The sequence below is a fragment of the Trichosurus vulpecula genome, chromosome 7 (genome assembly GCF_011100635.1).
Source record: "Trichosurus vulpecula isolate mTriVul1 chromosome 7, mTriVul1.pri, whole genome shotgun sequence".
In the NCBI taxonomy this organism is placed as follows: domain Eukaryota; kingdom Metazoa; phylum Chordata; class Mammalia; order Diprotodontia; family Phalangeridae; genus Trichosurus; species Trichosurus vulpecula.
Genome location: NC_050579.1, coordinates 60,038,504 through 60,108,287, shown reverse-complemented (window position 1 = coordinate 60,108,287; position 69,784 = coordinate 60,038,504). Strand labels below are relative to the sequence as shown.

General features: G+C 41.5%; 2 protein-coding genes across 5 annotated transcripts; both read right to left on the bottom strand.

Moving 5' to 3' along the window:
- Window positions 1–15,286: 15,286 nt before the first annotated feature.
- SLC16A4 (solute carrier family 16 member 4) lies at window positions 15,287–41,703 on the bottom strand. 4 transcript variants are annotated; one of them, XM_036767687.1, is made up of 9 exons: window positions 41,505–41,703; window positions 39,666–39,784; window positions 31,028–31,160; window positions 29,727–29,870; window positions 29,400–29,561; window positions 27,930–28,367; window positions 24,745–24,956; window positions 23,589–23,682; window positions 15,288–16,091 (listed from the first exon to the last, which is right to left on the bottom strand). In XM_036767687.1, exons 2-9 carry the CDS (start codon window positions 39,747–39,749, stop codon window positions 15,937–15,939), a joined length of 1,422 nt encoding a protein of 473 aa, XP_036623582.1. In that variant the 5' UTR covers window positions 39,750–39,784; window positions 41,505–41,703; the 3' UTR covers window positions 15,288–15,936. The 4 variants fall into 4 exon arrangements, with proteins under 4 accessions (XP_036623585.1, XP_036623583.1, XP_036623584.1 ...); XM_036767690.1 differs by lacking the exon at window positions 41,505–41,703 and having other exon boundaries at window positions 15,287–16,091; window positions 39,666–39,761; XM_036767688.1 differs by lacking the exon at window positions 41,505–41,703 and having other exon boundaries at window positions 15,287–16,091; window positions 39,559–39,758.
- A 3,051-nt stretch (window positions 41,704–44,754) lies between these two features.
- On the bottom strand, window positions 44,755–51,361 carry LAMTOR5 (late endosomal/lysosomal adaptor, MAPK and MTOR activator 5). The gene is made up of 4 exons (XM_036765835.1): window positions 50,973–51,361; window positions 50,699–50,760; window positions 46,227–46,344; window positions 44,755–45,107 (listed from the first exon to the last, which is right to left on the bottom strand). Exons 1-4 carry the CDS (start codon window positions 51,005–51,007, stop codon window positions 45,047–45,049), a joined length of 276 nt encoding a protein of 91 aa, XP_036621730.1. The 5' UTR covers window positions 51,008–51,361; the 3' UTR covers window positions 44,755–45,046.
- Between the last annotated feature and the right edge of the window lie 18,423 nt (window positions 51,362–69,784).

Sequence of the window (69,784 nt, the reverse complement as noted above, 5' to 3'; positions counted from 1 at the left end):
TAACCAAGGATGCTGTCAGTGGCTGAGCTTGGGCGATATTCTGGAGTCTCTGTATATTAATCTCCACAGTGATATCCGTTGGCCACTGTGCCTTGAACTGAGAGTTGATTACGCATATATTTTTCCAAGTAGCTGTGGTCCTAGCTAGGCTGCTAAGAGTAGGATTAATACAGGAGAGTTGGAGCTGAAGGTGAGTATATATGTAACCAAAAATAAAATTATTTTCTGTTTTGAGTGATTCGTGCTGCTGCTCCCCGTCAGTGCAGATAATCAAGATTGAGTTCCTGGGATGGATACAAATTTAATCCTATATTCACATAATTAATCAACAGTTATGTGCCCATTCATAGGCCAGGCACATTGCTTGGCGTATACAGATTCAAACAAATGAAAATTGCCTGTCTGAAAAGAGTTTATATTCTTTTTTTGGAGGGGGGGAAGGCAGGGCATTTGGGATTAAATGATTCGCCCAAGGTCACACAGCTAGTAAGTGTGTCAAGTGTCTGAGGCCAAATTTGAACTCAGGTCCTCCTGACTCCAGGGCCAGTGTTCTACTCACTGTGCCACCTAGCTGCCCCAAGAGTTCATATTCTGTTGGGGAAAATAGCATATGCCTAGGGATAGGGACTGGACTTCTGATTTCCCTGGTGTTTGGAGCCCCAGAGTGAGAATCTTCCTCCACCATACAGGTTGTTACCTGCTCTGCACCTTAGTCTCAGTAGCCTGGAGCAATGAGGAGTTAGTGACTTGACGAGGGTCATGTGGCCACTTTGTCAGCAGTGGGGCCTCCAGTATAAACATGGGTGAGTAGAGATAGAATCAATTCTGGGGAGTTGGCAAGGCAGAAGTTGGGAAAATCAGAAGAGGTTCCATGTAGAAAGAAGGTGGTACTTGAGCAGAAGCTTGAAAGGAGGGAAGGATTCCAGGAGGAGTGCTGCTCCTAGCTATGGGGGATGGCCAGGGCACAGGGGTGGAGATGGGAAAGGCATGCTGTGTGTGTAAGGAACGCAGAGAAGGCTGGTTGGACCGGACCTCATGACTCGGAGATCAGCAGAGTGCTCTTTCCTCTGAATAGAGTTCCTCTCAACAAGTGTCACCCAAATTGAGGCTTGAAAGGCATCTGTCCCTCTTCTACTTTATTCTCCTCAGTCTTGCTCTAATTTCCTCCTTAACCACTTAGTGGAGCTACAGTCATCAATATGTTATAGCCTAGCAACCTGTAATACTTTTTCACATTTTACAACTTATCTAACTTAATGTCCTTAGAAAATTGTCTTTTTCCTCGTTGAGCTGACATAGGTTCCTCTTGTTATTGTACGTGAACCAAGTAAAGGGATTTTGTGTGTGTGTGTGCGCGCGTGAATGAATGATTTTTAAGTACTAAAAATTTTGTAACCCCATTCTTTTTGCTCACCAACAAACTGAAGACAACATTTTCTTTTTATCCTGAAAAAGAGTCTTCATGAAATAATCACATATATAGAGTCATGAAGAACCATGTAGCGTGACCAGAATGGAAATTAAATGCAAAAGTAACACATTTTGTACACACTGAGCTCCAGTAGATATATTTAAAGGAGTTACTTACAAATCAGTGCCTCTTATGTTTGAATTTTATTTTATCTTTCCCACGTTATAGGAAGTGACTATCACAGACCTTTATACTTTACACTTAAGCAAATACCTGATAAATGACAATTTATGAACACCAAAATAAAACTTCAGTTAATCAGAACCTAATATGAATCCTCACTCGATGAGTTTTGCTATAATCCATTTTTAATAGTGAGAAACTATAAGAAAATAAACTCTTTTATTTTGAGACATTTGTCCAGTCTTGCAGAACTGTAGCTATAATAATGGCCAGTGAGAATTGACGTTCAAAATCTCTTTTCTTCAGAAAGACAAAGGTATTCAATTAAAGAAATATTTTATTATATTTGCTGTATTCTCAAGGTAGGGAAGTTTACTAATATGTATTGGGTTTTTTTTAGCAAGGAAGCTTCAAGCAAAAAGTTTTCTCACTCAAAACCTCAGTTAAACAGGGAAATTAACCAGAGTGCCTGAGCCTTTGTTTACTTCCTGGCTAACAGCTTTTTTGGGGTAACTGTTGTGTGTTTTTGCAGGTAAAGAAATCGTTGTTTTGCCCTTAATTGCTGTGTTTCTCTAAAATTCTATAGAGCTGAGATCAAAAACCCTTAACCTAATTCAGTATAAGTCTTTTCTTGGTTTCATTTTGGCATCTCATTAAACTGTTGTGCCTCCATTTCCTAATCTGTAGAATTAGGGGTAATAACCAAGGTGTTCTAGAAATCAGCACACATTTTATAGTTAATACTATATGTATAAAACACTAATATAGTTAATTGCAAGGGTCAGTTAACTACACTGAGGCCCCCCAGCCTGTTTTTGTATAGCCCATGAGCTAAGAATGGTTTCTGCATTTTAAAATACATGACAATTTATTTACTGGTATTAAAAACTATTCTTAGTATTGTACAAAAACAGGCAGTGAGCTTGATTTGGCCCTAGGGCTTTAGTTTGCCGATCCCTGGTAGAGTGTCAAAGTATTTAAATTCTTATGTAAATTCTTATGTTAAACTTAGGGAGCCAGTAGAAATGTGAGATTTTTAAAGACTTTGCTCTGACTTAACTTACATTATTTAAAGTGATTCTGAGTGCCAGAAGGATGTACTTTGTACCTAAGGTTTTTTAGATTAGCCTGAAAAACATTTACTTTTTCCATTTTAAAAGTTGGAGTGTGGGGCAGCTAGGTGGCACAGTGAGTAGAACACTGGCCCTGGAGTCAGGAGGACCTGAGTTCAAATATGGCCTCAGACACTTGACACATGTACTAGCTGTGTGACCTTGGGCAAGTCACTTAACCCCAATTGCCTTGCCAAAAAGCAAAAAAAAAAAAGTTGGAGTGCATACTTTTCTACTTTGGGAGTGGTAGTAGGGGGTGGTTGTGGGAAATACTGGCTTTTCATCCCATGCATCCCCTTTTGCTGGTGCTCAGGTCTGGCCTACAGCTTTCCACTAGGAGTAAGAGAATCACTTTTTGCTGGTGAAAAGCCTTGTTTGTGGGGATCACTCTTCCTAGATACATATCCTTTTGAAATCAGATGGAAAATTCATTCTACAAGATCTCTGTGGGTATTTATTTGGTTGCTTGTGTGTGGGGGGGGGAGATACTTTATTTCACTTAGAGTGTACATTTAAAAAATATGATATTCATGTAGTGATGGTAGTTATGGTTATTATGAACTCTATCACCTTTTCCTTATTCTGTTTGCCCTTCAAGAAGTATATAGCTCTGTTTCTGTAATCCCAGTAAATTAATTTACTGTTCTATTAAAAAAAATTTTTAAAGCAAGTAGTATCAAAATGCTTGGTTAAACCTTTTTCTTTTTCCTCCTGGGTCTCTTTTTAGGCACTACTGACAATCAAAAATGTATAACGGGCTTTGGAATCTGGTTGTATTAACCAGCAGCTAAAAAGATGAGTTCTCATGGGCAGACTTCTGGCATGGACACTTGTCCTCCTGTTTCTGTAGAAAATAGAAACTGGGTTGGAAGTCAGAGCTGCACAAAGGGAAGGGTAAGTTTCCTTTAAATTCCATATTTAAAAACCCCCAACCTTTTTGATGGTGGCATAATGTCAGTTTGAATCCAGGAGTGTACAACAGCTCGAAACTTGAGCTATTATCGAGGTGCACTGCTGATTTTCATTGCAGTGAAAACTGACATCAGGTCCCCCAATGAGATGGAAGGGTTTAAATATGGATGCGCTTTTCTAGGCACCCTGGCTCCCCATTTCTTGAGGAACAGGGTTAGAAGAGCTTGATAAGAGAACTGCTTCAGTCCTACCACTCTCTGGGACGTCTGGAGTTTGCCTTTTTGTGTCTTAGCCTGTTGCACTTCTGTGATAAAAAAGTGAAAACAGGAATAGAAAATGAATATATACGACATAAAGAAAGTTGTGCAGATTATGCTCTGCCGGGCACAATGAAATCGATGCCTCTTTTTGCAAAATAATAACAGCGATATCACTGGCTAACAGCGTCTCTTGTGTCTTAGCCACTTGGGTTATACGTTTCTCTTTGGGGCCATAACATTTGATCTCCTGTAGGCAGTTGCCCCTTTTTCATACAACCTAGGTCCCCTGCCAGAGAGTGAGTCATTTCATTGCTATGGCATTCAAGGGCTCTGTTCCACAGCTGGGGCACGTTGTCCCAGAGTTTGAGGGAACCCCCCCGCCCTTTTACCGTACTTTTACAAATTGCTTTATAAATTGTTCCCAGTCACCTTGGAACAGCTGATGTTTTCTTGCTAATTAATAATTACATTTTGCCTTACTCTCATTTCAGAATTCTTGATTTTTGTGATAGCACTGGTCATGGCATGTCAGGATTAACATATAGACTCTTGCCTTCTCAGAGAATGTTACTGTCTATAGTTGTGAGCCAACTTGGGGAAAAAAACCTTTTTTTTTTTTCTTTCTTAGCAGTTCCAAATAAAACCATTCTTAGGAGCAACACAAGTGAAACAGGAAGCTATCCCACTCAGGCAGAAAACATAGTGAGTTTCTAATTTTGTCCCTTTGGGACGTGATACATTTTAAAACTCTTTAACAAGTGAGATTTTGAGATTTTTTAGAGTTCTTTGATACCCTTTTTATCACAAAAGGTGGCTTGTTTATAAGTTGGGCTGATCTTGAACTATCACAATGGATTGGTCTGGTATGAAAGTGTCACTGTGCTGTTTTTTTAATACCTTCACAGATTGTTCTCTTTGGCGCTCAGAGCCTGGTAGAATCTGGCTTTAGTCTCCCTCTCCAGGCTTATTACCCATAATTCCTTCTTTACACAGTCAACTGTCCAAAGTATCCAAAGTGGCTTACTTGCTCTCCTACATACACAGCATTCCATCTCTGACCTACATGTGCTCGTTCGGGCTGCAGGCAAGCCTGGAATACTCTCTTTCCCCACAGTCTTCTTAACCCCTTGCAAACCAACTTCTGACCTCACCGTCCCACAAAAACTGCTCTCTGCGACGTTAACAATAACCTGACTTGCTGAATCCACTGGCCTTTTCTCAGTCCTCATTCTCCTTGTCCTCTCTGCAGCCTTTGACACTGTTGATCACTCTCTCCTCTTGGATTTTCTGTCTTCCAGGTTTTCAGGATTCCACTTTCCTGCCTATCTGATCACACCGTCTCTGTCCTCTTTTTTGGGTCTTCCTCCAGATCACACCCTTTAACCATAGGTATCCCTCAAGGTTCTGTCCTGGGCCCTCTTCTTCTGTGCTACTTGGTGAATCTCATCAGCTCCCGTGGATTTAGTTGCCATCTCTGTACTGATGGTTCTCAGATCTATCAGTCTTTCCTGATCTCCCTGTTGACCTCCAGTCTTGCATCTCCATTTGCTTTTCAGACATCACGAACTGGATGTCCAGTCTGTTGTCAAGAACTGTTATTTTCCCCTGTGTGGTGTATCTCGAATTTGGCTCCTTTTCTTCTTTGACAGTGCCCCCACTGTAGTGCAGGGCTTTATAACCTCACTTATGGGGACAGGCCCAGCAGTGGAATCTATGGGATGGACATTTTAGTCGTGTGTGTGTGTGTGTGTGTGTGTGTGTGTGAGAGAGATTAAAAATTACCAACTCAAAGCTTCCACCAACAATACCTTGATGTGTTCATCTTTCCATAGCACTTCCAACATTAATGATTCCCATCTTTTGTCACATTTGCTCATTTACTGGGTAAGAGGTAGAAACTCAGGGTTGTTTTGATTTACATCTTTTATCAGTGATTTTTAGCATCCTTTTTGTATGGTTGATAACTGTTTACAATTTTTCTTTGAAGAACTCTTTGTTCATAACCTTATACCACTTTTTGGAATGAATTGCCTTTGGTTTTATATGTTTCTGTTGGTTACCTATACTCGAATATCAGTCCCTTATCAGAGATATTTTTAATGATTTTTTTTCCTACTTGACTACCTTTTAAAAACAATTTTATATTAAAATAAGGTTTTTATTTTTATCTTTTGTTTTAACATCCCCTAGATTTCCCTCTGTGTTCCTTCCTTCCATACTCTTAGAGAGTTGTCCTTTATAATAAAAGAATCCTTTAAAAGAAGAAATAGAAAAAGAAAAGAAATTCTACCAAACTGATTGGAAAATCTGGCATGCAGTGTTCCATACTCAAGGACCCTTCTTCCCCATCTCTCCAAAGGAATGGCAGAGGTATCTTCTCATGTATCTTCTTTGGGGCCATACTTTCTTTGTCATTTTGCAATATTCGTTTTCCTTTATTTATAAATACATTTTTATTTTTAAATTGGCTGGATTTCTCCTGTATCCCTCTGTTCCCCTCCAGAGAACCATTCCAAGTAACAAAATATTTTTTTAAATAACAACAGGAAGAGCAAAGCCAATAGATCGATCAGAAAAATGTATGTAATATTCACAACCATGGAGCCGATGAGTGGAGGAAGCGGGATGGCTTCTCATGTGCTTCTTGGGGCCACAGTTGCTTGTGGCTGTTATTTCCATTTACATTATTGTTGTTGTGTATGTTATTTTCTTGGCTCTGCTTGCCTCTGCCTCAGGTTTTTTAACTCTTTCCATGCTTCTCTGTATTCATTACATTTGTCATCTTACAGCTTATTACGTTCACATACCACACTTAGCTATTTTACAGTCAACAAGCATCCACTCTTTCTCCAGTTCTCACCACAAAAGGTGTTGCTGGCGTACATGGAGCCTTTCTTTTTGTCAGTAACTTCTTAGGGTAGGTGCCTAGCAGGGGGAACCTCTGAATCAAGGGGAGAAACCTCTTTCTTTGCATAATTCCAACTCGCTCTCCAGAAAGGCTGTACTAATTCACAGCTTCAGAACAGGGCCAGTGTGTTTATCTTTCCATGACCACTCCAGTGGTTTCCTCTGTTTCCATCTGTGACATGACCTCTTTGCCAGTTTGAGACCTAAGGGTTGTACTAACGAACATTCCTCTTACTAGTGCTCTGGGACATTTTTTTAATTTGGTTGTCTGCAATTCTTCTATTGAGCTTTTACTTAATTTCTTTGACTGTTTCTCTTTTGGGGAATGGCTTTTGGCTTTTCCATTTCTTTAGGTTGTCTTATGGGTAGGATGATAGGAGATGAATTCACAGGCGAACAAGAGACAGAGGCAATTACAAAAGCTAACATAAATAATATTTATTACATGACGTTGAAGAGCTTTTGCACAAACAAAATTAACGTATCTAGGATTAGAAGGGAAGAAGTTGACTAGGGTAAAAAAAACTTACCAGATAAATCTGAAAAGGGTTTGGTATTTGTGTGTGTGTGTGTGTGTGTACATGTACGTGTACGTGTGTACGTGTACACATGTCACCTTCTTAACCCATCTTGTATTAATTTTATTTTTGCAAAAGCTTTTAAAATTTAATTTAATTTTTAGCCGGAGTTACTAACTCTGTTTTTTTGTAAGAGCCTCTATCCTTTGGTCAAAAAAAAAATCACCTCCTGCCCCAGCAGTAGCAATGAAAAATATTAGACCTGCCTTTTTTCTGTTTCTGTAAGTTCTGATTGCACTAAATTTTATTTCAGTAGTTTTTCTACAAAGTTTCAACCTGTTGACATCTTTTTGAATCTTGGCACTAATCAATGCATATATTAGTAGCAGGTCATTTAGGTAATACAAACTAAGCTCAGGGCATTTTGGTAAAATTAACATCAATCAGTGACTATTTATTAAGCTCCTGCTGTGCGTCAGGCATTGTGCCAAGTGCTGGGGATACAAAGAAGACATAACACGATCATTGCCCACAGGGAGCTCACATCTGATGAATGTATTGTACGTGTAAGATGCGTATGGTGTAAATGGAAGGCAATCTCAGAGGTAAGGCATTATTGGGGAGGGGCCACTTGGCGAATCATTCCTAGTACCTTAAACTTGATAGGATGTAGCAAATATTACGGGTCAATGTGGCACCTGACCCATTTGCAGATATGAATGTCAACATAGAAATGAATTAAAGAGCCCTTACTGAAGGTAGAAAAATATTTGGAGCTATTTAAAACCATGTTCACTGAATGAAAATTCATTAAGACGTTTATTAAGCATCTATTATGTGCCAGGCACTAAATGCTGGGAATAAAAAAAAGAGCCAAATCCCTTCTCTCAAGGAACTCACAGACTACCAGGGGAGACAACAAGCAAACAAATATATATAAACGTGCTGTATACAGGATTAAGTAGGAAATCATTGAAAGAGGGAAGGCACTAGAATAAAGAGGGGTTAGGAAAGGCTTCTTGTAGGAATTAGGATTTTAGTTGGGTCACCAGGGAAGTGGAGAGGAAGAGGGAGAGCATTCCAGGCATGGAGGACAGCCAGAAAAAAATACCCACAGCCTAGAGATGCATCCTAGAAGAGCCAGGAGGCCAGTGTCACTGGATCAAAGAATAGGTTTTGGGGAGTAAGATATAAGAAGACTTGAAAAGGTCGGACGGGGCAAAGTTATGCAGGTCTTTGAATGCCAAGCAGAACATTTGTATTTGCTCCCGGGGGCGATACAAAGCCACTGGACTTCTGAGTGGGGGTATGTGTGACATGGTCAGACCTGTGTTTTAGGAAAATCACTGGTGGCTCAATGGAGGTTAGATTGGAGTGGAGAGAGACTTGAAGCAGGCAGACACTCCCCCAACCCCCAGCAGCTATTTAAGTAATAGGTGATGAGGCTCTGCACCAGAGCGGGGGCTGTGTCAGAGGAGAAGGGGAAGAATTTGAGAGATGTTGCAAAGGTAAAATTGAAAGGCTTTTGCAATGGAGAGTGAGTAGAGTCTAGGATGATTCCTAGGTTGTGAGCCTGAGGGATGGGAGAATGGGGGTGCCCTCTATAGTAACAGGGCAAGGGGCCGAGGACGGGGAAAGATCACGAGTTCTGTTTTGGACCTGCTGGGTTTAAGATGTCTACTACACATAGTTTGAATCTCTAAATGGCAGTTGGAGATGCAAGATTGGAGGTAAGCAGAGAGATTAGGGCAGGAAAGGTAGATTTGAGAATAGTCAAGATAGATAGAAATGGTGATCAAATCCATGGGAGCTGCTGAAATCACCCAAGTGAAGTAGTATAGAAGGAGAAGAGAAAGAGGGCCCAGGACAGAACCCTGAGGGACACCTGTGATTACAGGGTGTGGTCTGGATGAGGATCCAGCAAAGGAGGCAAAGAGTGGTCAGATAGATAGGAAGAGAACCGTGAGAGAGGTGTCCTGAAAAGGAGAAGAGGGTGATCTGTGGTGTCAGACCACAGAAGAGGGTGGAGAATGAAAATTGAGGGGGGGAAACCTATTAGATGTGGCTACTAAGGCCTTTGGTAACTTGGAAGAGGGTAATTTTGGTGGAACGATGAGGTCATGAGTCAGATTTTAAGGAGTTAATGATTGAGAGAAGAGAAAATGGAGACACCTATTGTGACTGCCTTCTCCAGAAGGTTAGCCACAAAGGGTAGAAGAGATGGTTGGATGAGAGTGAATTTGGAAGGAACAAGTAAGGAGGAGGCAGACACAGTTTGTTTGCAGATAGTAGGAAATGAGCTGGTAGACAGAGATGGAAGAGGGAGAGTGGAGATGACAAGGGCATTCTGTTGGGGGAGACAGGATAGAATGGGATCATTTGCAGGTAGGCTAGTTTGCTTTGGTGAAGAGTAAAGCCACCTCTCTGTATGAAAGTGGGGTGATGAAGAAGAGAATGTCAGAAGGCATCTGAGTGATAGGAGATGAGGAGGGAGTTCATGGGGAATGGCCTCAATTTTATTTTTATTTTTTAATTTGTAGTAGAATATGAGGCAAGGTTTTCAACAGAGAGGAGAGGGGGAAAAGGGTGCTCTGGGAGGTTTGAGGAGGGATGAGGTTTGGAAGAGCCACAGTGGAGGATGGTCAGGGGATTAGAGGTCATGGTGTGAGTGACGAGTAGAGTTACTTAAGGGAAGGCAGAGAGAGAGGTGAAAAGCCAGTGGATTGTAGTCGGATGAGGAGATTTCAGAATTCTTGAACAGGGAGGTGATATATTTGTGGGTGATGGCAAGATCTAGGGTGTGACCTTCTTTGTGTGTGACTGAGGTGGGGTGGTGGAATATGGGAAGTGAGCAGGTTGAGGAGCTGAGAAAAGAGGGTGGGGTGGGGAAAGGAATAAGCATTTTTGTAGATCCTCCTGTGTGCCAGGCACTGTGCTAAGCACTTAAAAATCTATCATTTGATCTTCCCAACAATCCTGTGAGGTACATACTGCTCTCAGCCTCATTTTACAGTTGAGGAAACCGAGGCAAGGTCACACAGCTGGTTAAATATCTTAGGCCAGATTTGAACAGAGGTCTTGGTGACTCCAGGCCCAGCGCTCTATGATTCGTAGGTATGTTGAAATGCCTTCGTATGAAGGTAAGAGTCAGGGAGGAGAGAAAATTGTGAGCCAGATGTTGAGCTTGCTGAAGAAGGAAGGGGAGTGACCTGGAGGTATGTAGACAGCAGCTGTCCGGATTTTGTTTTACTGACTTTTTCTTTAAATGAGTCATTGCTCAAAAGCAGCTAGGTGGCTCAGTGGATAGAGCACTGGGCCTGGAGTCAGGATGACCTGAGTTCAAATTTGGCCACAGACACTCAGACACTAGCTGAGTGACCCTGGGCATGTCACTTACCTCTGTTTGCCTCAATTTCTTCACGGGGATAATAGCACCTACCCTTCCAGGGTTGTTGGGAGGATCAAATGTCATCTTGTACAGTGCTTAGCCTGGTACATAGTATGTGCTATAAAAATGTCAGCTATATTATTGAAGCATAAGCAAGGACAAATCCAGAATAAGAGGCTGGTTTTGAACCCAAGTCTTTCTGACTTGGAGCCCTCTCCACTAGGTTTTGTCTCTCTGTTAATGAATAGTTATGTCACTATTACTTATAAGCCAGAAAAAAAAAAGCTCGCTCCTGTCTTGCCACCATGATGCTGTTGCCAAGTTTTGGCATGTTTTCTTTGCATTAAGGTAAAATTTGCCACTCTGAAGGGGTGCAGTGTTTAATTAGCTTTAAATATGCTATTTAAAGCCAGGAAAGCAAGAAAAAAATGATCTTAACCTTTCTAGGGAAAAACTTTAAAGGAAGAGAAACAACTTTATTATTCTTTCTGAAGAAAGTACAGGTGACTGATGTACTTGAAAAATATAGCATGTTTTAAAAATCAAATGAAGAGAAAATAAATTGAATATTGTTTAAGGGAAGTATGCTTCATATGATCTATACATTATGATACATAGAGCTGTATTTTCAATAAGTTCTAGCCTAGATGTTTCAGTATTAACTCTAAATTTCTATCTAAACAGTGCTTTCTTTGATCAATTTAAATTATCTGACAAATCTTGCAGACCCAGCTGTTGGAAAGTCTTCCGAAATTAATTATTTTATTTTATTTTTAAAATTTAATTTATTTATTTAACATATTTAGTTTTCAGCATTGGTTTTCACAAGAGTGTGAATTACAAATTTTCTCCCCATTTCCACCCTCCCCCCCCATTCCAAGATGGCGTATATTCTGGTTGCCCTGTTCCCCAGTCAGCCCTCCCTTCTGTCACCCCACTCTCCTCCCATCCCCTTTTCCCTTCCCCTCTTGTAGGGCAAGCTAAATTTCTACTCCCCATTGCCTGTGTATCTTATTTTCTAGTTGCATGCAAAAAACTTTTTTTTTTTGTTTTTGAACATCTGTTTTTAAAAACTTTGAGTTCCAAATTCTCCCTTCTCCTCCCTTCCCACCCACCCTCCCCAAGAAGTCAAGCAATTCAACATAGGCCACATGTGTATCATTATGTATAACCCTTCCACAATACTCATGTTGTGGAAGACTAACTATATTCTGCTCCTTCCCAACCCATCCCCCTTTATTGAATTTTCTCCCTTGACCCTGTCCCCTTTTGAAAGTGTTTGTTTTTGATTACCTCCACCCCCATCTGCTCTCCCCTCCATCATCCCCACCTTTTTTTATCTTCTTCCCTTTTCTTTCCTGTGGGGTAAGATACCCAATTGGGTATGTATGGTATTCTCTCCTCAGGCCCAGTCTGATGAGAGCAAGATTCACTCATTCCCCCCTCACCTGCCCTCTCCCCTCCTCCCACAGAACTGCTTCCTCTTGCCACCTTTATGGGAGATAATCCACCCCATTCTGTCTCTCCCTATCTCCCTCTCTCAATATGTTCCTCTCTCATCCCTTAATTTGATTTTATTTCTTTTAGATATCTTCCCTTCATCTTCAACTCACTCTGTGTCCTCTCTCTCTCTCTCTCTCTCTCTCTCTCTGTCTCTCTCTCTCTCTCTCTCTCTCTCTCTATATATATATATATATATATGTGTGTGTGTGTGTGTGTGTGTGTGTGTATACACACACACACACACACATAGATACATACATACATACACATTCACTTATATATATACATAAACATATATACATATATGCATATTCCCTTCAGCTACCCTAATACTGAGGTCTCATGAATCATACACATCATCTTTCCATGTAGGAATGTAAAGAAAACAGTTCAACTTTAGTAAGTCCCTTGCAATTTCTTTTTATTGTTTTTTTTCTTGATTACCTTTTCATGCTTCTCTTGATTCTTGTGTTTGAAAATCAAATTTTCTATTCAGTTCTGGTCTTTTCACTGAGGAAGCTTGAAAGTCCTCTATTTTATTGAAAATCCATATTTTGCCTTGGAGCATGATACTCAGTTTTGCGGGGTAGGTGATTCTAGGTTTTAATCCTAGCTCCATTGACCTCCGGAATATTGTATTCCAAGCCCTTCAATCTCTTAATGTAGAAGCTGTCATATCTTGCGTTATTCTGATTGGGTTTCCACAATACCCAAATTGTTTCTCTCTGGCTGCTTGCAGTATTTTCTCCTTGATCTGGGAGCTCTGGAATTTGGCGACAATATTCCTGGGAGATTTCTTTTTGAGATCTATTTGAGGAGGCGATCGATGGATTCTTTCAATTTCTATTTTGCCCTGTGGCCCTAGAATATCAGGGCAGTTCTCCTTGATAATTTCTTGAAAGATGATATCTAGGTTCTTTTTTTGATCATGGCTTTCAGGTAGTCCAATAATTTTTAAATGATCTCTCCTGGATCTATTTTCCAGGTCAGTGGTTTTTCCAATGAGATATTTCACATTGTCTTCCATTTTTTCATTCTTCTGGTTCTGTTTTATAATATCTTGATTTCTCATAAAGTCACTAGCTTCCACTTGCTCCAGTCTGATTTTTAAAGTAGTATTTTCTTCAGTGGTCTTTTGGACCTCCTTTTCCATTTGGCTAATTCTGGCTTTCAAGGCATTCTTCTCCTCATTGGCTTTTTGGAGCTCTTTTGCCATTTGAGTTAGTCTAATTTTTAAGGTGTTGTTTTCTTTAGTGTATTTTTCAGTATTTTTTTGGGTTTCCTTTAGCAAGTCATTGACATGGTTTTCTCGCATCCTTCTCTAATTCTCTTCCCAATTTTTCCTCTACTTCTCTAACTTGCTTTTCCAAATCCTTTTTGAGCTCTTCCATGGCCTGGGACTAGTTCATGTTTTTCTTGGAGGCTTTTGGTGTAGGCTCTTGCACTTTGTTGACTTCTTTAGGCTGTATGTTTTGGTCTTCTTTGTCACCAAAGAAAGAATCCAAAGTCTGAGACTGAATCTGGGTGTGTTTTCGCTGCCTGGGCATATTCCCAACCAACTAACTTGACCCTTGAGTTTTTCAGTGGGGTATGACTGCTTGTAGACTAAAGAGTTCTATGTTCCACATTTGCGGGGGATGTGCCAGCTCTGCCACACCAGCACTGCTCCTTCCCCAAGAACCCCCAACCCGGACTGGGCTTAGATCTTCAGCAGGCTGTGCACTCCTGCTCTGATCGGCCGCTTAATTCCTCCCACCAGGTGGGCCTGGGGCCAGAAGCAACAACTGCTGTAGCTGCCCCACCTCCGCTACCCCCAGGGCTGGAAGCTGAACCTCGAACTCCTTCCACTCCCGCAGCTTTTCCCTCTAACCTTCTCTGCTGTCTTTGGTGTTTGTGGGTTGAGAAGTCTGGTAACTGCCGCAGCTCACTGATTCAGGGCGATAGGGCACTTTCCGCCCAGCTTCTGGTCTGGTTGGTCCTCGCAGCTCACGCTGGGCTCGGCTCCCCACGGCTCCCCTCTGCTCCCAGCTCTGTGGGATAGACCTCACCCAGAGACCATCCAGGCTGTCCTGGGCTGGAGCCCTGCTTCCCTCTGCTGTTTTGTGGGTTCTGCCATTCTAGAATTGGTTCAGAGCCATTTTTTATAGGTTTTTGGAGGGACTCGGCAGAGAGGTCATGCTAGTCCCTGCTTTCCAGCTGCCATCTTGGCTCCGCAACCCGAAATTAATTATTTTAATTTGCCTGTTGTTCCCTTATAATAGAACGTGGCATTTTTCTCATGCAGGCACATTGCAATCTCTCTTGTCCAGTTCAGAGTGCTTCATGATACTTCCAGCATTTGAAGAGCCTTATCTCTGCTAACAGGAGTTAGAGCAGCTTAGTTAGAGGAGATGATTGCTCTCTGCTCTAACTTTGACTTGTGGTCATCCTAGTAACTGGAGTGTCTCATTTTTACCATCTGTGAAACAGGCATACTTGTCCCTTTCTGACTTATTGAAATATTTTAAGGAAAAAGAAGAATAAAGAGGTATTTTGGGTCCTTAAGAAGAAAACGCACTATATAAACTGACTGTAGTGGTTATCATATTTATTAAGGTCGATTAGCTAAAACGAGATCTTATAAAATATACATATAAAGTAGAAAATGAATGAGAAAATGTCAACCACTATTGGAAACTGTAGACAGCACAATTATAGAAATCCTTAGCTTTTTATAAAAAAGTCCTAGTGCCTAAGCTCTTCCAACCTTTAAGTGACACGGATGACAAAGGTACTGTATTTTCTAGAGAAGGATCAAGACCTGTATATATTGCTTGGACTTGTAGAGTCTGTGTGAATCCGAATTAAGAAGTCAATCGTTTTTAGCTAGTCCTGCTTCTACACACCCAAAAAGGTGCCTCTGAACGAGGTAGTCCCAGTGGGACATCTCTAGGAGTGTTTATCCCTGTAGGGAAGTACAGTTACTGCTATAAGGCAAAGAAAAAGGTCTAAGGAAGAGGAGAAGCAGTTCTGTTCAGCCACTAATCTATCCGCTGCTGTTTTGTGGCGGTATGGTTGAGGATGCTAGTGGCTCCTCTGTCCCGCCCTTTCCACCCCGCCCCCACATCCCCCGTCCCCCATCCTCCCCCAGCTGCTTTATTTCTCCCTTGAAGGCAAACAAAACCATCAGCAAAAAGATTTGGTCAGCAAACTTAATTGACCCAGTGTGGTGAATGTTAATAAGCTACACAAAACCGGGGGAAAGCATATCACACCAGAATGTCTGCCACAAAGAAATTAAACCACCATTCTAGTTCCAAAGAAACACTGATTTCAAGTTAGGATAGTGGTTCTCTTCATTAGTTTTATGGGAAAATAGTAGTCCTTTGCAGGAAGAAAAAAGATGCTTCAAATGATTTGGAAACAAATTACAAATATATTAAAATCTTTTTGCAAGTCAGTGTATAAATAAATATGGAAAAATCCAGGATCATATGTTGGACTACTTCTGTCTAGATCTAATTTACCATTTATTTGACCTACAAGACTATTGATTTTTAGAGCTGTCTGGTGGTGGCAAAATAGTAGCCCATACTGTCACAGGTTCAATTAGACTACTGCAGTTAAATTGTAATTTTAATTGAAAGTCTAGTTTTAGCTTTGTTGGCTAAATAAAGATAACTTTTTCTTAATGCCAGTCAGGGATCTCTGTTTTTTTCCAGGCAGTAATCGTAGGCTTTAGTTTGAATCTTTTGTTTTGCTGCTACTTGGTTGGAGTCATCCTCTCCTGCTCAGCTCCTCTCTTTGCCCATTTTGTGGCCAGGGGCACAAAGAACATAGAAGCCGATGAAAGCAAATAGCACGTCCCAGAAAAGTAAAAGGAATAGGTATATGTCTGGGTGTTGTCATATAGCCAACCTGGAGAGAAAGAGAAATGTCTATGAAGGAGACTGTCCTGTCCAGTGATAAAGTAAAAGACTCTTCTTGACCAGAACCTGGTTGAAATAGCTGTATTCTCCTTCAGTCATATACCATTAGGAACTTAGTTTGGTTTATTTGGGATCTCACATAGACTTCATCAACTCAACAAGTCTTAAGCCAAAATTTGGTGATTGAAAAAAATGGGATTCAGTTTTGAAAATGACATGCAGGTAACATAAACATCAGAATTCAGAGTATGGGACTTGAAACCATGAAGAACTATTCTGTATGGCCTCAGATAAATTCTGAGTTCTCTTATATGGAAATATATTTAAGATAAATTCCATATACATTACAAGTTAATTTTAAGATATTTGAGATTTACATCAGTATATATGATAAAGTGTCCAGAATTCACATTCTGAAGTCTGTGACGATGGGGTTCTCCTCTCTACTCACATAGCAGATGACTAAAGAGGAAGTAGAGATGATGAAAGCCAGAGATGATCCGTTTCATGTTACTACATAGCCTGATTAGGCTCTTAGACTCTTTATCCCTGCTTTTGGTTCAGGGTATGTGACGTACAGACCAGGCTGTTGCTAGAACGATTTCCTTGGTCTGCACTAAAGTAGCAGTGTGACTCCGTGCCCTCATTGTTCTATCTATAGCTACTTAAGTCATCTAGGTTAGCTGTGTTGGCAAAGGAAAGACTGGTCATTTCCTGTCTCCCAGATTCTTGAGGGTATTAAAGAGAAACCCCATAGGCCACATGTCCCATTTTTTTGTTGTTAGGTATCTGTTTGGCATATGAAAGAATACATGTTGTTTATTACTACCTTCCAAAGAATATGTGAATAAATTCACTATTTTTGAAGTCCAGTAAAACCTTGATTATAAGCTAACACTATGGTGAACCTGTAAGTAAATGGACAGCTGAAGATTGTCCTATTTATGCTTTTGGTTGTCAAAAGAATAAACTTAGATTTCGTGAGCTTTGCTGGCAATAGCCTAGAAGTGGTACAGGTAGACTAAAGGTACTCATTTTGTGTTTGTGGTTGTAAGAACACAACACAACTCTGTCATTCCATGAAAGTATCTCTTATTTTCATGTGATGAGTGTGTTGGGTTGTATCTCCTTCTGGTCACTTGACTGTTCTAAAGAACTAAAAATGTATTTTTTGCTTCTGTTTTTGATTTGCCAGTACAACAATTGATATTTCTTTTTTTTTTAACAATTGATATTTCTTAAAAAACCCCAAAACTTAAATGAAATCAAGCTGTTCTATTTGTTATCTTTTCCTCCTTTGGCTCTTTGGTCATCAGTAGAAAAAAAAGATGACCTTGCTATTGAACGAACCATTTTAAACCCACTCTACAAAAGGAAAGCTTTTTTGACACTGATTATGATCAAACCGTGGAACTCACTGACGTGATTAGCATCCCATCCGGTTGCCACCATCATACCCTCTTTGTGCTTTTTAAAGAGGAGGATAGCTGGCAAAAAATACCCACATTCCTTACAGTCTTTTCCCTCCAGATGTAGTGACCTTGAAATTTTGGGAGAATCAAAAATAGATCCTTAGGGAAAGGTTGGTGATCTCTGGTCTATGCGCTTGCGGGCAGTTACTTGTATTTTAAGGAACTATCTGGAATGTTGTTTAAAAATAGAGATGATGATGATGATTGGGAGGAACAGGAAAGAAGATAGAGAAGGAATATGGCATCAGCCATTGGATTAGTACTGATTTTCACAAGGAAGGCAGCCGGGTGATCGTGGCTAAGTAAAGATGAAACATTTTAATGGGGCAGGTAGTTCTAAGATAGATATGTTTCAGAAAGCTCTACATCAAAAAGGGCTTAGACAGAAATGTCAATGCATTTCCCCAGCCTCATTTAACAAGTGAGGTCTATCAACTCTTGTAGACTTTGCTGCCCAGTTTGGCAGGTCAAGGAGTACTGGGGGGACTGTCTCGTCTGGACCGGTATGAAAACAGTAAGATGAGTTTGTCAGATTTGTCAGAAGGACCAGGAATGCCACTGATGCCTTTTACAGAACATTCAGAATATTAAACAGTGGCAGTGAACCCTGACCCTAGAAGCTTCTAGATTGTTGGGAAGTCCAGAGTACAGACAGGCAAGAGACACGGATTGATTTGCAGGGTTTGAGTTACAGGTCAGACAGCTACAAGGTCATGTTTCAGACTGGACTCATGAAAATCAGGATGCGTCTGAATGTCTACTGTATATAGAGTAATAAAAGTGCCTCCACCCTGAAAGTAAGCTAATTTCTGCTGCCTCAAGAGCAGCATCAGGGTTCTCACAGGGCAGTGATCGTGCCCAGCTTATTTCTATTTATGGCTGTGGGACTTGGACTCTGTTGTTTTAATGCTTGGGTAAAGAACTCCTCTTATTTAAGTGTCCAGGATATTTTAAAGTCTCGATAGTGAAACATGGCCCCATAATTGAAAACGAGGTGCTTTGAATGCTCTTGGAAACATCAGTGTGCCCAGGGTCCCCAAGAGAAGTCCTGAAGAAGGACAGATTAAACCACATGCTTTTACCAAGTCTTAATTGAGTAATCCTTTTCATTAAATTCTTAGCTGCAGGATTCCCTAGAGGCTCGGGCCTTGGCAGTACCTTGAATATAATAAATACTTGTTGAATTGTGTTGAGTGTTGGACTGAGCTTTCTTAAATTTATTTAGGGAGTACTGTTTTCTATTCCTGTTCTCCCTCATCTTCAACCTAAACTGAAAAGCCTCACACCATAAAAGATACACCTGCCTCTTTCCTGAAAGGTATTAGGTACATTAAAATTCACTCTACCCACCTCCTTGACATGCCTGTGGATAGGTTGGAACTCTCCAGTTACTGTAGTTGTTTATCAAGCCCCACCCTTATGGGACCCCTGGGCCCCAGGGACCTTGCATAGATAATCTCTTCCTGATTCACTGTGTGTGTGCTCGCCCCTGTGTGTCTATGTCTGTGTGTGCATTTGGAGGAAGGAGAGGGGTTAGGGTTAATAGAAATTCTTGGATATGAGTAGAAGTGTTCTAATATTCCAAGGCATTTCATAGGGAGTTGACATGATTTGTCTGTGATTCCCCCCAAGTCACAGAATCATATGTGGAAGGGGCTTGAAGGTGATATTGAGGCTTACAGGAGGATTTGACTGGGCGTCTGGGTTATCTGGTTAGTTAGTGGCAGAACTAGGAGGAAAACGAAGGTCTTCTGACTGCTGAGAAGCACCAGGATTGGGTGACTCACTCCTGAATGAGAGAGTTCACCATTTACCTGAGAGTGTGGTTGATTTGTAATTATTCACTTTAGAAACTGGATTCTGATAGAGAGGTCGCCCTGAATTCCACTGTGGACTGGACAAGTCATTTAACCTTTGTGGATTTCTACTTTAAAAAAAAAAATCCATTTCTTATAGCAATTTCAAACCAAAATTCCACCCATCTTAAAGATAAGAAAATGGAGGGAGGAGGTTGAAGTGCCTCTGAAGCTTGCATCATAAGGTAGAGGAGCTAACACGTGTCGAGTTGCAGAATTTCAGGGTTGGAAGGGCCATTAGTGGCTCTAGTCTAGACATACCGCGCCCCTCCCCACCCCCCCCAAAATCCCCTCTACAAAACGCCTAACATGTGGACAGCTAGCCTTTTGTTTCAACACCTCTAATGAGGGGGAAACTCAAGACCTTGTAACAGCAAATTCCACGTGTATTGTAATTTATAGTCCTTGATGTTTGAATGAACTGCTCTGGGTAATTAGAACTGTGGCAAATGCAGCCTGTTGTTACTTGACTGTGTTTTCTACATTGTTCCTTCTCTAAGGGTTTGCTCAGGCTTAATAAATATATGAGTGAAGGTTTTTTTTTTTTGAATAACATTTTGGAAGGGAAAAAATCTTTATAAGATGAGGATGCATATTAATCTAATTTTTGTGTAACACCATAACTGCATTAGGGGGAAAACAACTTATTTTTGTACTTTGTTGACAGGTAAGTTTTAATTCCAATCCTTGATGGGGCAATTTAACAAATTTGAGCTTTTAGCAGTTTGAGATTAGTCACATGCCATGGATGGAGCATGAAGAATTGCAGGTAAGTCATTTCCTTTTTGCTTTGTATTTGTATTTAAGATTTGATGACTGTTTGCTTCACAGCCTGCCCAGGTTTGTTAAAGGTATTACATTTTCTTTCTGACTTACCTAAATCAATGGAGACTCATTAGGGAGGCTAAATAATCAGGCAATACAGAATGTTCTGAGGTTTGAGTGATGAGAGGTTAAAAAAATGATCCCAGGGTCACCTGGCCAATAGGTAGCAGAGCCTGGTGACATAGTTTGGGTCAAGGTGAAAGACAGTTCTTTTGTGAAGGATGTTTGACTCAAGTCTCAAGGGTAGTCTTGGGATTAACCCAAGGGTGGGTCTGGGAGGTCTGCTTCAGGCTGGGATCTTACTGAGTTGGCCCTACAGCAGAGCCAGATTGCTTGAAGATCTCCCTGGTGTATTCCTGAGACTTGACAGAGATCAAATTGACTTTTGGGGGTTGGAAAGATTGGTGGTGAGCAACATCAGTTCCTTCCTATGATCTAGCTTTGGTGTTCTCTTCGGTACTCACGCAATACTTCTGCATCAGCAAATTTCAGTTCGGTTCTCAATATGAATTTATCTACTCTCTGTTCTTACATCCATAGTTAAGAAATAGGTGAAATAATTTTTACAAGTCCTTGAAAGCATATGTGGATATGCTTAGGCTTTAAAACGGTATAAAGGCAGTTATGTGTAAAATTTCCCATGCTCTTTGTTGGCCCTCATTGAATTGAAACAAATAATAAAGAACTAACTTTTTTTTTTCCTGTTTCACTTCCATACAGGAAGGGGAAAGTGAATTCTCTGGTAAGCTATTAACCAACGTTCTGACTGGGGACTCTTAGGGAAAGTTGTCTTCTGTGGAAAAGTTATTATGTGAGAAGGGGGCCTAAAAGAAAGAGAACATTCTGCATAACATGCACTCAACTGGGAAGACCCATCTTTGGCTTTGTTTCTGGCATTTTGTCACAGATAATTCTCAAGACAATGAAAACTTAACAAATCTTACAACGTTCAGTCCCTGTAGAAAAGACTTGTCAGTCAGTGGTTTAATACTTCTGCTGCTGCTTTACTACTTAACATTGGAGTAGGGATGACTGACACACACACACACACACACACTCTCCTCCTCCTCTTCCTCCTCTCTCTCCCTCCCTCCCTCCATCTCAGTCAATGGTATAATTTGACAGAAGGTTGGGTTCAAAGACCAGGGAGATGCCTGAGGATTCTCCCTTCTCCAATGAGGGGTCACAGTATAGGGAGAGGTGTTTAGCATAATTTTGTTTTAGCTGCTGTAGTTAGAGTAAAATTAACCCCCTTGACTCAAAGATCCTTACATAAACATTTGCTTTCTAGCAATAACTTTATTGCTTCCCTTGACTATAAGAAAAATTAGAATTTAAGATTGTTTTTAGAAAAAAATACATCCATAGGTTGTGGCACAGAGTTTGGAAGTTAGAACATTTGTTATGATTGCTCCCTCTTTCTAAGTATTTTGTTGTGCCATTCTCTCTGTTTTATAACTCCTTTCTGTTCTTCTTACCCCTCAAGGCCTTCTTTCAGCTGTCTGGTTTGCTGAAATCTTTAAATATATTTTTAAAAGCTTAAACACATTAGAATTTCAGATCTCTGTGTTCTGCCCTTAGAATTATTAATGAAATTATATAATCTCTAGTTGACATATCATTGAGGGACATTTCCTACTTTGTGCTCTTGGCCTGGAAGGATCAGCATACTAGGCGATATTCATATTACAGAGGTGCAAACTGAATTCAAATGGTCATCAGTACTTGTTGGTATTGGCACTAACTATGGAAGCATTCTGCTGGGCACCTTCTGGTACTTGGCCTCCTCCCTATCGTTTCCTGTAAAACTTAATTCTGATATTAGATCTTAAAATGCCAGTCTGCTTTCCACATATGAAATATAGACAGTGTTTTGCCAAATAGCATTTATCTTTTCATGTAGAAGGAGTGTTCAGATCAAGGAATCTGGTCATATAAATTTCCCTTTTCTCCATTTTGCTTTATGCAAACTTGACTTTAAATATAGTCCTGTGCTTTTTTTTCCTTCTCTAAAGCAGCCCCCCAATTTAGCTTCAGATGCTAAAATAAATTTTCTGTATAAATTCCTTTTTGATCTTTTCCCTTTATTGAGTCTTAAATTTACAGCATCTGAAATCCGGCTCCAGTATTAAACTACCTAGGTGAAAAATGAGAGGTGCAAGAGCAAATCCCTCCTTGTCTCCAATAGTGGTCATGGCTGGCGGAAGCATAAAAGTGAGTTTCCATTGGCTATATTTTTACCAGATGATTGGAAAGTGTTACATTTATTTGTCTAGGGTTCAAACATCTTCCCCTAGAAATTGTTCCTCACCCCCTCCAACTGTAGCTCTCAATATGCTGACCTTGTTCAAGAACAGATATGCAGGCGAGGGCTTAGAAAAAAACGGTGAATTTAAGTTGGATTTTTAGTCTAGAGAAGCTAACTGAAAGAAGCATAGACCTGCCGTCATTCTGCTCATCTTTACGCATTTGTCAGGGCCCACATTTGCTAATGCTTTCCCCGTAAGGCTTTCCTGTCACGTTTTGTTCTAATCGTATTAGTCCAGGTGATGTTTTACACACAATTTCTCATGAAAAGTCAAACGACTGATCTCCAGGCTGTTGTGGAATGACGAGAATCTAGGGAGATACCTTCAACATGGCCCTGCTGCCAAGGGAAGGAAAAGAGTGGCGAGGAGGAAGCTGCTGGGAATCTGTGTCTCAGTGATGGTCTGGCAGTTCCCATGAGATCGCAGCAAGCTATGACCATGGAGTTCTGAAAAGCCCTGCACTGAGGGTAACAGGACCCAGATATCTACCTACAACAGTTGGGCCAAATTCTTTCCCTGAAACCTATTCCCTTGAGGAGAAGACTCAATTCAACAAGCATTTATTAAGCATGTAGGCATAAGACATATGGGTGTGGAGGCACTGGGGATATGAGGACGAAGTGGAAAAATGGCCCCTGGCCTCGCCTGTTTTGTAGGGGGACTCATATATACACCGAGGAGTGAACAAAAGAATTGGAGGAGAGATTGACCACTAACCTTTGGTAAAGGCTTCCCATAGGAAGTGGCCCTTGAGCTGACCCCTTGGAGGAAGCCAAGGATTTAAGAGGTGGAAATGCAGAGAAGGAAGCATTGCAGGCACGGCTGAATCTGTAGGAGTGTAGTGTCAGAAGAGGGAGCTCAAGTTTGGAGAATAGCATGTAGATGATTTGGTGAGTGGGGGAAGGAAAAAACAAGGAATTAAATCATAAATGAAACAGTTCCTTTTTGATAGGTACTTGATTAAAACTTAGGTGTGGATCAATACTTTTCTGGCTAGTGATTCACTTGGAAGGTAGGTGATTACCTGCTATGGGTGGTCCAGAAAGAACAGCCAGCCCAGCAAAAAAGGCAGCAAATCCCAAAAACTGGTTTAGTGAAGAATTCCCAGCAAAATCAACCTGTCGGAACCAGAGAATCATTGTTGGAGTACATAAAAAAAAATCATTCCCTAAGAAATAAAAGTCTGTGTCATCCTAAGTTTTGTAAAAAAAAAAAAAAATTTACACTAGGACTTATATGAAAATTTCAGAGATTCACAGCTCTGAGTGCTGAAGGATCACAACTAAATTTCTGGTGTGTTTCATCAAAAAGCTGCAATCTGGACGTACTCGAAGGAAGGGCTCACCTCCAAGGTGCCGTGTCCCATTTCATAGAGCTAACTAAGCTGGTAGTCTTCCCCAATGATTGGTAAGTAGCCAACATGTAGAAGTTGAGATTTTAGCCAGAGCTAATTTGAGGTTGCTGTAAATAACGTGTTTTCTTGTGCTTTTTATTTGAGGTCTAGGCTTCCTAAACCACCTTAAGTAGGAAGCTGTGGCCATGAAGTTCTTAGAGCCTCCTGGTGGTGGTGGTAAGGCTTTTCTTGTGTTTATAGGACTGAGTTTGTCCCAATTAGTAAGTCCAAAACTTAGCTAGAGAGCCTGTTCCTGTGGAGAGATGCCTTGCTAATGATACTGGAGAAAGTAACCCCCTTGGGAAGCTCTGACCTGGTTCCATATTGAATCCATGGCATATAGGCAGTGACTTTCAGGGCTTCCTGCCTCAAACTGGAAAACTGGCACACAAAGTCAGGTAATACCCCCTTCTAACCCATGAATATATCTCCTTTTTTGTACCTTGTCAGGAGCTAAATATAGCTGTGCAGCCATAGGGGCAGAGAGGGATGGAGGGTGTCTCTGGTGATAAAAAACAGATTTGAGGCTCCAGAGTTTTCCGTGCTCTCTTCAGTTTCTTCCTTGCCTTATATGGATGGAACAATTCTCTCCCATTATCTGGTCTTTCCCAAGACGATTGATTGGACAGATCACTGACTGGGGTCTGCTTAGCCATCATAGGCCCCAGGGCAGTTTTCCCTGGCCACCAAATTAACTTCTAACTTCAGTCTGTTTAAAGAGATTACAATAAAACATTGCCTTTCCTTGATGTTTCCTCTAATAGCTTTAATGAGTGTGTCTACTCACCATTATAGGGAGTACCAGTGCCAAATAACAGCCACAGAAAACAGCAAAGAAGATGGAGTAGGTCATGAGCAGAGGAAACGTGGTGGCCAAAGGACCGAGCAGGTTAGTGACACCACAGAGGAGGAGGTAAGACTTGTAGAAGTGATAGTTCTGGACCCACTTTTGGTCAGCCACCCATCCGGACAGTAGCTGCGCCAATGTCTCTGTGATGCCTGGAGAGACAGTGGAGAAGATGCACGTGAAAGCCTCGTCTCCTTGAAATGAGCGGCTGCAGACACCATCTTTGCATATATCATATGACTCAGTCTTTAGGCCAGGTGAGAAATGTGAGTAGCAGCTCCCTGGGAAGTGAGCCAGGGAGAACAAATTCATTTTACGTATCTGGCTTTTCACTTCTCTGGCCTGAGCACACCCAGTGAAATGCCTTAAGAGGAACTCTTTTCAGTCCTCTTCGTTCTGCTCATCTCTAAAGGACTCGGTGCTGCAGAGGTCAGGGGTGCTCCACTAGGGAAGAGCTGACACACACTCTGGACACCCCTGAGCTCCCTTCAGCCTGCTCCTCCCACCTCAAAGAACATTCTCTCCGGTTTTCTTTCTGCCAAGGAAGCAGGACTCTGGGGAATCTCTTAGAACCTTCAAGTCAGTGTCCTCTTGGGCTCGGGTGGTTGTGAGATGGAAAGGTGGTTAGACTATAATTAATAAAGTTTTTTTAAAAGGAAAATTGGGACTCTTTCTTATGACCTAATGTAAAATTTTGATAACCCATCACTGTTCCCTGTGGGCTGCATGCAATTTGCACATGTGTAGCAGAAATGGATGACTAGAGCATGACCTTGGAAGGAGACCAGAAATATGTTATCTTGCAGAACACTGCGATCTCCTGTGAATTGATTGAGGGGCTGGAACATAAATCACATTTGTGATTTTTTTATTTTTACAGAGTAGTAGAACCTCATAAGCTTTCTTCTTGAAATCCTTTGTCCTATTACGAGCTTACGTAAAATCAAGAGGTTCATGGAGAAAAGTGAGTGGCATGTAGCTTTTTACTGTAGACAATATTTCTAGTTTGGATGTAATATAAATTGTGATTAAGACTTACTTGCTTCAGGAAAGATAGTTATTTAAAAGCCCCAAACCATACTTTTTATATCAGTTTCACATAGCTAAAGCTAGAAGATTCCTACAGTTAACTCATTTTTGTTTGGCCCAGTTGTAAGCCCAAATGTAAATTTCCAATATATATGAAAAGTTAATTCAGTAAGCATTTAGCTGTCTGCTCTGTGCAAAGTACTGTGCTGGGCACTAAGAATACAAAGACAATATGAAAAATAGTCCCTGAACTCAGATAGTTTGCACTCTACCGAGGAAACTCAACATTTGCATAGATAATTAAGTGAAAAATGATCTGAGGAGGATGAGAGCAGTAATAACTAAGGGCATCAAGAAAAGGTTCCTTTTCATGGGAAATAGAAGATGAGCTGAACCTTGAAAAAAGCTCAAGACACCAAGAGGCAGGGGAGGACAGATTCCAGCAACGTCTTGGAGCCAAGAGAGAAAAAGCTACGTGCAGGCAACATCAGCTAGCTTAGTAAACCAGCTAGTTAGCATTTTTTTGTGGATTTTTTTTCCCTGTGTGTAAGTATATTAATCTCATTTTGACTTTGAAATGGAACCATTATGATACAGGAGCAGCCAGCAGAGGGAAGGGTATGGATCCACAGTATAAAAAATGGATGTTTGAATACCCTGTGACTTCAGCAATTATTACTGAATCAGCCTTGCAGATGATTATTAGAGTGATTGGTCTTGCATATTAACTAATGGCTTCTGTCAGTCTACACTTCTCCATACCGTTAATTGAAGGAGTGTAGTCATTTTGCTGGAGCAAAGTGAGTTCCAACACAGGTTTCCATAAATGCTAGTACAAAATACAAATGGAAAAAAGGCATTAAGCTCATACTATGTGCCAGCATCTGCTGCTTACTGTTGGGGTTATAAGTACAAAAGTTAGAAGGAGATGCTTTCAAGAAGCTTACATTCTAATGGGGGAGAAAACACCCAGGGAAGTGGTTGCTAGGAAAGTGTCCTGGGTTGAGAATTCACAGGCCTACTTGAGTGGCCCCATAGAGGAGTTGATTGGTATACCCTTCCAAAAGCAATGGCAGTATTGATTTGATTACAATTCCCAGAGAGGGAGAGGTGGAAAAATTACAAATGAGTTATAAATGATAATTACTAAAATACAATTACTCATAAGATGAATAATTTAAAGTTTGCAGAGCGTTTTACATGCAAACCTGAGGTAGGTACTGCAACTGTTCTCCCCCTTTTACAGCTAAGGAAATGGGATCAGAGGGGCTGTGACTTGCCTCTGGTCATAAAGCTAGTAAGTGATAGAGGAAGGATTTGTCTTGGGCCAATAATAAAGCAAGTCTGTCATGGCTGGCTTAATTATCTTGGTTTAAGGAAAAGAGCACTGGAGTGAAGGTCCTGAGACCTGGGGTCTTGCTTGGCCCACTCTTTCACTAACTGACTTGCCTTAGGCAAGTCACCAAAACAATGGGATTTCTGTTTTCTCCTCTCTAAAATGAGACTCAACATCTCCAAAATTCCATAATTTTATATAGTTTTATCCTAATTCAATGAGAAATTGTATAATGATTCAGGGAGGAAAATATTTCCCTATAAATGGGTCTTAGTAGCTAACTGTGCACATTGCCTGGCACAAAATAAGCCCTAAATAAACAGTGGTTGACTTGACTAACTGGAACTAATCATTTAATAGCATAGTTTCTGGAGATCTGTATTTAGGTAAAACCTTAAGTAGGACATTGAGGACTTTCTTCCAGGCCCTTTATTCTTCTGTGGTCTCCCCTTTCCCCTCTTCTATTTTTTTTTTTTGGCTTTTTGGCAGGGCAATTGGGGTTAAGTGACTTGCCCAAGGTCACACAGCTAGTACATGTGTCAAGTGTCTGATTCCGGATTTGAACTCAGGTCCTCCTAACTCCAGGGCCAGTGCTCTACTCACTGCACCACCTAGCTGCCCCCCTTTCTTTTCTTGTTAGACTTTTTCTTAAGAAAATGACAGGTTGGTCTTTTGCAGAATTAGGGCCATCTTTCCTTTTTGGTATAAAGCTAACAGCCTGGAAAACAACCAGCATAAATTAAAGACCCAATTTTCTTACCAGCCATTGAAATTAAATAGGAGGCATCCATGGTGTCAATCCCCAGAGTTTTAGCTCTGGCTACCAGATGGAAAGTAGGGATGAAATACGCTAGTTGGCTGAATAGAAAACAGCCGGTGAATATGTAAAATAAAGGGTTCTTAAATAGAGAGAAGTCAATGAGCTGCTTGCAAAATCGAGGCTTGTTGCTAAAGACCTTTTCATCATCATCTTGGCATCCTGAGATTGCTGCCCCTTGACCAGTTTGTTGATCCTTGCTAACTAAGTGGTTTCCGGGGGGAGGCCACCGTCCATCTTCACTGCCTGGAACTTCCAGTGGATTTACTGCATCTGGATGTCTGGTAGCCACGTGCTCTTCCCTTTTGATGATGATGGGTCGTAAGAGCATGCTAGAGGGCACCAAATTTAATGAGATCCCTCCAAATATTAGAAGGGTACCTAAATAGAAAATAGAGTTAATGTTGTAAATCAGCCTTTCCTTCTCATATTGATTATAGGTTTACCTAGAGATTTCGTTGTTAAAAGTTTTGAGCTGAAATAGTCTTAGTCTTATCTTAGTTTTGTACAGTGGTTCCAGAGGTACCGAGAACCAGTCGTCATAGGCTATGTACTTTCTGTTACCGGTTTGTCTTGGACATTAGACCCTCCTTTGGAAAATGATTACTGAATGTCGTCACATCATGAATAAAGCTCTTTTGCAGAGCTGGGCCTATGGACTTAGGTCCTCTGTGTGTTTCAGTTTGATGGATACCTTGTTTTTTACATCAGCGAAGTCCCCCGTTAGTCTTCCCTTGTAACAAAGAAAAATTAAGCAAAACCAGAGTTTACAGACCCTGCATTGACAGCACTGGTGACATCCTATACTGTATTCTACACAGCTCCCCACCCCCCAAGAAAGGGGGACCATTCCCTCCTTTTTTCTCTAGGTTATGAGGATACGTGTGTGTGTGTGTGTGTGTGTGTGTATCAGGAGTTGATTTTTATCTTTTTTCTTTCATTTACAAAATTTGCGAGTAGTAATAGCTAAAATGTTTGTTTACTGTCATTAAGCGTAGAATCCAGTTTTCTTTTTTCTTTGTTTGCTGATCTTAAAGGAAAAAAATATTGGAAACTACTGAGATGTCCTTTTTTGCTTGGTCATTTTCACTGTTGTACGTCTCCAAGTTACACAGAGTGTTTCTCTCTGGTGACTGAACCCTGCTAGTTAATAAGAGATTGGTATTGAGCTTTGAAAGCCTGTATGAAGCCTGCTGGTAAGTGCTGCAGATATTTGGAGATCTATCCCGCTAGTCCATCTCTAGGGAGTAGGAAATTAAAGGTCTTCCTGCTTCTACTCATTTTCTGTTAAACTGGTTACCACAGCATCCAGCCATCAAGTCACCAAGGGAGACAGCAATGTATTTTTAAAAATGAATTCCTAAGTCTAGCAAAGTTTAAAATGTCAGTAGAGCCATTGTCAGCGTGACTCACCTCGCCAGTCATATTCATCTATCAAGATTTTTGTGAGAGGTGCCAGCAGAAACGTCAGCCCCATCCCTGAACGGGCAAGGGCAGTTGAAAGAGCCAGTCGTTTTTTGAAATATTTAGCAGTCATCACAGCAGCCGCTTGGTATAGGCAAGCTGAGCCCAGACCTAAAAAAAGCAAAAGCAAAGACTTGGAATCACATTTACTTCCATTGGTAGGTATGGGGATTCAGTAAACATGGAAAGGATGACATGTAAGAAGTAATCTAACTGAACCAGTGTACGACAAAAGTGAGTAGCTAATGGCAGCAGATCAGAGAGGTTCAGACTCACCTGGTAGAAGCCCCATAGTTATACAGAGGAAGGAGATGCCTTTGGCCAAGCTGCTGATCAAGTATCCGGTGCTGATAAGAAGGGCACCAAGAATGGATGCAGGCTTCTCTCCTAACTTTTCACAGAGTGTGGCAGCCAGTGGAGCTGGGGAAAAGGGAATGAGACTTGAAAAAGAGGTAGTTCTTGAAACTAAGACAATGGATGTTAAACTTTGTGGCATAAATTAGGATTTTTTGTGATTTCTAACATGAAGGGGAATTTGAAGGAAAATTTAAGGCTTTCAAAGTGTGTATGTACCCTATAAAACCATATCTATGCTGGCTTGTCTGATGGTCCCCAAATCTCGTCTGCCCTATTGTAGTCTAGAAATGTGGAGAACAAAAGGAGGGCTAATTAGGAGCAAATGAATTTTGGAGCTCCATTTGGAGTATGGCTGGGAGGAGGTGGGCTTTGTGAAGGTGTTAGGGGACACTAAGAGCAACAAGAGATGGGAGAAGTAATTGAATAAGGGAATGTGTAGGAGAGGGGATTTGGCTGAAGTATTCTAACAATTTGTTGTACAGTATTTATTAAAAAGCTGTAGCATTTAATGGGAGGCAAAAGGGAGATGGGACAATAGCTTGAAGGAAATGAGGATTCCAGAGGGTGAATTGAGGGTGTTTTTGGTAAAGGAGAAGTCTCCGACTATTGAGGATAAAAGATAAATTGCCAGTGGCCAGGAGCAAAAGCCTAGCCGGGTCTGCCATTTAAGCTGTCTTTCATTTTCTGTCCTGTCTCTTTCCATCTAAGGGGGTACTCATATCATGTTAGGTTCTAGTGAACTTGGGATAACTAGTGTAGTAAAAATTCATTTTGAAGTATCAGTGCTGTATTTCCGCAAACTAGTTTGAGGCTGTTGTTTGCTGTGTTATAGCATTCAATCCATCTTTTGGGATCAAGGTGGTGATGGATAGGGGAGGATGGCTGCATAGGCCCATGTGTATATTATGGAGCTAGACCTTGGACACGGGACCTGATAGTGGTTCAGCCCACCAAACCATGCAGGGTTTGGGAAAGATACCTGTCACTCAGGGGCATAATCAGTAGTTCTGGAGGTTGGGTCTGCACTAAAGTTGGACCCCCAATGGCACATAGGTGAAGACTCAACTTGAAAGGATTAGATGTTGATAGGTCAGTGTGAATTTTGGTAAAGGTTTCCAAGGTTAAAGGCACCTTTCCCCATGTCTTCCTTCAGCCTTGCATGGCTGACATAGGGCATCTACCCTTCGAAAGAAGCCTGGAGTTTTCTGCTTGTCTAATACCTGCAATGAAGCGGAACGAGGACAGTAAAGATCCAATCCAGCCAATCTGCTCCGAAGTGCCACCAAACTCTTCTTGAAAAACCACGAAGAAAATTGCAAAGGTTTTGGTCAGTCCCATTAGGAGCATATTTACCTAAATCAAAGCAGGCCAGATAGTTCAGGTCAGTGGCTGGGCTATTGCACAATCCCTAGAGGAGGGCAAGAGGTCATGTGGTTATTCAAAACTGTGTCACATGAGAGACAGTTGAAGGAGCTGGTGTGTTTTGTCCTGAAGAAAACTCAGAACATAAGGGTGCAGAGCAGAAAAAGCATTCAGTCTTCAAACTAAGCTCCCTGGGCTTTAGTTTCCGTATGTGTAGAGTCAAGGATTAGGTTCAGATCTCATATTTGTCTTCCAGCTCCACAATGGTCTGGGACCCTGACAGTTCAGGCTGTTACCTCTAGAGGTTCTAGCTGCCAACTTGTTCTCTATCATTAAATCGATTTTCTGCCTTGGTGAGAAGCAGTTGTGTGCAGGGGTAGAGTCAGAGGAGCTGCCCGTGACTAGCTGTGTGTCCTGGGGCAAAGGCCTCTCTGTGTCTCAGCTTCCTCATCTGTAAAACGAGAAGGCTGCACTATGTGTTCTTGGATTCCCTTCCAGCTCTGAGTCTGTGGCATTTTGAGGACTGATTCCTGCTTGTAAATTATATGGTGGGTTCTGTCCTGGGTCTCTGAGGTATTTTAATTTTGTAAATTAACCTAGGCATTCATTTTTCATCTTGCTCAGTCCTAAGATACGAGGAATCGCTTTCCAGTTGTATTTTAAGGAAGAATAGTGTTTAACCCAAAGGTAATGCTGATCCATAGTTCAAATCGTTACCTGGTAAAGGGTTCCCTTTCTGGTGAAAGTTCCATGTTTCTTCTTGGGAGGTTTGTGTCTGCTGAGCTAATTAGGGATGGATAAGCCCTCCAGCATTGTATCAGCTGCTGAACACTGCTCAGACTTCATTCCGGCTTTATCTTTGAATTCTTGGATAAACACTGAGCTCAGAGTGAGTAGGGAAGGGAACGTATCTCATTAACCCATCATGTCCTATGGCTACATTCACCTTCTTTATGCACCAACTGGAGACTGGCTGTGATGGCGTACACATGAGGGTTTCAGTCTCACTATGCATAAGGTTGGGTTAGCATTCCTTGCCCCTTTTTTTTCCCTGCACTTTGACTTTAACACTATGTGTTAGACACGTCCCCACAAAGAATAGACTAGAAAAATAACTGTGCAACAGGAAGTAAATCGTCATCGCTCCACATCTGTGACAGTCTGGTTGCTGACAGTGACTGTAAAGACTGACGATGCCTTTAGAAAACCTTTCACCCTCCGGTGAATGGTATATTCACTTCTTGCAGGCCAAATGACAAGCTCTCTTCCTTCTGATCCAGGAGTTCCCCAGCTACTGGATAGGTGGCCCTGCTAGCTTTGTATCCCTCATCTGTTCCCCCAGAGAGTCTTTGAGAAGGGTACCACATGGACAATTTTTGACATGGAGTAGAATATTGATTACCTTGCTCTCTTCTGACACCTTGCTCTTCAAAAGAAATGATTTTCTCCCTCTCCCCCTCTCCCTGCCCAAGTCACATTGTGGACACTCGTAGTGGTCAAAGGCAACATTGTAGATGGCCAGGAAGGTATATTTAACTCCTCTGAACCGTTTATCAATATATAAAATTAGTAAAAAAACCAGTGTAGAGTGCTTTACTTTTATCTTGTTTGGTCTTTCCAATAGCCCTGTGAAGTAGGCACCGTAGGTCTAATACCTTTTAGATGAGGAACGTTGAGGTAGAAAGCAGTTATGTCATTTGCCGTTAGTCACAGAACTATCAGCAGTAGAGTCTCTGAGGCCAAACTCAGTCTAAGTCTTCCTGATTTAAGTCTGGCAGACTGTCTGCTGTGGTATCCTGCCCCTCCAGGATGATCCTTACACTAGCTACCTCAGGGTTTTAGCAGGGAAGTGCTTTGTAAACCATAAAGTAGTATGTGGAAATTATTTACTACAGGAGATAGATTCCTTCCTCCCTGGTTCAACCACATTCTCCTATCTCTTCAGTGAGTGTTTATCAAGCAGAGGCTTAGTAAAGGTCCTGCACCAGGCTCTAGGAACACAGAAGATGAAAAATAACATTGCCCCTGTCCTCAAATGGCTTACAGGGGGCATAAAGAATATCTACTGTTAACTATATAAAGCAAACAAATATAGGAAAGAGCTTCCAGGTGCAGTAAGAATTTTGCAGAAGAGAGTTCCCTCAGTGCTGGGGATCAGGGCAGTATTCATCGAGGAGGCATGCCTGAGTTGAGTCTTGGAAAGAAGTGGTTATGTAGAGATTTCATGTATGAAGTTATAGGGAAGGGATGGCACGCTGGAGCTTGAGGATGCCACAGAACAGCAGCCTGGTGGTTAGGAATTGCTCAGCTGCAGTGAGCACCCAGCTGAAGTGGGGCAACACACTGTTTATGCACCCAGTCATCTCGGTTTTTGTGATTGTGCCCAGTAATGTTAGGCCACGCCAGAGGAAGGAGATGGGCGATTTTTCCAGGGTTGTTAGGAGGTTACCATGGTGAGAATGATAGAAAGTCAGGAAGCAGTAGTGGAGGATCAAACAACATAGAAGTGGCAGACAGGGCCACTGTGGGCAGGACAGGGTTGATGGACTGTGAGGGTATTGAGAATGGCAAGAACAAAGGACAGATTTGGTAGGATTAAAGGAAGGGGAGGAAGTTACAGCCCTGGGCTAGGGGGGGTGGGGAAAGGGGTTATTTCCAGAGTTCAAGGTTTTTGAGAAATAGATCACCATGCCTATTTCCAGTGCTTTCTGTCGTTTTGTTCTGGGTATTAGAGATCTTCCTAAAGTATCCATGGTTGGAGATGACTGAAGGGGACTGCTTGTATACCCTTAATGTAGACTGCTGGCTCATCAAACAGGTCTGGGTCAGGTTTCCCCACCCCCCCCATTGTCTGCTGATCTTATAGTAGTGTATTGTCTTTACCTCAAAAGTAACGAAAGATTTATTTTCCTAGTGCTAAAGTTTATGCCTTTCCTCACCTGCACAAGCTAGGTCCCTGGCACAAATTTTGATACTGTGCATTTTCCTATCACGTGCCCAACAGCATTGCCCTCACTGAGGCCCACATTAGAAAACCAGAGCAGACTTGCCAGTTTACATTTATCCTTATCACCACATCCCTCAAGTTTTGAGTCTGTTGTGTTCTCCCCACCTCCTTCACCACCTCCTCTGTCTTCCAGGAACACCTCAGGTTGAGCTCAGTCTGTCTTATGAGACCACTCTGATGTCTTATCTCTTGCTGGCCACTTGGACTAAGGACTCTTGGAATTAACCTATTAAAACTAAAGGCAATTGTGTATTCCTGAGGAGGTCTTAGGGATATTCTAACAAACAAGGATTCTCATCCCATCAAATAACTAGGTGGTTTTATATCAACAAAGAATGGGTTATTCATTACCATTCTCTCCACACCAGGGCCATTCAGAACAGACTTCTTTGATGCCTACCAGCACCTTGCATAACTGATTACTGAATCAGAGGGAAGCTGAAAACATTTCCTAAAAATGCAGGTTGGGGGGCAGGGGAAAATAATACCGAGGGGATCTTTCTCTCCACCAGCAACTACCCTCAGGCTGTTTGAGATCTCTTTCGGAGAATGTTTGTGCAGTTCAGCTCAGACGTTTATAAGCCTTGATTAGTAAGATCCTGTTAGGCAGGGACCCATTCATTGTGTTTCTGTTTCCTTCACCAAAGAGAATGATGTTCAGTGAAGTAAGGATAAGACAAAATGGTTTAGCGGGAAACGGAAATCCTCACTGTGCTCAGTGAAGTCAGGCCATTTGGCCTGAATGACTCACATCCACAGGTACTGAAAGAGCTTGCTGTCATTACTAAATTGCTTTTGGTCAGCTTTGAAGCACCATTGGGAGAGGGCGGTGGGTGACCAGGATGGTGAAGAGACTCGAGTATGTCATAAGAGGATGGGTTGAAGTAGCCGGGGATGTTTCTCTTTCAGAAGAGAAGACTTGGGGACGTGAGCATTCTCTTCTAATATTTAAAGATCTCCTTCCCTGAAGTGACTTCCTGAATTCAAACCATTTCCTCTCTCCTCAAAGCTTCGAACTGCATACCTGTTCCTCACACAGATGACTTGGTCTCTGTCTTCTGGTTACATTATAGAGGAGCAGCGTCTTGTTCAGGTACAAGTTGGACTAGGTGGCCTCTGAAGTAGCTTTGAACTCTGAGATTTTATATTTCTGTGAAATAGAAGACCCTGACAAGAACTTCCTGAACATCTTTATCAATTCTGCTCTCCTTCCCTCCCAACTTAGAGGAAGAAGTATTCCCCTACCTGTGGCCAGGGCTTCAAATTTGGGGTGCCACATTTTAGGGAAGGATGTAGACAAACTGGGTGTAAAGGAGTGTGAGGAATCTCAAAACTGCCCCAAAAGAAAGGGCCAAATTACCTTATCTACGTCCTTGAACTCATTTTCTCTCCCTTTCTCCAAGTCATGGCTCCAATAATTATCTCCCCCTCCAATGGATCTTTTTATCTGCCAATAAACATATTTAGATCTCCTCAAACTGAATACTTTCTTTTCACCCTACTACTCTTTACAGCTAGCAACTAATATTTCTTCCCCCTTCACTGCCATTTTTTTTAAAGACCACATTTGATTGCCTCTACTTCCTCACCATCTCCCTTGAAATATGGCTTCCATCACTATCACTTTACTGAAACAACTCTTAAGGGTCACTAATGACTTCCTAATTATCACATCTGATAGCCTTTTTTTTAGTCCTCCTTGACATCTCTGCAGTATCTGATACTCAAACACTGCCCCCTTTTTTTTATATTTTTCACCTCCCTTGGTTTCTAAAATGACTTACACTCAATTCAGCAAACCTTTTTTAATATCTGCTTTTGTCCCTAGAGAAGATGAAAACAACAGTCTGTCTGCAAAGAGCTCGCATCATAATAGTTAGACTATGAACTGTGCATGGCTAAACGGACACAAACCACAAGAGTTAAGTTATTTTAGCTGGAGTAGAATTATCAAAGACTCCATGGACAACATGGCAAGTAAGCTGATCCTTGAAAGTAAACAATAGATTGAATGAGATCAAAATCAGCAATACAATTTGAACAGGGTGAAGCGAGGTGGGGAAAGGGGTAAGTTGAGGCTACATTATGGAGGCCTTGCAATGTCATGTAAAGTTTATACTTAAGATTTGTATAACTATCCCATGGGAAAGGACTTGACCAGTTTCAAGTATGATCTTTCCAACCTCCAAAGTACAATTATATTTAGTCTTTTAAAGTGGTCCTTCGCCATAGTTTTGGCCTCAGCTCTTTCTTAGGGCAATCTCATTAAGTTCCATAGTTTAAACTAACACTTCTATGCAGGTGACTCTCAGATATACATCTCTAACACAGGCTTCTTTTTGAGTCTCAAGTCCATGAAGAACGCCTCTTGGCCAGATCATAATATGCACTCTTGGATAGATTTCACCTATAAAGCTGAGCTGTCTGTATGGCAGTTTTGGATAGACATTACAGATGGATGGGCTAGGTCCAGAACTAGATAAGAGGAAGGGAATGGGCCAGCTTGTTTTTGAGAAATCAATTAGTGTCAGTGATCTAAAGATGTGCCATGAACTAAAAATCCCTCTTTGTCACACCAATATTAAGATAGTGCCACATATGGCTCATTTGGGCCCACTTATCCCTAAAATGCTTCCCTGTGCCTGTCAGCTTGCATTTAGTCTGGCTTTGAGGAAACCAGTGTCTCTGTGCCCTCTTGCTCAAAGCTTTGGTCCAGTCATTTTGGCACCTGCTTGTTCTTTGTTGTTTTTTCTCCTGCTGGTGAGTTATAGGATAGCTAAGTGAGCATCCCCCACATGCTTCCAAAAGCCACTGCTGCTTGGACCTAGCAGCTCTTTCTGTGGTGAGAATTTAATTTCAGCCCAGCAGTCTTATAGTCGTGATTGTCAGTTTGCCTTCACTCTCCATTCTCTGATGGTTCAGTTAGGTGAGCACCAAGTGGAACAGCTGCCAAGGACAGTTCTTCCATTTTTGGAAAAACTTATCGGGTGACTTATCAGTAAGCCAGTTGTCTCTTAACGTTGGCAGCTGTGACACATTTCCTCATTTCCAGTGGCATGATCTATGTTTTTTGACACATTGCTTTCCTTTCTGGTTCTCAAGCTGGAGAGGCCCCAGATGGGTGTCCTTATTATAATCTGAGAGGTAGCACTAAGGTCTTCTTGGGAAACTGATAGTGTTAATCATCTGAAGATGAGGTCAGTGACCTCCTTAAAGACTCTGGGCAGTATGAAAGGGATTTTACTGTCACAGACAGTATATGTCTTTGGAGAAGTTTTCTTGGGAAGTGTTTTTTTTTCTTCAAGTAGGCTAATGTTAAGCCTTCCTTCAGGATGGCAAGGAAAAGGGGGAAAAGTTCTCGAGTTTTTTAGTTAGAATCATGCAACCTATGAAGTTAAATTGTATCATCTTAAGTTGAAAAAAAATAAAGATCTCTCCACCAGAGAGGAAAATGAGTGAAATCAGCATTTGACACATGGTTTCTTCTAAGGGCAATTTACATTTAGTCTTTTGGTTCCCAAGCATCTTGTGAGTCTCCGAAAGTGGTCCGAGCGCTCATTGCCTCTTTCAGGACTGTATAGCAACAGCCTCTCACTTGTTCCCCCAGTCCTGTCTTTCCCCTCTCTAATAAGCCTTTCCCCTCCAGCTGCCAAATGAAGTACAGGTTTGACCATGACACTCCCCTGCTTAGGAAGCTCTCCATAGCTTTTAGGATGACATACAAACTCCTTTGTTTGTCTCTAGGACAAACAGTCCTTGTCAGTCTGGCTACAGGCTGATTATATGTTACTTTGCCTCATACACTGACTATGCTCTGGCAGGGGTGGGGAACCTGTGGCCTTGAGGCCACATGTGGCCTTCTAGGCCCTTGGGTGTGGCCTTTTGACCGAGTCCAAGTTTTATAGAACAAATCCTTTTATTAAGGGGACATGTGAAGTTTGGATTTGTTCAGAGAGCCACACTTGAGGACCTAGAGGGCTCACTTTAGTATTCCCAGGTGATAGCACAATGCTAGCACATAGAGTAGGTGCCTAATAAGTACACATTGAATGAGAACCCCACCTAAGGAATACCTCTCCTATTTGCTAACTTCTGAGGCCATTTCCTTCTAACCTTAAGAGAGATATATGATACCTAGCTTGTATAGTAAAATTCTGATATCCACCATGGATACTTTTTCATTTCTTAGACACATTGTAGGCAATCAGGTGGCGCAATGGATAGAGCACTGGGCTTGGAATCAGGAGGACTCCTTGTTCTGAGTTCAAATCTGGCCTCAGACACTAGCTGTGTGACCCTGGGCAAGTCATTTAACCTTGTTTTTCTCAGTTTTCCCATCTGTAAAATGAGCTAGAGAAGGAAATAGCAAACCATTCTGGTATCTTGGCCAAGAAAACCCCAGATGGGGTCATTAAGAGTCAGACACAACTGAACAACAAGAAGACACGTGGTCTGCTTACTGTTGGGCTGAGCTGAGAAAGGATTGCCATGAGGACCTGAGCATTATTATATTTTCTGGCTGTTTCCTAAAGCCAGATGGAAATTATTTGGAGCCTCTCTTCATTTTCCCACTACCAGCACCATCACGCAGAATAGTGCACACAATGAAGAGTTGCTGCTATTAAGAATGGCAGTAAAGCTAGACTTCTCTGTGGTTGTATAGACACAGTCCTGGGCTTTGCCACCATTCTAGGAATGGGTGGTGGGGAGGTGGAAGCTCACAGATAAGGTTCACGTCTGCCTCTCTCCACTGGTCCATGGGTCAGCTTGTCCTCCCCACCCTTTTTTCCCCTCACAAAACTCTTTGAGGAAAAGGCAGTAGACTAAGTGGAGAAACGAGTGTGAAGTCCAGTTACTTTTTAACAATGGAATAGCTCAGTGTGGGGAAAGGTCGGTGTCCTAGTAGCTTTTTTTAGTTAAGAGAGTTACAAATGCTTGTATATTGACAATGAATCTTATACTCTCTTTGCCCCTTTCCATGCTGATGGGTGCTGCTATCTTGCATGGTTAGTCCATTGTCCTTCTCGAAGAGGACCAAGATAACATCACTATGTTGGAGTCAAGGTACAGGGTGTCCAACTGTGGCTGATCAGAGTAATAGGAGCTTGTAAAGCTCTACTACAGGTTGGGCACAAATAGTTTATATGAACATTTGGAATGGAGATGTCTCTAAATTTGCTCATTTCACATTTCTTTTGAGTTATCGCAGTTCTGCTTTGCTCTTCGAGCACAGTGCCTTCTTTGATGTGGGCATGTCCTGTGCCAGTGCCTCCCACACTTGGGGAAGGGAGTCAGGAGTGGGCATTTGCCACAGAAGTAATTTTTCTATCAATATCCTTACACCATCCCTTATGTTCCCAGAAAAGGACCAGCCCTACTCACTGTGTGCCATCTCCATGTCCCAACTGCCAGGGAAGTAGAGTAAAACAGTTGATAGTGGTTTGGATATTCTGGTAGGAAGAAGAAAGTATAATCTCACAAACTTTTACCAGGAAGAAATGAAACACTATCATCCATCCCCATCCTCCATCAAGGGGTTCAGTATAAGGATATGACTTTGTCCCCTTCAGCATGACGATTGGTTCCACTTCTCACTTGTAAGAGGATCCTGTAAGAAAGTGCCCGTCTCCTAGTTAGTAGTTTAAACCTCTCCTGGACTCAAGTAAGCTTTTAAATCCAATTCATTTGAGTTCCAAATTCTCTCCCCTCTTTCCTTCCCACCCCCCCCAAGAACTCAAGCAATTCAACATAGGCCACATGTGTATCATTATGTATAACCCTTCCACAATACTCATGTTGTGAAAGACTAACTATATTTTGCTCCTTACCAACCCATTCCCCTTTATTGAATTTTCTCCCTTGTCCCTGTCCCCTTTCGAAAGTGTTTGTTTTTGACTACCTCCACCCCCATCAGCCCTCCCCTCCATCATCCCCCCCTTTTTTTTTATCTTCTTCCCTCTTCTTTCCTGTGGGGCAAGATTCCCAATTGGGTATGTATGGTATTCCCTCCTCAGGCCAAATCTGATGAGAGCAAGGTTCACTCATTCCCCCCTCACCCGCTCTCTCCCCTCCTCCCACAGAATTGCTTCCTCAAAGTTTTAAAAACAGATGTTCAAAAACAAAAAAAAAAGTTTTTGCATGCAACTAGAAAATAAGATACACAGGCAACGGGGCATAGAAATTTATCTTGCCCTACAAGAAAGGAAGGGAAAAGGGGATGGGAGGGGAGTGGGGTGACAGAGGGGAGGGCTGACTGGGGAACAGGGCAACCAGAATATACGCCATCTTGGAGTGGGGGGGAGGGTAGAAATGGGGAGAAAACTTGTAATTCAAACTCTTGTGAAAATGCTGAAAACTAAATATGTTAAATAAATAAATTTAAATAAAAAAAAAGAAAATGTAAATCCAATTCATTTTAGTGGCACTCTGCAGTCTACTAATTTGAAAATCCCTCTACCTTTCTAATTTGTTTTCTCCCTTTTATTTCTGAGCTTATAGCATAGGTTCTGTGACCTCAACCTAAGAAATTCTGTTCTGTTTACACAAACTTTATAGTTTTGAGAATTTTCTAAAGTTGTTTATCTGTTTTTTAAAAACAAAATTGCCTTCCGTGTGATGGTGCCTGAGAATTATGCTATCCCTGATTATCTGAGTTTTATGACTTAAGGTCTGTTCGTAAGTCAGACAGAGATAGGGATCATTCAGGTTATATGATCAAAGGGGTATTAAAAGCCTGACCATCTGGAAAATCCTTGACCCATCAACTTGGGGCATTTTTGAAGTTCTCACTTATTTGAGGAAGGGATCCCTGATCATCCCTGTCTTGATTGAATGAAGAGCATAGCCCTCTGACACAGGGGCTCTTTTCACCCCAATCTCCCATGATATGTTTGGCCAAACCAATTCCCTTCTACTTTCTCATGATGTTAATAGTTTGGGAGATACTTTAATTCAGTAAACAATTAGCACCTATCATGTGGAAGTGCTTACAAAGATGAAGAATTATAGGTTCCTTCTTCTAATATCCTTAATAAAGTCTAATGGTTGGCCCTCTTCCAATCTTCAAAAGGATAGAGGCATCCCCAGAAAGCCCCTCATCTGTTAAAGATAATGTTAGAATAGGGCCCAGTTAACGCACTGCATTGGTATAGATTTTCCCTGCAGATCAGGATAGGTGGTGGTAGTCAGGTATGACTACCAGGTATGTCAGGTATGACCTAGTTCTGGGGTAGCATGGCAACCCCAAGTGCCTAAATTAGTGGACTGTGATGGGGAGGAATATCCTCACTATTAGTCAAATGAAGTACAAAATTTCATTTCCATCTTACCTTTCGATGTGAATTTCGGGAAAGAAAGCCTCATGAAGTAAGGCAGTTTTAAGAAGAAAGGCAAATTATACCATGTCTTGGATTTTTACTCCTTTTCAGCAGCTTCTTGCTTCAGCATGCTGTGAAACGTAGCACAAGTGAGCATTTATAAGAGCCTGAAAAAAGAGCAGACTGAGCAAAACCAGGCTTGGTTCCCAATGGACTTTACTTCCTGAAGGGAGGGGCAAGGCCTGTCATTTGATCCAAGCAAATATTCTTTCCCCAGTGGCCTCTTAGCACTCATCCCTGTGTTCGGCTCAGACCTATCCTGCCCTGGCCCCAGACCTCCTTTGAGGTCCACAAACCCTATTCTATTGTAAACAACCACCCTTTCCTTCATAATCTCGTAAACATCCATCTTCTGGATTTCTCCTCAAAGTCCCTTGCTATCGTTTCCAGTGATTCCGGAAACTCTCCCCACTGCACTCCCTCCTCCCCTTCTTGGACCAGAAGAGTCAGCATACTTATCTTCCCCAACAGCTGTACCAGACGTGTCTCCTTCATCCCGACCTCCAAGTTATTCCCTTTCTTAATTTACATTAGCATTTAGTTGAGTTTTTCTCTCCACTTTTATCCCTGTCTTGATCATTGGGACCTTCAGTATTCATGTTGATGACCAAACACCCTGGACTTCAAATTTTATCAGTTCTCCCCTTCTACTCCAACTCTTAGGATCTCTTTCTAGCCAACCAGATGATGAGGTTTAGGATGTGATCACCTCCAACTCCGAATTTTACATTGTCCACCCTGGTTTTTATTCTCTTTTCCCCTTGGCTTCTGTGACACTGCTTTCCTGGTTTTCCTCCAGTAACAGATCCCATTCCTTGGTAGGCTCATCATCCTGTGCCTCAAGTCTAGCTAACGCTTACTATAGTGCCTTACCCGCTGGGGCCGAATAAGTGCTATTCTGGATTATTAGCTTTGCACAGCTAACTCATATGTAGATATAGATACTCTCTCTCTCTACCTGGTCCAATTTTGCCCTTGAATTAGCATTGTATCTTTACCTGTTGAACATTTCCGTGGATGGCCTGCCTCAACCCTACGTCCACAACTGAAGTCATCTTTATTAATGAACCTGCCCGCCCTATTTCTGTTGATGGCACCACCATCCCCCCATTACCTACCCTTGAAAGATTCACGTCAGCTTTGCCTCTTCCACTCTCCATATCCAGTTGTCTATGTCCAGCTGGTTCTTGCATCCACCCCACATTCCTCCCCTCACTCTGCTTCTACTTTAGTACATATCTTACATGGAATGAAATAACCTAACTAGCATTTCTTACTCCAGGCCCCGCCCCCCCCCAACCCTCCCCTCCTTCCCAGCCATCCTTTAACAAAGCTGCCAGTCATTTAAAAACCATCAATTGTGTTCTCTTATCTTTGAGACAGGATGGAGACGGTCTCCTCCTGTCTCAGCAGCCTTCTTTTACCACCCCCCTTGACGCGTTCTGTGCTTTTGTCAAGGTAGTTCCAGATTTCCTCTCCCACCCCTGAACTCAATCAGTCCTCTATATAGTTCACACAACCCATGCCCAAAATGCATTCCTTCCCCATCCAGAATGTAATTTCCAAGATTCAGCTCAGGTGTCACCTCCAAAAACCCTTAACTGATCAATGTTATCCCTCCCTTTTTCTGGGTCCCTTCCTTGCCTCCTTCATACTCTACATTGTATCCTAATTACTTGATATTCTTTCTTTAGTAGGATTTGTGATCCTTGAGGGGCATAGATGGGCACCTTTTTTTTTTGGCAGCCCCAGTAAAATGATACTTCAGTACCTCAGCGTGGTGTGGAAGATGACCATGATCTCTTGAAGATGCAGCTGGCTAAAATAAAAGTTCTGGCAAGAGCTAAAAAGGCTTAAAATGGTATGCCTACTGGTATTTACCAATTGAGTATTAATTGGTTTAAGTGGACAGGCTCATAATCAAGTTGGCCATAGGGTGATGAAACCTTTGTGGTGGTAGCACTACGGTAGGATGTCAGTGTCACCACTGCCCACCCTGACAAAAGCCCACATCCTCTGAAGTATTTCCAATTGCTTCTAACACAGCAGGCACATAAACGTTTAACTGGTCTGAAGAACCATGTAAAGCACATTTCTTTAACATCTTAAACATGTCCCTTATAACAGCCCTGTGAAGTAGGTAATGCATGTAAGTTAAGTGTCTAAGATGGAGACACTAGCTCATGTTTCTTGACTCCAAATATTTTTTTTTTCCACCATACACATGGTAAGACAACAGGATCTGGAAATATCTCAATAAGCTGGAATTATGGACTGAACAGAATATGCTGGCATTTACTAAGAATAAATGTTAAATCCTTCACCTAGTGTAGAAAAATATAACCACCAAAGGACAGCATAGGAACAGTAAGGCTCAAGAGAATAGCTCAGTGTGGATCAACAGGTGTGGCATCCCTGTCCTGTGTCATCCAAGGCTATTATTAGTAGTAGCAGTGTCTGTACTGGCTGGACCACACCAAGAACAGGGAGGTGACATTTGCTTCTGGGGGGTCACAATTTAGGGGAGACACTGACAGAAATGGAGTGCTTCCAGTAGATAAATGAGGTTAAGACTCAGAATGTTTTGAGGCATGCTTGGAAGACCTGGAGCCATTTTCAAATGTCTGAAGAGCTGTCTTCACAAATCATCTCCAGAGGACAGCCCTAGCATGGGTGGATTGGAAAATGGAGAAGGGCAAATTTTGGCTTGATACATGGAAGAATTTCCTAACAAATTGCAAACAAGCATTTAATAAATATTTACTGCATCAAAGTATATTAGAGAAATACTTTCTTTCTGTAAAATTACAATTTCTTCCTAATACTGGTCATAGCTGCCTGCTCTCAATGTAGAGCAAGAAGGATTAAATTTCACTTGGCATGAGATCAAGTATCTTTTCGCCTGCTTGTATACATGGTAACGCATTAAGTACCATATAACTTAGGACACATTCCTTACTTTAACAAAGTTACTATTTTAACAGAAAATTGAACATAAAAGTATGTCCCCCCCCACCTCAAGTGTCCTTTGTTAGTAAAATTAAGGCTAATTAGCCATCATCATACCCCCACCATTGCCCACCACTCTTATGGAGAAGGCAGGGGCTTTAGGAAATTTTGGAAAGGTAGTAGTTGGGATCATTTGCCTTTTAAAAGACAGAAAACTTTGATTCTATGCTATATAGGCTGTGTGAAACAGACATCTTATACAATCTAGGAAAAGCTCAGAGCTTTTCTCCAGCTATGTTTATTGACCATACCCAAAGTCCAGCAATACAGAACAACTTGATTTTGACAGGTGCCTTAAAACCTTATTACTCTTTCTCACTAAGTGCTTACCAAAGGCAACTTTAAAATAATAAACAGGAAAGAAGCAAGTATTACATTTAATGGCTAGCCTAAGTACTGGCACTTAAATCTGGAGCAGGATAAGAGAAATGAGATGGGAAGATTGGTTTGAGTTCTACAATTGTTTGGAGACTAGGTCTGAGAGGTCAAGATGCCATTTTGTGCACTGCCACGGTGATGCCATCATGTTTCTGGATCATTATATTCCTGAAAGGCAAAGCAGAGGAAATTTGATAATGTTTATTCAAACAGGTGGTATCATCATAGGCTGGTCTCTAACTTACTGACCATATAACCACTCTATCTATTTTATTATGGGAAACAGGAGAACTTCACAGTCACAGCTAAGATACTTGGGACTTCACATTTTAAAATAATTGGGTACGTGTCACTACTATCACAGAGCAAAATGGCATCTTTTAGAACAACTTTTTTTCCCTCTGTGCTACTCATTTCTTGGTTCACGGGAATATCATTTATACAATGTACTATCAAATCCATCTTTAGTCTCTATAACTTCTCTTAAGGTGTTAATCGAATATTGTGGTTCTAAAGCTGAGGGTGTTAACGTCCCAAGGCATCTGAATAGATTTTAGGGGATTTATGAGTTTGGATGGGAAAAAAAATTCATCTTTAAGTTTCACTAGCCTCCAAATTGAGTATTTCCTTCAATTATGAATGTAGGGAAAAAACCCAACAACTTTATTCTGAGAAGGGGTCCATATCTATAGGCTCTACCGAGCTGCCAAAGGTGTTCATAAAACACAAAAAGATTAAGGACCTTTGCTTTAAAGCAGAGGTTCCCAAACTTATTTGGCCTACTGCCGCCTTTAAAAACAAAGTTACTCAGGCCCCCCTCCCTGAATTAGATTAGGTTAACCCTTATTTTTATTCAGTGGCCCTCAATTGCACCCAAGGCTACTATCACACACACCCCCGTCCCGATTGTTCGAGCACTCCCCGGGGTGGTATTGCCCACTTTGGGAGCCTATGCAAAGGAACACATAAATTCCCCTAAAGGACACATGGAAAACCTTCTTTTCAGTCAGCCCAATGACACATGAATGAAAAAGGCAGCTAGGTGAAACAGTGAGTAAAGCACCGGCCCTGGAGTCAGGAAGACCTGAGTTCAAATGTGGCCTCAGACACTTGACACATGTACTAGCTGTGTGACCTTGGGCAAGTCACTTAACCCCAATTGTCCTGTCTTCCCCCCTCCAAAAATAAAAGAGAAGAAAAATGGAGGGGGCAAGTCTGCTTTGATATAAAATTTCTCATCAATAAAGGGAAAGGGAGGCATTTTAAAACTTAAGTGTACATACTCACCCACTGTCTGACTCTAGACAGACCACAGGAATATCTGTTGGGTCAGAGGTTAGTTTAGCAGCTTGTTGGGCTAGGACAGAGATCACCCCGGCATGTTCATCTGACAGGGTGCCACGGCCTGAAAGACACAGAAATGCTCCAAACTAAGCATCTACTATTTGTGATGAAGATGGTACTAAGTCTGTACAGTTCCAATTCAATAAAGAACGCTGTGACTTGCTGCCCTCTATACTAACCGCTGGCTATATCTGCACAATCAAGTTACGTTAACTGTCAGTCCTTAAACGAGGAGCCACTGGAAAGCTCTGCCCTAAAATTTCATGGTCCAACCATCAAGGAGGTAAAAGCTGTATTCCAAATCAATCTGAAAGTCACACAGATTCAGTCACGCAAAGTCAACTGAAATAAGAGACGGATAAAAGAAGTTAATTTCTTGGGGGAGATTTGACTTGCCCATTGTCTAGGATCGTCAATGAGGCCAACTCACCTTGATATAATGTGTGTGCTCTGGAAGCACTTTATTTCTTGGTTAGAATAAACGGACTTTTTATTTCCTGAGGCCAAATCCTCCTAAATTAACTAATGCTAGTAAGATTGGGTTTTTATTGATGCCTTATTTCAGTCTTGGGATAATGGGTAAGCCTCAGGTCCTACAAACCAACAATAATAAAGTTTACTTTGAAATATGTTCGGAGCTACGAGAAGCAAGCATCCTAATTGTGTCTGAAACTAAGCCAGGTAATAGACATGTCACAACAACAGATTATGTGGATTTACTGCAGATATGCTGCCTGAGACCAAAGGGACTGTTGTTTTACAGGATTGGAGGAAGCCTCTTGAGGACACAAAGTCAAGTTTCAGGATTTAGGCATTTGAATTCTACACAAGTTTTGCAAATGAATCTAGAAAGTAACTTTAACCCTTTAACTCTCCCGCTCTTGCCCACATAACAAACTGCACCAGTGTCTCTTCCAAACACATTTTTCACGCAGTATTCCAGCATGGGTTAAAAGTCACAATAACCAGGTCTAGTACTGACTGTGGCATTATCTGGCCTTGTGGCCATGAACAAGTAACAGTTTCTCTCCGTGGTCCCAGATTCTTCACTTGTATAATGAACGGATGACCTCTAAAGTTCCTTATAGTACTAACATTTATGGCACTACTGTTATTTTAATGGAAACATGGAATATGCTGCCAAGGCCCTCACAATCTCAGTTTCTTTGAGGCTACAAAACCCTAGCAATGGTTCACCTTCTCTTTATAGGTGCCCTGACAAAAGTATTGAAATTTTTTTGAATTTTTAAACATCAAATAAAAGAAGCATTTCCATATACAAAGGAGAACAAAGAAAATTAACCATAAACCATAAATCACATCTTAAGTACAGCTTGGTTTTCCTTAAGCTGTCCTGCTTTTTTCCTTCTGTGCATTTAAAAAAAAAATGCTTCACTGATCCTCTTTAGCAACCTGGTATAATCTTCCTTCTTACTCTCCCCTTCCATCAAGAAACAACAAAAACCCCAACCTTTTCTGATATTCCCTACAAACACCTGCCCAAAAGGTTTCAAATAAGGGCATGGTGAAGATCTGCTGTAGTCTGAGCCAGTCTAGCTCATTTGAGAGATGAAAAGAATGTTTGGCAGCTCTCTCTTTTTTTTTTTAGCAGCAGAAAATCACTTAAATAAACATTTATTGAGCACTTATTGTGTGCAAGGCCCTATGCTAGGGATACTAGAAAAAAACAAAAACACAGCCATCGCCCTCAAGGAGCTTACTTTGTGACAGGTACACAACTCTAATACATGATAAATGAAAGGCAGAAGTTACCCTGACACAGTAGGGAGATGGGAGGAGAGGTCTCCTACTAGAGTTGGTACCAGAACTGAACCTTAGAAGCAGCCACAAAAAAAAATTCTAAGAGGCAACAATGAGGAAGGAGTTTCTTGGCATGGGGGGTGGGGGGGCAGCCTGTGCGAAAGCATAGATGGGGAATGGTGTGCCACGTTCTGGAAGTAGATAATTTGCCAGTATGGCTGGAATATAGAGCGTATACGGCAGAATATGATGAAACAAGGCAAAGATAAGCCCGGCTGAGACAGACTGATTCAGGGGACTGACACCCCTACACCTTTCACTGAGCGCAGATAAGCTGCTAAACTTCTTTGAATGTCAGATTACTCAGCTGTAAAATGGAGTATAATAAGACTTGCTGCTGGGCTTGAAGACCAAATGTCTATAAAGAGTGTCAGTTATTATGGGAGGCTCAAGGCTAAGGAGTTTGTACTTTATGCTCCAGACAATGGGGAGACACAAGATTTTTGAGAAGTATCATGGTCAGGCCTGAATTAGGAAAGTAATTCTGGTAGCTGAGAAGAATGGAAAGACTGGGAGCAGGGATAATTAGGAGGCTATTACAACACAGAAGTCCAGGTTGGCGGCCATTCTGAGTGAAGAGAAAAGATGGTACAATCAACAAGAGTTGGCAAGTGGTGGGACAGAGGGACAGAGAGGGAGAAGGAAAGGCCAAGGGTGAGGAGTTTTAGGGGAAGAGGTTTCAAGATGAAGATGATAGTTCTGTTTTGAACAAGTTAGGTTTGCAATAAACTATCACATCCAGGGGATGCCAAGCAGGCAACTGATGATGTAGAAATGGAGTTTAGGTAAAGATCAGAGTTGGAAACACAGGTTTGAAAGTCCTCAGTGTAGAGATACACTGAACCTGTGGGAACAGATGAAACCAGGGAGAGCAGGTACATGGAAGAGGAACCAGGACAGCCCTGGAGGCCGCCACATTAAGGAGGCAGGGGAAGGATGGCATTTCATCAAGGGAGACATTTCACAGGATCAGGACAGACAAGAAGAGCCAAGAGAGAGAGCAACACCAAGGAATCCAAATAAAGTGAATATATTCAAGAAAGGATGTCAACAGTGTGAAAGCTTCAGAGAAATCAAGGTGCATGAGGACTAAGGAAAGGCCACTGCATTCAGCAGGTAAAGGGATCCTTGGTAACTCTGGAGGAAACCCAATTATATGTGGTTGAGAAATTAATTTCTGGTAAAGAAATAGGCTTAGTGTATAGACAATTTTCTAAAGGAGTCTGGCACCAAAAAAGGATGGCAGCATGTGGGGAGGGCAGAGGCAAACAAACTTTTTAAAATGCTGGGTCAGACAAGCTTAACTGTAGTTGGGGGTGGGGTGGAGGGGAGGCAATGAAGTCAGTAGATGGGGAGCAGTTATCTCCCTGTCCTAAGTAATCTCCCAAATAATCCCTAGTTACATAACTACCTAAGACCAGTATTAGGGAATGACTGATGAAACAGGATCTTTGAAGATGAGGTTGAGGGCATAAGTAGAAGGGTTTGTCTTTTTAGGGAGGGCTGTGTCTTTCTCAGAGCCTGAAGCAAAGGATAGATAGGATGGGTGGAGATGTGGAAGAGTTTTGGGGTATGGGGTAGGGAAAAGGGGATGGGGGTATAAAACGCTTGTGTTGCTTTTCTCACTTAAGCAGAGCTGCCACTTTAATGGAGGCAGCAGCGGTGGTACATGGGGTGGGGTGGGGGTGAATAGGGAAGGTTGCTGCTGACAAAACTGCACAGAATCCAGGAAGAGTTAAAAGACGGCATGGAGGACCCACTTGAGATTATGTAACAAATCAGTATAGTGAAGCCAGTTAAATTGTTTGATTTCTTCCAGTGACACTTCAAAAAATCCTCTACCCTAGGTTGAAGAAAAGATCAAAATTTTCTAGAGTGTTAAGAGAAACTACACAGTGAAAACAAAGATTTTTTTAAATACCAGAAATTCTAGTAATGAGAACAGCACGGAGAGAAAGGTGTGGAGAGATGTAGCCCTCTACCCCCTTATAAAATGCAACAATGTCACCACACCAACGCCAACAGTAGTAACAATGTATACACCAAGAGGGGCATTCTGCATATCAGTACGTACACCTATCGCCTCCCTTCTTCAAGGGCACCTGTGGCCAGGGAGGTCCTCTAAAGTCCAGTGGGTCGGCCTTCGTGCTCTTCTCACCCAGGACACCCCCAGCTCACATTCACTCCTAAGTGGACCCTTTGTCAGTGGCTGCCCCAGCGGAAGCGCTCTTCCTCTTCACGCCCCCGCCCCAAGAAAGCCCATCTTCAGCGAGAGGTTTCACCTGCCCGTGCCCACCAGGAGCGGGCCTTCGCTCTGCGGATCACCTCCCATTGAAACTGTGTGTTTTTTATCTAGCGGTTTGCGTGTGGTCCTCCCCCGTTAGAACGCGGCATCCTTCGGTGCTGGAATCACAGCGACCTCCTTCCGTATCCCCTGCGTGCTCGGCACACAGCAGGCGCGTTATACACGTCCGAGGTACCGGACGACGAGGTTACTAAGAATGGGCCCCGGAAATAGGGGCGGCGTGCGTGCGGGAGTGCCGGTGACGCCCCCCCGCCCCGGGCACACGCTCCACGTTGAACGAGCTACTTACAGCCCAGGTTCAGTCCCTGCGAGTCCGTGCACAGGACGCCGACGATGGACGGGTTCTTCATCCTAACACAGACCAGACGCCGAGGTTACCGGAGCGAACCAGACGAGGCTCCCACAAGCGCTACAGAAACGGTCCCGCAGCCCCATCAGGGGCGTCAGGGCCGTGGACACGGATGCCCGCGGGCTGGAGCAGCTAACGCGCCGCCTCCCTTCCCTCCCTCCTGGGCCAGGCCTCGAGGAGGTGTGCTCGGCCCGCCCGTGCCCACACTACCCACGTGTCCTCGAGGTGCTGCTCCAGGGTGGCCTCCATCGCGGGTCGTGACAGCAGAGTCAATCCAGGCTTCTACCGGGGCGTCGTGTCATGTGACCTTCCCGTCTCTGGCCCGTGATGCAATCACGTGGCTTCAGCGGGCCTGGCGCAACAGTCGCGGGACGGGTCTTCCGACGGGACAAAACTCATCAACTCGCGTCCGAAATTAAAAATACTTCCCTTCCTCCCACCTCTTTGCTGTGTCAGGAGTCTGGAGCCTGCGCAGACGCCGCCAAGCGCAGCACTGTGTCCACAGGGCCCTCGCTGGGCAAGGAAGGGGACGTCACCTCCCAGACCTCGGGTGGCGGAGGAGCGTCCTCTGGGAGTCAAGGCCTCTAGTTGTCATGGTTACTCACGAGGCAGAGCCGAGGAGGGGGATAGGGCGAGGAGGCGCGTTCGCGACTACGCGCGACCTGGAGGCCCCGCCCATTGGCTCCGGACTTCCCTCCCTCCCTCCACCCCCACAGTGGCGGGCTCCGCCCTACACCCTTGGGACCCTCAAGCGGAATAAGCCTTGGCCTGGATGGGGAGGGGGCGGGAACCGAGTGGGGAGTGTCCAGACTAGGCTTTGCCACTGACCAGGTGACCCCGGGAAAGCCGATTCCCTACCTGGGCCTCAGTTTCCTTCTCCATACAATGTCTAGAATAGGGGTTTTTCAGCTTTTTGGGGCCCCGCAGCCCTTTGGGGAAACCCGTGGACCCTTCTTAGGATCATGTTTTTAAGTGTATAAAATAAAATGCACGAGAATACAAAGGAAATAACACGAGACATAAATCTATGAAATATATAAATGTAACACATTAAAATACACAACAAATACAAATAAATGGTTTATACAGTTATATCATTTATTATTGTACAGTTATATGCATTTATATATTATATACACAGTTATATACACATATACAGATTATATATACATATATATATATACTTCTATACATCATATACACACATTTTTTTAAAAACCCGGTTCATAGACCTCAGGCCAAGAAGCTCAGAACTAATTGAACCCCCCCCCCCCCCATTTATTTGATGTGAGTGTGAAAATACACATTTCTGTGAGGCTTTAAGATTTACAAAACATTTTTCTCAAAACAGCCTTTTCTCCAGTAAACTCCAGTGGCTCCCTGTTATCTCCAGGATCAAACAGAAACATCCAATGTGGGACTTTTAAAGCCTTTCATAACCCAGCCCCTGGTTACCTTTCCAGGCATCCCACACCTGGACTCAGCCCCATCCTCCTCTTTGATCTGGGTCTGCTTTGCTGTTCATTGAACACAACACTTCATCTCCCCACTGGGAGGGGGTATCTTCACTGGCTGTCTCCCATGCCTCCAAGTCTCCCCCTCCTCATCTCCACACCTCCTGGCTTCCTTCCAGAATCAGCTCAAGTCCCACCTTGTGGGGTGGGAGGAAATCTTCCCACCATCCACCTTAATCTTAGTGCCTTCCCCCTGAGATGACCCCCAATTTATTCCGTATCTATCGTAGTGTTCATGGTTATTTGGATGCTGTCTCCTCTATTAGATTGTGAGCTCCTTGAGAGCAGGGACTGGTGTTTTGTTTTTTGTTTTGCCTTTCTTTGTATCGCCAGCACTTAGCATGGTGCCTGGCACATAGTAGGCCCTTAATAAATGTTAATCGATGGGCTGATTGGACAAGACAAGTGTTACTCCGTTTCACAAATGTGTCATTGCTAAGACCTACTTTCCACCCAGGCTCTCTATTCAATTCGTAATCATCTCTTCCATCATTCTCTTGTCTTGAATCTTTCCTCCATTGGCTTCTACTAAAACATTTATAAATATGCCCTGGTCTTCCCTGTCCTTAAAAGACAAATAAAAACAAACCTTTAATTTGATTTTTCCATTAAAAACTCCTATAAAAAGTTGTCTATACTGATTAGTGCACTTCCTCGCTCAGTTTTTAAATCTCTTGTAAACTAGCTTCAAATGAAGCTACCGTCCAAATGAAATTGTTCTCTCCAAAGCTACCAACTATTTAAAAATAGATTTTTACTAATTTTTTTTCACATCACCTAGATTTCCCCTTCGATCCCTCCCCTCACTCTTCCCTTCAAGCACCTATCGATATTTATCATTTTAGAAATAAAAACATGGGGCACCTAGGTAGCACAACATTGGGCCAGGAGTCAGGAGACCTGAATTCAAATCCAGCCTCAGACTTATTAGCTTTGTGATCTTAGGCAAGTTACTTAATCCACTCGCCTCAATTTTCTCATCTATTAAAAAAAAGAAAAACATCTTAGCATTATGAAACAGTTTCTACTTTGCTGACTTCCTTAAAGGAGATCTCCTGAATGGGTCTCAGGGATTTGAGGGGTTCTTGGACCACACTTTGAGAGAACCACTGAGCTAGACAGAGCATAGGGTATGCGGAAGAGTAGTATTCAATGAGCCTGGAAAGGTCAGCTGGGGCTGGACTGTGATGGGCTTTAAATGTTTTAAATTCAAAACACCAATAGGTATTTCATCCTAGAAGCAAATGGGAGCCCACTAGAACTTCATTTGTAGAGGCCTGTGCTGTAGGAGCAAATATCCCTTTGGCAACTATGCTAAGGATGAACTGGACAGAGGAGTAGTTAGGAGCCTATTGCAATATACCCTCAAGAGACAATGAGCAGAGAGGATGGGGCTGCTTGTGAGAGGTGTTGTAAAAGCAGACTTGGCAACTGAGTCACTATGGGAGGGAAGGGGGTGAGGGCAAGCGAGGAATTGAGGATGACTCTGAAGTTGCAAATCTGGATAACTACAAGGATGGTGGTGGTGGCTGTTTAGTCACTTCAGTCCTGTCTGACTCTCTGTGACCCCATTTGGGGTTTTCTTGGCAAAGATGCTGGGGTGGTTTGCCATTCCTTTCTCCAGCTTACTTTACAGATGAGGAATTGAAGCAAATAGGGTGAAACCACTTGCCTAAGGTCACCCAGCTAGTAGATTCTGAGGTCGGATTTGGAAGATGAGTTTTCCTGACTTCAGGCCTGACACTCTATCCACTATGCTACCTAGCTGCCTCAAAGTTTTAATATCCCCAGCACTGAACATATTGTCTTGTTCATGTGACAAGGTTTGGGAATGCTAGGACCCCGAGAATGCCAAGGCAGAGTTGCCTGGAATGAATTCACACACTCAAGCCATCTCTTAGTCAAGTGGCAAAAAGTTTATTCTAACACTTTAGCAAAAGCAGGCAAGGGTCCTTAAGGGAACCTGTGAGAGAGTCAGGATGGTACTGGGGCTTATTATGGAAAAGGGACAAGGGAAAGGATGCAAGGATTCTAATTAGGTCATGCAAAGGATCCTGGTGTCTTTGGGAGCTGTGGATGAGAAAATGGAGGGAGTTTTGTAGAGATGAGTTTGTTGATACCAGCCATTGAGGGAGTTGTTAGAGGCATGGACCTTGGGAATCTGGGGGGAGGGAGAGTCCTTGGACTAGCCAGGGACAAAAATCCTTGGGCCAGGTACCCCTCTGTCCTCTGTCTGTTCTTATGAGAGAATGTGTTCTGCAACAAGAGAAAATTTTCTCACAGGATCAGAGCCTGCTGAGAAATTTGTAGGCTTCCAGAGATATGATCTTAGGGTTGGCCCCGCCTCTCCCCAAGCACCCCACCACAGGTGTGTTCAATCATGGTCAACACTTCATAACCCCATACTGTCCATGGGTTTTTCTTGGCAAAGACACTGGAGTTTGCCATTTCCTTTTCTAGTGGATTAAGACAAACAGAGGTTAAGTGACTTGTCCAGGGTCACATAACTAGTAAGCTTCTGAGGTCAGATTTGTAACTGCTCTTTCTGACTCTAGGCCCAGTGTTTTAAGCTAGCTTCCCTCATTCTCTGTAGTGTAGCATTATCTTAAGCGGCCCTACCCATTCCATTCTGCTATTAGCTTTAGCAACAATAGTTTGCTGGTAGCCTGGGAGTGGACAGTTTCAGTTGAATGGTTGGGTCAGAAGCTAAGGAACCTTTAGAACCCTTCTAGATCTTTAACCATCCTTACCATCTCACACTTTTTCCCTTCCGCATGTCTCTGAAGGCTGGAGGGATCCTGTGCTAAATACATATAAATGCAGGGCCAAGGACAAGAGAAATTCCCAGAAGTCAAGTCTTGTTTGTCCTCATTATGAAGTTAAGAAATGGGGGAAAAGCTAAGACTTCCTTTTACCTTCTTTTTTTCTTTTCTTTCTCTTCCTTTCTTGACATGTTTTATTTTTTACATTATAATAATTTTCTCATGTCTTTCCCTTATAACAAAGAAAAATAGGGAAGTAAACCCAGCCTATAAGTGACCTATACCCATAGATTCCCCCTCACCCCCAACTCTTCTCCAGAATGAAGACTGGCCATTATACTTAATTAAATTCTTTCCTTTGTGTTGTTTTCATTTACATCTTCACTCTGTGTCAATTCATGCAAGTCTTATCATGTTTTTCTGTGCATATGACCAGTAGTGAAATCTCAGAGTAAAAAAGGTCCACATTTTAGTGACTATTCTCACATAATTCCAAGTAATTTTCCAGAATGTTTGGACCAATAGGCCAAGTCCACAGAACTGACAAGAAATAACCACAAATTTAGACCTCAGAGGAACGTTTCATCCAAGCCCCTTTTTACTGATGAGGAAACCGGGACCAGAGATATTAAATGGTTTGCCAGTAGACATACAAATCTGGCGTTTGAATCTAGGTCCTCAGACTCCAAACCCAATGCCACTGTACAGGGTGTCCCTAAAGTCTGGACACATAGGCAAAAATGCATATTTTAAAGTATTTGGAATATTAACAGACCTTAGCCCCCTTGACTTCTTTTTCTGGGGTATACTAAAGCAGAAGGTATACTCAATGGAAATCACAGATGCAACACACTTGATTTAACACATAAAGAGTGAATGTGCTAAAATTGATGGCAATGTGGAATTATTGCATCGAGTTCACGTGAATCTTGCAAAGTGCATCAACCTTTGCATCACAAATGATGGAAATCATATTGAAGATGTTATTTGTTAATATTCCAATTAAATAAAATGTTGTCAAAAATTTCATTAATTTCATTTCTTGAAAATATGCTCTTTTGCCTATGTGTCCAGACTTTAGGAATACCCTGTACTATACTGTAGGTATCAATTTTTCCAGGGCCTTGTCAGCTTATACCCCTGACCAGTTTATGAAAAGAGAATACCTTTGGGGGCTCCATCTCTTGTAGGTTATGAGCGAATGCGCCATTTTCTCTTTGTTATATTTGGATGCTAGAGGGTATCTTCTGATTAGTGGAGGGCTATTAATGTTTTAGAAGCTGAAAAGAGCTTACAGTGGAGTGCTTCAGAGGGAGGCAGGGGCATTCGACTCACTGTGCCACCAGAGGGCACTAAGACCATAGCCAAAACCAGTCCACTGTCACAAAAGGAAGCTGCTGGCTTGAGAGAATAAATAACCATCAGTTTTTCACAGAATCAGACCATGTTTGGGCTATATGGAACCTTTGACATCGTGTAATTAGTTCAGCCCTCTAATTTTACCTCAAAGAGGTGAAGCTACTTGTCCAAGGTCACACACTAGGGCAGAGGGCACAACCAGAATTGTAGCCATGTTTGTCTTTTTTCTTTCAATCTAATACTTTCAGGATTTTACAGGGCTTTTAGTGGTGAAAAAATAATTTTAAGACTCTTGACTCTCTTCTCAAGGTACTTACAATACAATTGGGCACACACAAAAAAAGGATTACAACATGATAACTGCCAAATGAATGTTGAAGCCCTCCATCATGCCGTGCAACCCTCTTAAAGCTCCATACACTTAACAAGCATCAGTTAAAAAATGTCATAGTTCCCCATGGCTAAGCTGTGCCAATATAATAAAAACAATAATACCACCAAATTAATATATACTTTTAATGCTATCCCATTTAAGTTAGCAAGAGGCTACTTCACAGACCTGGATAAAATAATAACAAAATTTATTTGGAAAAGCAAAAAATCTAGACTATCAAGGGAAATTGATTAAGTAAAGACAAAGGGGGAATAGTATTTTTACACCTCAAACTGTATACACACACACACACGTACATACATATGTATGTGTATATATACATGCATATATGTATATATGTGTGTGTATACATATATATATATATCAGTCTTCAAAACCATCTGTTACTGATTAAAAAATAGAGACAGATCAACGGAACAGACTAGACAAGTAAGATTCAGAAACAACACAACTCAAAAATGGAAAACACAAGTTGCCTTGGAAAAAACTCCCTATTTGATTAAAACTGCTAGAAAAACTGCAAAGCAGTCTGGCAGAAATTAGTCTTAGACTAACACCTTATACCACATTCTACAATTCATTCTAAATGGGTGTGTGACTTTATTTTTTTGTTGTTGCTTTTTTTAATTAGTTAATTTATTTATTTTTAGTTTTCAACATTCACTTCCGTAAGTTTTAAATTTTCTCCCCCTCCCTCCCCAAGACTTCCTGCAATATGATATAGGCTCTACGTATATATTCTTAGTAAACAGATTTTCAATGTGTGACTTTAATATTAAAGATCATACTATAAAAAATTAGAAGAGAGACAGTACCCCTCATAGCTATGAGTAAGAAAAGTATTCTTAATCAAGCAAGAGGTAGAAACAATTATAAAAGACAAAAGAGATAAATGATTACTTGAAACTGAAAAGCTTCTGCACAAACAATTATAAAGCATATAAGATAAGGGAAGGGGTTGAATAGGAGAAAATTTTTGTATCAAATTTCTCTGACAAGGGTTTGGCATCCAACATATGTAAATAATCAGCATATATAAGACTAACAGCCATTCTCCAACAGAAAAATAGTCAAAGGATATAAATAAACTGTTCCCAAAAGAACCACAAAGTATTAACAACCACATGAAAAAATGCTCCAAATCACAAATAACAAGAGAAATGTACACCAAAAGAACCTGGAGGTTTCACCTTATACCCTGCAAATTGGCAAAAAAAAAAAAAAAAAAGACAAAAAAATGGCAATCATCAATGTTGGAAGGGTTGTGGGAAGATAGCCACACTGATGCATTTTTGTGCAATAATATAACCATTTCGAAAAGTAATTTGGAATTATGCAAATAAAGTAACTAAAATGTCCATACCTTTTGAACCAGGAACTCCATTACTGGATATATACCCTAAGGAAACCATCAATTAAACAGAAAAGTCACTATATTCTCCAAAATATTTATAGTAGCACTTTTTGTTATAGCTAAGAACTGGAAACAAAGTATACACCTATTAACTGTGTAGTGCTAAACAAAATGTGCATGAATGTAATGAAATATTACTATGCTACAAGAAATGATGTGCAATGCCTACAGAGAAGCATGAAAAGATCTATATGAACTGATGCAAAGTGAAGTAAGCAGAGTTAAGAAAACAATATATGTAATAACTATAACAATGTAAATGGAAGCAATGACATAAAAAATCAAAAGTAAATGTGACAAAATTATAAAGATCAAGTGGGAATCAGATTAAGAGATATGAAAAGACACCCATTGCCTACCCCTTTGTGGAGGTGGGAGGTCTAGAGATGTTACACAATGCATGTGTTTTTGGACTTCCTCAATGTATAGATCAGTTGCATTGACTTGTTCTCCTCTATAAAAAAATGATTGTCATATGGGATGGCACTTGGGGAAGGGGATAGGAAGAGGGATACTAAAGTGATATAAGAAACAGAAAAGCAATAATTTTTTTTTTAAAAAATCACAGTTCATGAGCCCCCATCTGCTTTTTTCTTTATTCACTCAAAACAAAAAATATAATTAAACAGACTATCAAGATAAATAAGGAAAATATCTTCCTCCAATACACATAGGAACAGATCTTCCACAGATTCCTGTGGGAGGAGCAACACCCATGAGAAAGGTAATACACATAGTCTGAACAACTTATAGGATATACCTTTAGGATATACCCAGCTGAAATACCTGTCTTGGAAGATGCTACTTATTGCTTCCCTGCACAACTGAGACTGTCATGGGCCATAATCTGCTGAGATCCCCTGTGGGACTTCTTTGTCAGCTAAACTGTTATGTATTGGTTCTCTGCCAAGCTGCTACTGGTATTTTTTTGTTTATCCAAATTGGTTTCCATTTTGGAAATCAGATTACAGAGGGTTAAGAAGAGTGTAAGAGGTGGAGGCCCCAAATACTGATGGTTTTCTCAAGGAATGGCTGAGAAAAGAGAGAGAGGAAAAGAATGGGAATAGAGCTGACTAAAATGGTGGTCTCAATTTGGTTAGTTGCATTGGGGTGAAGGAGGTAGGGACACTGTTGGAGAAGTCACAGGGAGGGTGGTAGGAGAAGAAACCTTCGAAAAATTGCTGGAGGTAGTCGTGGCAGAAACTTTGAGATACCACTGGGGAGGTTATGGGGAAAATGACAGGTATCAACAGAAACTCTGTGATACCACCAGGGAGGAGGGGGTGAAGGAGACCTGGAGATGCTGCTAGAAAGGCTATAGTAGAGATCCTCTTCTATGCTGCTGCTAATCTATAAGATTGTCAGCATCTATTATATTTGTGCCCCTGAGGGCAAAGCCTCAGTCACTGAAGTTATGGTTCTGCTAATTAATGACTACTCAGACATCTCTGAAAGGGCACCAGTGGCATCCTACTTGATAAATCTGGTGGCCTTCCATTAATCGTTATTCTCCTTGGCCTCTTTGCAGTATTTAACCCCGTGGTCTATCCCCCTCCTTCTGAATGCTTCCTTCTTCCTTGCCCTTTGCGTTACTGTACTCTACTGGTTCTCTGACTACTCCTGCCTCCTTTGTTGGTTTCTCTTCAACAAACATTTATCAGATGCCTACTATGTACAGCATAGGATACGAGAAGCCAGGAATACAAAGATGAAAAAGGACCTCTTCTCAATGAGCTTTCACTCTTCCTTCCTTAATGACGGCTCTCCCCAAAGTTTTGTCTTTAGACTTTTATAATCCTTTCTCTATCCTTCTCTAGTTATTAAGCCATCCACTCCCATGCCTTTAACTATCACTCTTGTCACAAATATTTAGCCCATCTACCTCTCTTTTAAGATCCAGACACACATATCACAGAATTTTAGCGTTGAAAGGGACTTCATCAATTATCTATTCCAATCCAGCTCCCTTAAGCAATCTTGACAAACTCTGAGTGTTTTCACTAGCTGTCCGCCATGCCTAGAACACTAGCCCTCCTCATCTCTGCTTCTTAGTTTCTTGGCTTCTTTCAAGTCTAATCTAACACTCCACCTTCTACAAGAAGTCTTTCCCAGCTCTCCTTCATTTTAGTGCCTTCTGAGAGTGGATCGAATTTATCCTTTGCACACCTTGTTTGTACATAGTTCTTGGTGTGTTGTTTTCCCAGAGCTTCTCCAGAGCAGGAATGTCTTCTTTTTTTACTCCTTTTTTTTCTTTGTATCCAGAGGGCTTAGCACAGTGCTTGGCCTCCAGAAGGGCCTTAATCAATGCTAGTTGATGGAATAACTGATTTTGTAACTCGTCTCAGCATGAAGATCTCCAGTAAGGGGGGACCCGCTGAGTTCTTGGGCAGTCCATTCCATTTTTTGGATGGTTCTAATTGTTACAAAGATTTTCCCCATCTTAGATTTTCCCCTGGCTCTTTGCAGCTTTCACCCCTCGCTACTTGTCTTATCCTCTGGGACCTGGCAGGACAAATCTGATCTATCTTCTACGTGACAGTCCTTCAAATATTTGAAGACAGATAATTTACTCTCTGAGTCTTTCCTTCTCTGGGCTAAACTTTGCTATTTCTTTCAAACGGTCTTCATATAACATGGACTCAGGCCATCATCATCCGGTTTGCCATCCTTTCCAGCTTATGTTCTTCTCCACAGTGCTCAGAACTGAACACAATATTCCGTAATTGTCTAAGCAGGAAGGAAGACAGAGGGTTATTCCTGGAAGGCACCCCTCCTTTAAAGATGCCTAAGAATGCCTGCGAGTTTTGGTCTCCTAACTCACATCGAGCCTGCAGTCCACCTAAACCATTTTCAGATAAATTGCTGTCTAGTGATTTCTCCCTTATCTCGAACTTGGAGGATGATATTTTGAACATAGTAAGACTTTACAGGAGTTAGATGGCATAGTAAATAGAGCAGCAGGACTACAGTTGGGAAGGCCCACGTTCCAATGGGGGTCCAGATACTTACTAGCTGTGTAACCCTGGGCAAGTCACTTAACCCTGTTTGCGTCAGTTTTCTCATATATAAAATGAGCTGGAGAAGGTAATGGCAATACTCCAGTATCTTTGCCAAGAAAACCCCAAATGGGGTCCTGAAGAGTCAGACATGACTGAGCTACAACAACAAGAATTTACATGTATCCCTATTAGACACAATCCAATTCTCTAGCTTGTCAAGATCGTCTTGTACCCTATTTCCATCATGCAGTGTGTTAGCTATCCCTCCTTCTTTTGTGTCAAATGTGAATTTGATAGGCATGTCATTTTTGCCTTCATCTAAGTTATTGGGAGAAAAAAATGTTACACAGCACAGGGCCAAACAGAGATCCCTGAGGCAATCAATCAACTGGAGGCCTCCTTCCAAGGTGACATTAACCTTTGGGCTGGCCTTTGAATTTGGCCACTTATCCAGTCCTGAACCCATCTGTGTCATTGCCTAACTCACTTTTCTCCATTTCCCCCCAGAAGAATATCCTAAGATACTAAAATGCTAATCTTAAGATGCTTAATAATAATAGCTAGTATTTACCTATCATTTAACATTTTACAAATCAATATTTACAAAGCTCCTGCTGGTATCCAGGGAATGCAATAAAAAAGATAGCTCTAAGTAAAAAAGGATGAAACAATCCCTGTTTGTGTTAAAATAAGTTTTTGAGATTTTTTTTTGTTCTTCTTATGTTATCAGAATTTTTCCCAGTTTCTTTTCTCTCTCCCCCCAGGTCGTCCTACAACAAATAATATTTTTGAAGAAATTATTTTTAATTCTATTCTTTTTAAATTTTGAATTCCAAATTCTCTCCCTCTTTTTCATCCCTCCCACTCACTGAGAAGATAAACAAGATGATATCAATTATACATGTGAAATATATTTCCATATTAGCCATATTTTTTAAAAAAGCAAGAAAGTTATTCCTTGATTTGCACTCAGTTCATCAGTTTTCTCTTTGGAGGTAGAAGGCATTTTTCATCATGAATCCTTTGGAATTGTGTTAGATCATTGTATAGATCAGAGTAGCCAAGTCTTTTACGGTTGATCATTATCACAACACCGCTGTTACTGTGCACAGTGATCTCCTAGTTCTTCTCATTTCACTTTGTATCAGTTCATTTATGTCTTCGCATGTTTTTTTCTGAGACACCCCCCCCCATCATTTCTTATAGCCTAGTAGTATTCCATCACAATCATATGTCACAACTTGTTCAGTCATTCCCAACTGATGGGCAGCCCCTCAATTTCCAATTCTTTACTTCCACAAAAAGAGCTGCCATATATCTATATATCTATATCTATATATCTATATCTATAGCTATATCTGTATATCTATATATATGACAAAGCTATGGAGGATGAGACCTTTGCCCCTTACACCAAGATTTTGAGTCCCATTCATTTGAGGGGGAATGATGATATTGGTTTATATGCTTATCTATCTATCTATCTATCTAGGTCCTTCTTCTTTTTATTTAACCTCTTTGTGGGTATAGACCTCATAGTAGTACTGCCAGGTCAAAGCATATACATAGTTTTATAGTGGGCATAGTTCCAAACTGTTCTCCAGAATGATTGACCTAGTATATAATTCCACCAACAATTTTTTTGGTGTAACTTTTTCCCCTCAACCCTCCTAGCATTTGTCATTTCTGATAGGTGTAAGGTGGTACCTCAGAGTTATTTTTAATTTACATTTCTCTAATCAATAGTCATTTAAAATATTTTTTCATATAATATAAATAGCTTTGATTTCTTCTCCTGAAAGCTCCCTGTTCATATCCTTTAACTATCAATTGTGAAATGGCTCTTATTTTTATAAATTTGACTCAGTTTTCTAAATATTTGGGAAATACAGACTTTGTTGGAGAAATCTTAACATTTCTTCCTTGTCTGTGTCCGCTTTTAGGAAAATATAGTTTCCTTGATTCTCTCTTCTAATTAGGTCTGTTTCTGCTTTTGTTCTGAGATCATGATTGCTACCTTTGCTACCATTTTATTTAATGCTGAAGCATTAAAAGATTCTCCTCCAGCCCTTAAGCTCTTTGTGTCTTTCTCTTTCAAGTGCGTCTCATAAACAGATTCTGGTTTCTAATCCATTCTGCGGTCATGGGTGGAGTTCATCCCATTCCCAGTTACGATTACTGTGTATTTCCCCCCCACCCCCGCCCCCACCCCCCATCCCACTTTCTTCTGTTTATCCTTCACTCTCTTTTTATCCTGTCTCTTTTCAAGGCTGTTTTTCTTCTGATCACTGCTTCCCTTAATCCATTCTTCCTTCATTCCCCACCCTCACCCCACTCCTGTCTCTTATCTCCTTCCACTCCTATTTCCCTATTGAGTCCATGGATTTCTGTACCCAGCGAAGGGTGCACATATATTCTTCCCTCTTTGAACCAGTTCCAATGATAGTAAGGTTCAAGCATTGCCTGCTGCTGCATCCCTCTTTCCCCTTCACTCTAAATGTTATCTAAGTTCTCTTTTTGATCACAGATTTCAGGTAGTCAAATCTTAAATTTTCTGTCCTTGATCTGTCTTCAAGATCAGTTGTTTTTCTTTTTTTTTCTTTTTAGTTTACAACATCAGTTACATCAGTTGTTTTTCTGATGAGATATTTAACATTTTCTTCTATTTTTTTTCATTCTTCTGACTTCCGACTTTTTAAAAATTGTTTCTTGATGCTCATGGAGTCATTAACTTCCCTTGCCTAATTCTAATTTTTAAAGAATTGTTTTCTTCCATGAGCTTTTGTTCCTCTTTTTCCATTTAGCTGATTGCTTTTTTAAGGAGTTCTTTTCTTCAGTGAATTTCTGGCCTCCTTGGGGTGTAAGTCTAGTTAAAATATATAGACATTGTGGGGCAGCTAGGTGGTGCAGTGAGTAGAGCACTGGCCCTGGAGTCAGGAGGGTACTTCACACGTGTACTAGCTGTGTGACCTTGGGCAAGTCACTTAACCCCAACTGCCCTGGCAAAGAAAACAAACAAATAAAGTATATAGACATTTGGATCACTTTATTTACATAATTTCAAATTGCTTTCTAAAGTAGTCATAGCTAATTCACAGCTCCACCAATAATGCAAATGACATTATGTTCTAAGAACTTTTTATGTTATCTCATTTGATCTCCACAATCACTCTAAGAGGTAACATTCTAAGAGGTAGAAACTGTTACTAACGCCCAGTTTACAAATGAAGAAAATGAGGCCCAGAGTAATTCATTGACTGCCCGGGGTCACAGCTAGTAAGTGTCTGAGGAAGTATTCTACCTCAAGTCTTCCTGAGTTCCAAGTCCAGGGACCTAGCCACTATGCTACTTAGCAGTCTAAATCTAATAAACTACATCTACAGTATTTCCATGATCAACCAGTTAGGAACTGTTAAAAAAAAACAAAACCAGGAAATAAGGTTAGTCTCACATGACTTTTTTCTACAAGATGTCTCTGCTTAGATGTTTTAATAGTGCCTTAAACTCAACATGACCTAAGCCAAACTCAACATCTTTCCTCCCAAACTGACTAAGCCTTACAATTTCCCAATGTCTAATAGTGATCTACCATTTTCTTAGTCATCTAGGCTGAACCCCTTGGGGTTCTATGACCAACAAGCTGGAGCATGTACAGAGGAGAGTGAGCAGGATGGGGGAAGGCACTGAGACAAGATGCCTGTCAGGCATGAGGACTGGCTGAAGGAACTGGAGGTGTGAAGCCTGGAGAAGAAAAGACTTAGTGGGGAAGGAAGAAGGAGTCCAGGGTAGATGTCTCTGGTTATTTGAAGAGATGGAAAACAGCAAAGAGAACTAGGAAACAGGCAGAAGGATGAAAAGAGTGCTGAACGTGCGCCCAGACAATCTGAGCTCCTGACTCAGCAGCTTGCTATCTGTTACCTTTATTAAGCATGTCAACTCACCTCTCTAGGCTTCCTGTTCCCCATCTCTAAAAGGGGGGGCCTTGGACTGGATATCCTCTAAGGCCCCTTACAGTTACAGGTCTATAATCCTGTGATGCTAAATGGCAGATGTATTGCTTTCTCCTCAGTAAATGGAAAGTCCTCCTAACAATCAGGGCTGTTTAAAAGTGAAATGGGCGTTTGTGATAAAGTGCATTCCCACATCACCAGAAATCTTCCAGTTCAATTACCACTTGCCTGGGGTGTTGTATGAGAGGGGAGAATTGCTATTTAGGTATCAGCTGGACTAAGTGAGTGCTTCCTTCCAATTTTTAAGATTCTGTAGTATTTGATTCATCCCCCTCCCACATCCCCAAACCCTTCATGACCAGCCCTTTTGAGTTTTCTCACATTTGGTTCCCCCAATGTACTCCAGTGTCACTGGTCTTGCTATTCCAGGCACACAAAACTCTTCTCTCCCAACTCCTGGTATTTCCCCAAACCTGCAATTCTCTCTTTCCTCTTCTGATGCTTCCTGCAAATCCCAGCTCCAATCTCACCTTCTGTAAGAAGCCTTTCCCAATGCTAGTGGTTACCCCCAATTTATCCTGCATGCATCTTGTTTGGGCATAGTTGTCTACACTATATGCAAGAGCAGGGACTGTTTTTTTTTTCTTTTTTGACTCCCCAGTGCTTAGCACAATGCCTGGCATATAGCTGGTGCTTAATAATAGACTGACCTCCGTGTCTAATCATTAGCCACATCTTATCAATTCTACACTTTGGGAGGAAGGTTTAGAGTATTATAGATTGGAGGCTTATAGAAATTAAGGCTGGAAAAGAATTTAGAGGTCACCTTCTTCAACTTCTTCCTTTTATAGAAGTGGAAACCTAGAAGGGCACCCAGTTTTCCTAAGGTCATACAGCTAACAAGGATGAGAAGTGGGATTCTAAACCAAGCACACAACTAAACTTTGTGCCTTTTCTACACCGTAATGCATCTTACTCTCGTCTCCCATTTTCACTCTTGTTCAGACTTTTATTACCATTTTTCTTGACTCTACAGTAACTTTTTAATTGGTCTCCCTGTATGAGATCTTTCTCCTTTCCTAATCTGTACTGCATGCCAATGCCAAGTAATTTACTTAATGCACAGTTCTTGTGTCAGTCTTTTCTGATGGCAAATTAAAAAATTCGTCTTAGTGCTTTCCTCCACTACCTACCAAATGAAATCCACACACTTTGAAGGCATTGTGGGATAGAGTTTGGTATCCAAAGACCTCAGTTCACATTCTGACTCTGTTACATGATGCTTTTTTGATGTCAGGGATCATGGAACATCTCTGCAACTGTCTCCTCCTCTGTAAAATGAAAAGGTTGACCTAGATAACCCATAAGATTCCTTCTGGTTTTAAATTCATCCCACGAGCTTTTCATCATGCTTTTGCACTGGCCATTCCTCAGACCTGGAATATACTCCTCCTTTCCTCTTGTTTCCCCTTGTTTCTTTCAAGACTCAGCTTGAGGTCCAAAAGCTTTTCCTTCAGATACTGGTGCTTCTCCCATTTGTCTTTTATCTATTTTACATATTCCTATATGTGCATATTTCATATCTCTAGTAGAACACAAGCTCCTTGAGGGCAGGGACCGTTTCATTTTTATCTTTGTATTCCTATTGCCTAGCACAGTGCCCATCACATAGCATCAGGTGCTTAATAATGGCTTGCTGTTTGATTGTTATCCTCTATTACCATCCAGAAGTGAGTCTTGCTTCCTCATTCCCCCATCGCATTCTGTACCGAACTTTCTTGAACTATTTGATATTATATTGAATTATGTCAATGCCGTATTTCTCCTCCTACCGAATCATAAGTTCTTTGAGGCAGGAACCAAGTTTTATTCACCTTGTCCTCACTTTTTATGATAGTGTCTTGGATATAGTGGTTGCTCAATACTTTTTTGTTAAAGTGACTTGAATGAATAAACTCCAGGTACCTTTCAACTCTATCAGTTTATACACTGGAGACTTTTCCTTCAACTGACTTTAATTAATAGCAAAAGAGGCTTACCTCCTGAAACCAAACACTCCACGCAGAGAGTGCCATTTGTATGGTGACTTCAGGAGCCTAGCGTCACTTCTCTAGCCTTCCTTAGGGGTAAGCCCTGCAAGCTAGAAAACAGAAGCAGACTGTACTTCAGATGACTCAGGGCAGGCCACAGACACTGGAACCCAGAAATCTATTTCCCAGTTGGTTTACTTATTTTGCTACTCTGGAGAAATGAGATATTTTCCAGTCAAGTTCAGCATGTAAGCCTTCATTGGTTGTTCAGTTAATGTGGCAGTGATAAATCAGAATAAAGCCCTTATGAATAAAAAAAGCTCAATTGCAGCATAAAAAAATCGTTGACCAGAGAAAGGAAAATTGAGAGAGGCAGATAAAATACGCTGTCCTTAATTAGAGTGTCTGCATCACATATCAAATCAGCCTTAATGCCCAGATTTATTGGCCTTGGTAAGATGTAAATGAAATAAGCTAGAAAATGAATGGAAAATTCATTACCTGTATTAAAATTTATCTGGGATGTGGGCCTGGGCAATGATGCTTTCAGTCAATTACAGAATCTCAGCAATTTGGGAGCCTTCATACCCTTCTCTGGACTTTTTTATTTTTTGCCATATGCCTCTGTGTTGCAATGGTTTCTCTTCCCCTAAACCCTCAATTATATCTAGGTATTCAGACTCTGTGGTTTGAGAGCAATGTTCTAATGTTAAAGTCTATTTCAGTGTCTTGGAAATCTTTTCTGGAATATTTACATCTCTATGCCTCAGTTTCTCCATCTGTGAAATTGGAACAACATCATTTGTTCTTACCTCACAAGGAGGGCCTTGATCAAGGCAAGGAAAAAATAAGAACCCACATTTCTACAATATTTTAATGTTTCCAAAGATAAGCAAAATTATATCTGATTCTTTGAAAAGATTAGCAAAATCAATAAGATTTGAGCTAACTTGTTTAAAAAGAAAAGGGAGGAAAATGAAATTAGCAAAAAAAAAAATAATGAACAAAGTGAAACCATAGCAAAGAAATGAAAAAAGAATGGCCATAAATATAATTATAGGGTCAGCAAATTTAACATTTAAAAGACATGGAGGATTATCTACAGAAATATAAAATGCTGAAGTTAACAAAACACCAAAAAGGGATTGTAAATAATTCAATTTCAGAAAAAGCAAGTTGAACTGGTTGTAAAGGTACTAAGCCAAAGAGGAAAAAGAACCGAACAAACCTTGCTCCGAACCATTAATAGTAATACAATAGTAATACAAGTGCAAATCAAAACAATTCTGAAGTTTTCTCTCATATCCAACAAGGATGGCAAGGAAGCCTCCCTGGAGGGCTCAAAGGAGCCCTTTCCAGGATGGATGGATGCCCCAGGCCTTAAGAAGCTCCTTGCGGTTCTTGGCAGCCTGAGATGAGGAAATAGTGAGCATCATTCAGGTTCCCTCACTTCTGAACTGTATATCTGAATAGTCATGGCCATCACCCTTAGTGAACACTGATACTGTCTTCACAACTAAGCTTTTTGACTTTTGAGACCTGAGACACGGACACAGACAGGGAACAGGTATAATCGGCCATCAGTAAAGCCAGAAATCCTACTGCTAGGCATGTATCTCAAAGATCCTAAGATCAAAGGTCTGGAGCTTAAAGGAACCTTTGGAAGCCATCCAGTCCTTCATTTTACTGTTGAAGAAAATGAGGTCCAGTTAAGTCAAATGATTTGTCCAAGGTCACTTGGGTAGCAAGCATCAGAGATGGGATTTGAACCCAGGTCCTCTGAATTCAGAGCCCGGTCTCATTCCATGATATTGCATGTGCCAGTGAGACATTACCCAGGAAAGCCAAAGATTCAGGAAGAATATATTTTTTTTCTACTTTTGTCTTTGACAGGCATTTGTCCCTGGGCCTCTGTTTCTCCATCTGTAAAACTGGTCTAATTGAACTTAAGAATGGTTTATGATTCTTTCTTTTTTTAAGCCCTTAGGCTAGAATTCCGGTGTCTCATTCCTTCTCAAGGAGGTACTTGTTATCTCAACAGGATTAGTACCAGGGTCAATTAGTATCATCTGGGACCCTAGAGTGTCTTCACAGGGGCATGGCTCAAGACCTGTTGGGACCCAAAATATCCTTATTGAGCCTTCCTGCCTCCTTTCTTTTCTCCATTTCTTTTTATTAATATGCCAGAATAATTGACTTTTCATAGAGATCTGGTCATGACATGCCTCTCCTCAAAGGTCTCTGGTGGCCCCCTATTGCACTGAGTAAATTTCATTCTTCATTCAAGGTCTTCCACAATTGACACCAGCTTGCCTTTACAAATATCTCATATTACTTATGTATGCATTTAATATTCCAATAAAGATCAAATATGTGCTAACAGTTTTTCCACTTCTATGCCTTCGTTCCTCTTCTTGTTTCTTTTGCCTGAACCTCTCCCACCCCTCCTTGCCAGTTAAATCCTGCTCATCCTCTACAGTTTGACTCAGGTAGGCCTGGTGGTACCCTACTGTAATCCAGGGGTGTCAAAACATACATAAGGATCCCCGTAGACCACATATTGACTTAGAAAATCAGATTGGAGCAGTTAGGTGGTGCAGTGGG

Coding starts and splice junctions, on each gene's coding strand:
- SLC16A4 (XM_036767687.1), bottom strand. CDS start 39,749: ATGCTGAAGGGGACAAAGTCATATCCTTATACTGAACCCCTTGATGGA. Junction 31,161..39,665: donor TAGTGTTTCATTTCTTCCTG/GTAAAAGTTTGT, acceptor GCTTTGATTTAG/GTAAATATGCTCCTAATGGG. Junction 23,683..24,744: donor CACTGGTACTCCCTATAATG/GTGAGTAGACAC, acceptor TGGTTCCGACAG/GTTGATTTTGCTGGGAATTC.
- LAMTOR5 (XM_036765835.1), bottom strand. CDS start 51,007: ATGGAGGCCACCCTGGAGCAGCACCTCGAGGACAC. Junction 46,345..50,698: donor GCAGGGACTGAACCTGGGCT/GTAAGTAGCTCG, acceptor TGTGTCTTTCAG/GCCGTGGCACCCTGTCAGAT. Junction 45,108..46,226: donor TGTCTAGAGTCAGACAGTGG/GTGAGTATGTAC, acceptor TTTGCCTTTCAG/GAATATAATGATCCAGAAAC.